Source organism: Magnolia sinica, chromosome 15 (assembly GCF_029962835.1).
Source record: "Magnolia sinica isolate HGM2019 chromosome 15, MsV1, whole genome shotgun sequence".
NCBI lineage: Eukaryota > Viridiplantae > Streptophyta > Magnoliopsida > Magnoliales > Magnoliaceae > Magnolia > Magnolia sinica.
This window is the reverse complement of record NC_080587.1, coordinates 76733147-76805235: the sequence shown is the minus strand read 5'-3', so window position 1 is coordinate 76805235 and position 72089 is coordinate 76733147. Positions and strand designations below refer to the sequence as shown.

At 40.1% G+C, this 72089-nt stretch overlaps 4 protein-coding genes across 5 annotated transcripts in view; 2 read left to right on the top strand and 2 right to left on the bottom strand.

Annotated features, from left to right (window-relative positions):
- The window catches only part of LOC131227053 (ethylene-responsive transcription factor RAP2-2-like), an 11884-nt gene extending 10359 nt beyond the window's left edge, over positions 1-1525 (top strand). The window contains exon 2 of the mRNA XM_058222755.1: positions 537-1525. Coding sequence (XP_058078738.1) covers positions 537-1243 — 707 coding nt within the window. The 3' untranslated portion in view covers positions 1244-1525. The remainder of the gene's footprint in view (positions 1-536) is intronic.
- Positions 1526-13335: 11810 nt separating this feature from the next.
- On the top strand, positions 13336-17094 carry LOC131228202 (ethylene-responsive transcription factor 1-like). 2 transcript variants are annotated; one of them, XM_058224081.1, is made up of 3 exons: positions 13336-13733; positions 15491-16375; positions 16877-17094. In XM_058224081.1, the coding sequence occupies exons 1-2, from the start codon at positions 13484-13486 to the stop codon at positions 16372-16374; spliced, it is 1134 nt and encodes a 377-aa protein (XP_058080064.1). In that variant the 5' UTR covers positions 13336-13483; the 3' UTR covers position 16375; positions 16877-17094. The 2 variants fall into 2 exon arrangements, with proteins under 2 accessions (XP_058080064.1, XP_058080063.1); XM_058224080.1 differs by having other exon boundaries at positions 15491-16417.
- Positions 17095-28318: 11224 nt separating this feature from the next.
- Positions 28319-35803, bottom strand: LOC131227238 (large ribosomal subunit protein eL18y-like). Its single transcript, XM_058222993.1, has 5 exons — positions 35657-35803; positions 35461-35550; positions 33018-33146; positions 32094-32276; positions 28319-28691 (listed from the first exon to the last, which is right to left on the bottom strand). The coding sequence occupies exons 1-5, from the start codon at positions 35657-35659 to the stop codon at positions 28536-28538; spliced, it is 561 nt and encodes a 186-aa protein (XP_058078976.1). The 5' UTR covers positions 35660-35803; the 3' UTR covers positions 28319-28535.
- A 12189-nt stretch (positions 35804-47992) lies between these two features.
- On the bottom strand, positions 47993-58025 carry LOC131228225 (sucrose synthase 1-like). Its single transcript, XM_058224115.1, has 16 exons — positions 57875-58025; positions 56403-56529; positions 55311-55440; positions 55062-55213; positions 54418-54610; positions 53134-53252; positions 52791-53007; positions 52620-52715; positions 51821-51994; positions 51575-51691; positions 51298-51464; positions 50720-50944; positions 49958-50276; positions 48937-49181; positions 48711-48849; positions 47993-48320 (listed from the first exon to the last, which is right to left on the bottom strand). Exons 2-16 carry the CDS (start codon positions 56498-56500, stop codon positions 48288-48290), a joined length of 2424 nt encoding a protein of 807 aa, XP_058080098.1. The 5' UTR covers positions 56501-56529; positions 57875-58025; the 3' UTR covers positions 47993-48287.
- Positions 58026-72089: the final 14064 nt, after the last annotated feature.

Sequence of the window (72089 nt, the reverse complement as noted above, 5' to 3'; positions counted from 1 at the left end):
GTGGAAGAAGATGAAGAAAAGAAACGTGTCTCATGGCCATGGCCATTCCCATTTCAGGAGTACATAAATAATTTGTAATTTTGGAAATTTGCGCACTTATTAGAATTTCCAAAATCCATTAATGCGGCTCTTCCTTATCCACGCGACTATGGTTTCATGATTTTTTGGAAAATTTTCTCAATGCCAGGGCCAAAAGGGCGGCCTAGGATTTTTAATTCTGTAACTATTTTCTTTATAGCAATGTCTTGTAATTATGTATTTGGGTTCTGATGTTTTCCTAAAATCCTTTCAATTTATGGACCTTAAAACAGAAAAATTTTAGAATCACCCATCAGTGAAAGGATAGGATTTTTGACTTGCACTGCAAAGTTCCTTGTTTTTTTAAACCTTTGACGTTGGGTTGTTCTGTTATTTCCTTCACCGATTGTAATAGTTCCATAGCAAGAACTAATAGAAAACAGAGAAACATTTGATGATGTTGTTATACATCTTCCTTATATGGTTTCTTCCTTTCCCTTTGCATGTTGATATCACAGAATATTCTATTAGAGCCAAATCGGTGGAATACAGTGGACCCGCGGAGAAATCTGCGAAAAGGAAGAGAAAGAACCAGTTCAGAGGAATCCAACAGTGTCCGTGGGGAAAATGGGCTGGCAAGATCAGAGACCCAAGAAAGGGTGTTACGCTCTGGCTTGGGACCTTCAATATTGCTGAAGAAGCTGCGAGTGCATATGATGCTGAGGCTCGGAGGATCCGGGGCAAGAAAGCCAAGGCGAATTTCCCTGAAGAACCGTCCACAGTTGCTCTGAAACGCCCTGTGAAACCGAGTTCTCAGAAAGCTTTGAAGTCTGGGAAACCCACGTGCAATCAATACTTCAATTTCATCAACAGCTTGGATCACGACTTCTACAACACCCTTGGGTTTATAAATGAGGAATCATCTGTTAAGCCATCTGGGTATTTGAGTTCCTTTCCCATGAATGGAAATCCAGTGGAATTTAATTCTGTCATGCCTTCTGATGGTGGGTGCCTGTGTTTCAACTCTGATCAAGGGAGTAATTCTTTTGATTCCTCAGATTTTGGATCGGAACAGGAGCCCAAAAGCCCTGAGACCTCATCCATTCTTGCAACTAAACCCGAATCTGATGGGTCGGAATTCATAGAAGATGCAAACCTGAGGAAGAGACTGAAGAACAGTTCCAAGAATGCAATGCCAGTCGAGGAAGACATGACAATGGAATAATTCAGCCTATACAAGTCTGTATATGAAGCTAGATGCTAAGTATGACAGCTATCTACACAGCTAGATCCATATCAACAGGATACTTATTTAAGAGTATGCTAATGTACACGGATTATGTTAATCTGCTCTAATGGGCCGCATGATTTGGATGGTGTCTAGTCACAAGCACCGATCCATTCACATCAGAACATGGTTTTAAGGCTAGGTGATGCAGACAACTCGTTCGGTCCTGAGTAGAGTCGTGACTCTCCAGAATCAAACCGTGTCGCCACCTATTTTCAAGTCTGGTTTGCAAAGCCGGGTTCAGGGTTCTATTTGGTTTTATGCTTGGGAAGTCTACCACTGAAGTTATTTCTCTACTGGAATAATTGATAGAGAATTATAGTAAGAGGAAGGATCTGTACATGATCTTTATTAACTTGGAGAAATCATATGATTAGAGAGTTAATTTGATAGGTATTGAGGGGGGGAAAAGAAAAGATTTCTTGTTATGATGGAGTGTTAGCAAATATGAGAACTACTAGTGAAGAGACTGGTGAGTTATCCGGAACTCTTAAGTGGGCCACACCACAGGGGAAAGTGATATCTGTGTTTTCAATTTATCCAGGTTGGATGGCAAATAAACAGTGGGCGTCATTACACAGCTGCTTCTGTGGTGTGGTCCACTTGATATGGAAGAGTGGATGGACAGTGTGGATTAAATCCATACATCACGATGGCAAATATTTGCGTTTTCTGTTGCTTCTGCGGGGCCTACCTAAGTTTCAAAACAGCACCATTTTTGTTTTGGAAACTCTCTGTCCTGGTGTGGTGAGTTATGTCAGATGAACGGATTGGACGTAATGTGGAGATATTTAATACTCTGTCTGCGTATGATGCTTGATGCACAGCTACTTACAAATTGCAACCTACGCTTGCTCAATTTAAACCGTCTAAATTGTGAAACGAAACGACTATAACTAAGGGCCTGTTTGTTAACACTTAATTTATTTTTTACTTAATTCGAACCCAAAAAGCTCGATGTCTAGTGGTATTTGTTAATGGAATAACTACTGTTAAAACCTTTTAGAGGTCCACCGTGAAACTTATTTGTCATCTAACCTCTTCATTAAGGACACACAAACCTGGACTAAGGGAAAACACAAAAATCAGTTTGATCAGATCCTTCTGTGCTCTTAAGAAGTTTTCAACGGTAGGCACCCAATTCCCACTGTTTCTTATAGTGTGGCCCACTTAAGCCTCTGATATTCTTTGTTTTTTCCCTTATTTTCTAAAACAATATGGAAAAATGGATGGATGGTATGGATAAAACATATACATCACGGTGGGCCCTACAAAACCGTTGACTGTCCGTGTCTGGCTAATCCTTAGCCAGGTGGGGGTGGTAGGCAGTCCCCGGATTTTTGGCAAAATCCATTCACACGAAGTTCTTGCGTGGGAAGCCTAGGTGGGGCGCATCGTGATTTTTGTGATAAATCTAACTCGTCCATCCATGCTTTGAGCGCATATTTATAGACTTGAGATGAAAAATAAATAGGATACGAGAGTCAAGTGGGCCACACTAAAGGAAAAGGTGGGTAGGGAAACTTTCACCGGTGAAACCTTCCCGGGACGACAGTAATGTTTACATGCCATCAATATCATTCATAAACGTCATTCCTAGTAAGATAAACTGAAACCACAAATATTAGCCTGATTCAATACTTCTGTGGTCCCATGAATATTTCAATTATGTAAGTTCAATCCTCACATTTTAGGCCCATTTGAGCATTGGATCTGGCTTATTTTTTGCCCCATTTCTTAAAATGATCTCACAAAATGAATGGGTGGAGTGGATTTCTTAGAAATATCATGGTGGAGCCCACCTAAGTTTCCAGCGCAGGAACTTCCTGCAAAATGCTTTCAGCAGGAAATCCGCGTCCCGGATCTGGGGGAGCGAATTAGGCGCGGATCCACCGATGTGGGTGGGGCCCACTGTGATGTATATGACTATATTCATGCTGTCCATCCGTATTGAAAGCTCATTTTAGTGCATGATAAAAAAAATAAAGCAGCTCCAAATCCTAGATGGACCGTGGTATAGGAAACGGTGGTGATTGACCATTCAAATTTCCTTGTGGGCCATGAAAGCTTTGAATCAAGATGATATTTGTGTCGTCTCTTCATCTAGTTGTTTGTGACCTTATCAACAGTATAGATGGCAAATAAATGTTTCGGTGAAGTCTATGAAATTTTTAATGATAAGGATTTAATCACAATTGTTTTGTGTAAGGTATCAAATTAACACATTTCAAACATTTCATACATACCTTAGTTAACAAACTAGTAGTCTTAGTTAACAAGCTGGTTGTGTTTCCCTTTTAACTGTCCAATAAATGTTCATTAGTTTACTTCATTAAATAGCTGACAATTTGGTCCGTGATACATCTAAAATGGAATATAAGTTGTCCAATTCAATTTGAATTAATTCTTGGCAACGTCTATAATTTCTCAGCGCCTGAGCATCATCCGGAAGCGGATTAAGTGCAGCTGAGGCCTTACCCAATACAGTACGTCCCTGACCGCGGTGCCCACCTTAATATATATTTTGTTACCGGATCCAAATCACAAGTGGATCGTACCAAAGAAAACAGTGGTGATTAACCATTAAAGATTATATTCGTTTCCCTTAGAAAATTTTAACGGTAGGCGTTCAATTACCACTGTTTCCTATGGTGTAAGATTTGGATCTGCTCAATTTTTGGGTTCATGCCCTAAAATTAGCTGGAAAAACAGATGAACGGCACAGATCATGGAGGGCCCCACAGAGTCCAGCCACCTGGGATACCGATGGTGTTGGGGCCGGGTCACCCATCCAATGAGCTGAAAAAACGGATGGACGGCGAGGGTAAACAAATTATAAATCGAGGTGGGCCCCACGGTCAGGGCCGCACGTGCTGCTCTCCCTCATCATTCATCCTCTGCCAGTGTATCCCAGTTTTCCTCAAGAAAGGATACGCGTGAACACGTCATTCCTCGACCAATCCGATGCTTCCAGGGCCTTCAATCATTCAATAGGTGCTTCCGGACTCGGGAGTTATTTGATACACTGGCAGAGCGTGACACTCAATACTCGTGCTTTTAGAAATTATAGAAGCTGACTAACGTGTGGAAGATTACGATTGCTGTATCAGTTGCGTTTAAGAGCCGTAATCACTGATAGTTGAGCGCTTCTTTGTTGAAATAGGATTGTTAGATATCTTTCATTTTCAACCGTCCAATCAATGTCCAATAATCTGATAGTCAGATAATCAGATAACCCTAATTTCGTCTCATGATATATCTATTCCGACACCCATATGTTCGACAGTTTAATCCATATTACTTATACGCGACGTACGCAATCCCTAAGTAATCTCTAAGTGCTTGTGTATCATCAATCAGGCTCCGCCAGAGTATCAAAGCTTTTTTTGAGTAATAAATCCTGCTCTTTGTGGGTTCCACTAATATTGTTGTTTTCCTCTTTTAACTTAGACTTCTGGATATATATTTACACCAATTTTATATATGAAATCATACAAAGTTGTACTAACACTTTAAAAAAAATGGTGTAATTGGCCATATGTGGGCTCTTTTCCATAACGTTTTGGGTGAGAGGGAGGACTACTGAAGTGAGATCGTATTCTGCTAGCTGGGCCATGAGGATAGTGACGCGAATTTCGTGTGCCCCCGGTTACAGAAAGTACCTGTGGTTGGAAATAATGTGGGGCCCACATGGAATCTCGTGATAAATCCACTCCGTCCATCAGCTTTGCAAGACGACAGTAGGATAGAATAAAAAAATTAAGAAATACATAAAATTCATGTGGGCCACACCACATGAAACATTGAGAACAGAAGCGTCCACAGTCAAAACCTTCCTAGAGCTGACCATGATGTTTGTATTACATCCAAACCGTTCGTGGGGTTATTAACACTTACATAAATTTTAGTTATCCTGGTATAAAACTTCTATGGCCCCCACAAAGTTTCCAATGGTGGGCGTTCATTCCCCACTGCTTCGTGGTGTGTCCCAGCTGATTTTTGAATCTACCTATTTTTGGACTCACGTCTTATTGTCTTGAGAAATAGATGGACGGAGTGGATTTGTCACGGGCATTTCTTTAGACCCACATAGCTTCCAACACGGGAACTTCCTGGCCGGGTGGAATCGAGGGTGACCTCAACACAACGATATCCAGGGGGACCGGACTCTCTGGGGCCCACCATGATTTATGTATTTTATCCATGCCGTCCATCCCTTTTTTCCCCTCAATTTAGGGCATGATCCCAAACTCGAAGCATATCCAAAGCTCAAGTGAATCACACCACAGGAAACGATGGTTTCCACCGTTGAAATCATAGTAAGACTCGCATTCTTGACCTTTATTTTCCATCCAACCTAATCATAAGGCCTTATGGTCCTAGATGAAGGGAAAACACGATTTTCAAACTTAGATCCAAAACTTTTGTGGCTCATGAAAGGGTAGGGGTTCAATCCCCACTGTTTGATATGGTCCAACTTTATATGCTTCAATTTTGGGCTCATACCCTAAAATGATAGGGCAAAACGGATGGACGGCTTGTATGATATATACATTTCCGTATCGTTGGGGCCACCACCCGCAATCTACTTCCATGCAGGAAGCGGATGGGCCCACTTTAGGAGTTAGGGACGACCGTGGCTACTCCTTAACATGATCCACTCCATTCGTAAAATGGAAATGAATATACACCGTCTGCAACTTGCATGTCTCGTTTTCTTGTCACTATACTACCAACTTTTTGAACGGTCAGGATCATCAATTGCGCGGGTTCAACTAATAATAGTTTGATGAGAACCACTGTAAACGCTACCTTTTATCCAGCGTCTTTTATGAAAATCCAAAACTTTCCTTCCCAACTTATACCTTTCACGTACGGACAAAGCATGTCAGGACGAAAATACCCCTGCTTTTCATCTAGCATTGCACGTACGGACATGGTATATTTGTTCTCAAATGCTCTGTCCGTACATACAAGGTCTAAGTTGGGATGGTAAGTTTTGTACTGTTCATAAAAGACGCTGGATAAAAAGTGGGATGTACAGTGGTAATTTTCTCTAGTTCTATGAATTCAGTTTCGTAGTCCGCGGACTACAAGATGATGCCTCTCTAGTCTCTACATTATTTTAGAGAAATGAAATGATACAGCGGCTGTATCACAGGTCCTGATAAAGCCGTTTCTTTCCCAGAAACATGTCAACATGCAGATGATCCAACCCGTTAAAATGATAGGACACATACAAATTATTATGATTTATAAAAAAAAATAGCTAATAAAAACTAAATAAATGGGGTCATGACCATGCAATGTCAGGATCTATCTGATTTTCATAATCGCAAACACTAGCTAGAGAAGGAGGGTCCTTTGAGGAGCTATATGCGGTCCATTATGATATATGTATTTTATCCAATCCGTCTATCCATTTTTAAAAATTATTTTAGTGAATGAGCCCGAAAAATGGGTAGATGAGCTTCTTGAGTGGACCACACCACAGGAAACAATGGTGACAGTGAACCCCACTGTTGAAACCTTCACAGGGCTTGCCGTATTTTTTTAATCTTACATCCAACCTGTTCACAAGGTCACATATATCTCGATGAAGGGAGAAAATAAATATCAGCTTCATCCCAAGTTTCTGTGGCCTCCGGGAGGTTTTCAGATGTAGGCATTCAATCCCCGCTATTTCCTGTGTGGTGTAGACCATTTGAACATTTGACCTGCTTCATTTTTTGTTACATTATCAAGAATGATTTTTCAAAATATATGGACGGCGTGGATAAAACACACACTGTGAAGTGGACCCTACAGAGCTCCAGACAGGACCGTACATCTCTAGCTAGGTCGTGGGAAGCGGAGTGTGTCCGATTCGGCTCGGACAAAAGACCATCCGACCAGTGCTCCCATGGGGCCCACCTTGATGTATCTATTTATCCATGCCGTCCATCCATTTTCCTAGAACATATTAAATTATAAATCCAAAAATGAGGTATATAGAACGCTCAAGTAGACCAAACCAAATAGTGAGCTTGGATTGCATTAAATGCAATAGTCTATCTCAGGTGTATCTACTTAAGCGTTGGATCTGCCTTAAATTTTGGGCTCATATTAAAATGATCTGATAAAATGGATGGACGGAGTTGATAAACAGATACATCAACTTGGACTCCACATGATTCCTGAACGGACGGTTGTCGGTGGCGTCGGACACAATCCGCTCCCGTCCTGTTGGGGTAGTACCAAACCCGTGATTATTTCTCAATATTTTATTCTCTCCCCTGAGATTCGGCGAAAGGGGGGCGGATTAGGTGTTGTCTGGGTAAAACTTTAGTGGTGTTACCCTTACCGTGTGGGGCCCAGTTTGACGAATGTATTGTCAATCCACGCCGTCCAAATGATCCAAATCTCAAGTAGACTCCACTAAAGTGGTGATGACCATTAAAAACCTGTTGTGGACCACAAAAATTTTGAATCAAGCAGATGTTTGTATCTTACATCCATCCATGTCCGTTTGACTTTATCAACGGCTTGGATGGCAAATAAACATTACGATGAGCCTCAGGAAGATTTTGATGGTGGGTGTCCAATCACCACCGTTTCTTAGCGTGATACACCTGAGATTTGGATCTACTTAATATTTTGCACCACTTCCTAAAAATGAGCTGGAAAAACGGATGGACGGCATGGATACACATGATGAAAGTGGGCCCCACATTTTTGCAACTGTTTAATTTTTTACACCATTTCCTCCTCCGCACCACCGACCTTGGTGGTGTGTTGAGGTGGCAAAGTTCGGCGAGCTGCACCACGATGTATGTGTGATATCCACACCGTCCATCCATTTTGCAAGATCAATTTACAGCATAAGCCCAAAAAATAAAGCATATCCAAGCTTAAAGCTGACCACACCATAGAAAGTTGCGGGGATAGAATGCCTACCATTAAAAACCTTTTAAAGGCCGTGTATGTCTTGGATCAAGCTGATATTTGTGTTTTCACTTCCTCCGAGTCTATGTAATCTTATGAATAGGTAAGATAGCAAATAAACATCATGGCAGACCCTAGGGAGGTTTAATCGGTGATCATTGATATAATACATAAATCATAAATACATGGCCCGTATAACTTTGCCACATCAACACACCACCGACACTATCCCACACAATCTGCCGCCCTCCAACTATCATTTAAGGCTCTTTGTTAAATCTAAAGTCCCAAAATCTGAATCTAAAGTTGAAAACTAGCATTGAATGTGTTGAACAACTTGTTTATTAACCAACGTACGAGATATTTGAATTATGTTAATTTGATACATTTGTCCTCGTGAAATAATCGTGATTGAATCCCTACTATTAAAAACTCATGGATTTGCCTGAATGTTTATTTGCAACTTGTTGATAATGTCGAAAACACCTGGATGAAAAGACCACACAAATATTATCTCAACCCAAAGCTTTTGTAGGTCATAAGAAAATTTTAGTACTCATTTACCACTTTTTCATGTACTGTTGTCCACATGAGATTTGAATCAGCTTCATTTTTTGAATCATGCCTAAAAATGAGCTTCAATACAGTTGGAGGGCATGAATATAGTCACATACACCACTGTGAGCATCGTAGCTAATGGTATCACGCATTGCATATTAATGATGTATGTAACTCCTGGCTATTGGAGGTATTACGTGGCTCCATCATAATGTATGTGTTTTATTTTCGCCATCTATCCATTTTTCCAAATCATTTTAGAAAATGATCTAAAAAATGAGGATGATCCAAATCTCATGTGGCTTGTATCTTTTTTGGCCTATTAATGATCACTCGCTACTATTTCCTATGGTATGGCCCACTTAATAATAAGATTTGCTTCATTTTTTATATAATGCTCTAAATTAATGATTTGAAAAAAACGGATAGACGAAGTGGATATTGAATACATACATCCAAATAGGCTCTATGGTAAGGGCTAAGGTGGGCGGCTTGTGGCTAGGGGTGTACACGAATTGAGCTAGCTCCGTCGCTTGACGTGACTTGAAAAAGCTTGATTTGAATCAGTTTGAAGTTGAGTTCAAACCAATTTTATGAGCTCGAAAAAATTTCAAACCAAATTCAAGCTTGCTCATGCCCAACTTGATTCGGATCAAACCCAACTTAAATTGAACTAGTTTAGTGACTCTATTACTTTGATATTGATGTTGCTCACCAAGTGATGAAATGACTTAAGTAAGTGTGGCCGGTGGTGACAAGTAAGGTTCACTATTGATGTTTTACATACAATGAGATTTTGAAAGTGCGGTCCATGTGTTTGTAAAAATGCTGCACATGCAAACTCGACTCGATCTTGACTCAAACTAGCTTGAGCTGTTGACCGAACCGAGCCGAGCTAGCCAGTGCCCAAGCCAAGTCAAGCTCCCCCAATTAAGGAGCAGATTAGGTAAGATGCCGGATCCGCCTTCCCCAGTCAGGAGCAGATTAGGTAAGAGGCCAAATCCACCACGGTATGTGGACCCTATGGGACTCACAATGATGTATGTACCTTAAATCCACACCATCCGACTATTTTGAAAGTTCATTTTAAGGCATTATCCCATAAATGAAGCCGACACAATTTTTATGTGGTGTGGCCCAACATAGAATGGTGCATCTGACTGATAGGATAGATGTTCAACGCACATCAGGGTGAGGCCACACAGCTCGACCTCATGGGAAGTTCGGCCCTACCTCGACCTCATGGGAAGTTCCGTACTTCCCATGAGGTCGACATCATAGACATAGTACCATTTGGTCCATTTAAATTTGTAAAGATTTTTTAAGAAAAAGAAATAAAGACAAAATGCTGTCCTAATGCATGGTGTGAGCACCTGACACCAGAACCCTATCTCAGTCCCGCGTTGCCTGATGAGCATGGCATGCTACATTCACCTCGGGTAACGGAAATTGGCATTACCCGCCGCTTGTCCGCAATAAAAAGAACAGACAGAGGGCGCGGATTGGATACTGACATGGTCAGTAGCCAAATCGCTACTGAAGTGACGTCATCAAGTTATGTGGACCTCGCATGATGCATGTGTTGTATCCATACCGTCCAACCATTTTTAGAGATCGTTTTATGGCATTATAGAGAGAATGAGATAGATCCAAATTTTAAGTGGACCCACAGTAGAAAACCATGGGAGCCGTCACACTCACCGTTGAAACATTTACAGGGCCCTCAGTGATGTATTTTTGAGATCCTATTCATAAGTTAACATAGATATAGATGAAGTGAAAACAAAAATATCAGCTTTATCAAAAACTACTGTGGCCCCTGAGAAGTTTTGAACAGTGGATGTCACTGTCCCTGCTATTTTCTATGGTGGGATCCACTTGAACTTTAGATCTATCTCATTCTCTTTGTAATGCCATAAATCGATCTCTAAAAATGGTTGGACGGTACGGATACAACACATGTATCATGGTGGGGTCCACAGAGCTTGTGACGTCACTTTAGTAGTGATTTGGCTACTGACCTTGTCAGTAACCAATCCGCGGCCACAGACAGATTGGACAATTCGTGACACGTGGCAAACGCTCTCTCCGATAATGCCAATGAAACGGCATTGCATGCAACAGGCATGGCCCATTTAAAATTTGGGCCTGCTAGCCCATGGTGCAGCAATCACTGATGCAAATGGGCCTTGATTGGGCTCACGCCAGCTTCGAATAATCACAATCTGTTTATCTTTTGGGCCTCAAAATGAGCCTGAGCCCATTATATGGGCCTTAAAATTCAATGCAATCTTAGTGCTTGGTGGTCCTAGCCCAAGATAACATGGGCCGGCCCATTAACAGCTCTAGCCAACATTCAATGAATGAAATCATCGAAGATTTCAAAAAGCTTCTAACCTGGTCAAAATAGTTGAACCAACTTTTCATTGTGATTAGGTGAAGCCTGCGGTAGAAAAATAAGACCACGTGATATGATATTTCTTCAAATCAATTTAGGAATTTTATTACCATAATTAGCACTAGTCATTTTAATTATGGTTATGATTGGACCAGACCCATGGCTAGCCCATGGGCCTGGTCCCACTAGGACGAGCGACGGTTCCACCATATTAACTATGTCGGATCAGGTTCGGCTAGTTGATTGAGCAAAAAGGCATCCTCAAGGCCAAGTAGTTAGTGGGCCCAAAAACTCGGTGGGGACAACTGATGGGCCCATGGACAATTACAACAAAGGCTAGACTCTGTGGGCCTATGTGAGCTCAGCCTAGTTTGAACTAATGTGCTAATTACGCTGGTGTCCTTTTCAATAGGGCCTTGTGTTAGGCACACAGCCACCTACCTTTTCAAAATGAAAATCTCTGGGCAGATTGTTATGTTAGTTTACTACTGTTTAAGAAATGGTGGTAGCTCTTCGAACGGAAACATTGCATACTTATGCTAAAATCCAGACCGTCTAACCTTTTCTGACCAAATTGTAGATAGAGCATGGCCAAATATTAATTATCTGCTTTTGTTCTTAAATCATCCATTTGATAGTAATCAATTGGATGGTTAGGATGTCTTGATAAGCGAGAGTTTAGAGATACGATACATGCGTTGTAGGACCCACAATTTGGATGGTCAGGATAACTGTACAAGATTGATTACACATGGAAATGGTGTGAGCTATTGTTGGACGCTGACGAGATCCACTCATCGGTTAAGGTCATCCTAGATCCGAGCCGTCCATTAGACGGCACCTCTTTGATGCGTCTACTCACAAAAAGGGGCGTTGAAAGTGGAAGCGGATTCCGTCAGCTCACGGTAAGGAGGAGTTAGGTCAGGCCTTGACCGTAGGACCTACCTTGATGTAAGCATTGTAAATCCGCGCCGTCCATACGTTATTTCGCTCATTTTAATGCATGGGCCCAAACAATGAAGCTGATCTAAATCTCAGGTGGACCACACAGCAGGAAAAATTGGTGATTGACCATTGAAACATTCTTGTTGGGGACTAAAGTTTTGAATCAAGCTGATATTTGTGTTTTCCCATCATCAAGATTTTTATGACCTTATCAACAGGTTGGATGGAAAATAAACATTAACATGGGCCTTGGAAAGTTTTTAATAGTGGACATTCAATCACCACTTTTTCTTGTGGTGTGGTCCACTTGAAATTTAGATCTGTCTAATTTTTATTCCCATTCCATGTAATGACCTGTAAAATCAAATGGACGGCGTGGATATACAATTCATATATCCAGGTGGGCCCTACGTTCACTGCCTGACCGAATCTGCTCCCGTTGAAAGTTGCATGCGTCCAAAGTCTACGTTACTGATGTGGGCCACGTGTTGAGTGCAACGTTTTTTGCCTTGAGACGTGCATGTGAGGCCCACCTGATGAGCGCTGAGAAGACCATCCATCTGTCATTTTGAAAAGTAAATCATGTAGCTAATCGGGTCCATTTCAGTAAAATTTCTGGGGTAATTGCCCATCGGGTATCCAAGATAGGGCCGCCGTAATGGACGTCGTGGATCTATCAGCACCTTCACCAGTAATTTTACAAAAGTCCAACAGTCAAATTTCAGTACCCAAGGTGGGGCCACCGTAATAGACGGTTTGGATCTATCAGCACCTTCACCTGTAATTTTACCTATTTAATCAGGGGCATTTCTGTAAATTTTAGGAACCATTTCAACAGTAATTTTACCTGCTTAACCGGGGGCATTTCAGTAAAATAAAGTAACGCCGGCTGTTGCCGCCGTAATGGACGGTTTGGATCTATCAGCGGCTCCCTCACCTGTAATTTTACTCAGGGTATTTCAGTAAATAAAAAAAAATTAACGACTCAGGATGTGATTACCGTAATAGACGGCTTGGATCTATCATCATCTTCAACAGCCCATTTTACCTGCCTAATCAGTGAATTTCAGTAAAATTTTAGGGACCCAAAGATGTGGCCGGAGTGATGAACGGTTTGGATCTATCAGCACCTTCAGCAGTAGTCAGGGGCATTTAAGTAATTTCAGCCACCAACCCTTCCAATAAAAGCGCGTCTCGACTCGTCTGAGTGTCTTGAGAACATTTCACCTTCCATTTGCGTCTCTGTCTTTCGAACACCTGACATTTCCGATATTTCGCGTTATTTTCAGAGCCGATATTTCTCTTTGTTTTTATAAATTTCAGGATCCGATATTTCGGACTCGATCTAGAAGATGTGTGGAGGAGCAATCATCTCCGATTTCATCCCGCCGAGCCGATCGCGGCGACTTACAGCGGATTATCTGTGGCCGAACATCAGGAAGGGTGGCAGAAATGACTACTCGAAGCCGCTGAAACCGAAGATCGTTGGATTGGAAGACGATTTCGAGGCCGATTTTCAGGATTTCAAGGACGATTCGGACGAAGAGGATGAAGTAGAGGATGTAAAGCCGTTTGCTTTTCCCAAACCGGATTTCTCTCGAGGTATATGAGAAGATAGTGGATTTTGATTTATTGGGGTTTTGGTTACCGAGTTTTTTTTTTTTTTTTTCAATTTTTTCGATTTGGTTTTTTTTTTTCATTTTCTCGTGGGGTTTTTGCAATTTTTGTGATATGAGTATTTTGGGGTTTAGTTTTTTTCCCTATTCTCTTAGTGTTTTTTTTTTTTTTTTTGCAATTTTTGTGAAATGGGTTTTCTGGAGTTAACTTTTCTTCTATTTTCTTGGGTTTTAATTAATTAATTTATTTATTTTTGCTGTTTTTGTGAAATGGATTTTTCTTGTCGATGATTTTTTTTTTTTTTCCTTAGCTTGTCTTTTTTCTTGCTCGCTTTTTTTTTTTTTTTTTAAATTTTTATGAATTAGCTTTTCTTTTCTGATGGTTAGGAAGTGTGAGTGTTTAAAAAAAAAAAAAAAATCTTTAGCTAGTTTTCTTCTTTTGGTATGAAGTGGGTCTTTTTTACGTTTTGTTTTTTTGTTTTTTCTTGATCTTTGCTCAATTTCAGAGTTTTGTTTTGTTTTGTTTTCCCCATCTGGATGTCAAAGGAAGTTTTTTAAAAAAATAAAAAATAAAAAAGGAATTTTCTTTGGTTTCCCTCTTCTTCTTCTTCTTCTTCTTCTTCTTTTTTTTGACTTGTTTTTATGCGATTTTCAATATCTTTCTTTCTTCTTTCTTGTTGATCTTTTTTTTTTTTTCGAACTTTTCTTTTTCTTGGAAATCAGATATGTAGGATTTTCATGTGAAGCTTCTCTTTTCCCCCTTTTCGTCTTTGTTTTCAGTTAGTGGTTGCTTTTACTTCCTTGATTCCCTCTGTATCAAAGACAGAAGCGCCTTTTCCCTTATCATCAAATGGGGGAAAGTATTTTAGAAGGGAGGGTTCTGATTTGATCTCTTTATTGATGAATGATGAATATTCTCCCAATATTTGGTTGTTTCCCCCTTTTTGTTTCAATAGTCAGGATTTGATGCTTTGTGATTTCCTGTTTATTGAAATCCAATCCCTGCCATCGACCAACACATGAAAATGAAGGAAAGACAGATAAAAATGACGGATTTCCTCAGCCTCATCGTTCCATGTTTGATCTATATCATGGATTCCTTTTCTGAGTGTTTACTTTCCTCCATCATCGCCAAATTAGCATGTGAATTGTTGGTTTTTTCAATAACATTATCTTCTCTCAGTAGGAAAAAAAAAAGTGGAAGAAGATGTAAGAAAAGAAAAGGGTCTCATGGCCATTTCCGGAGCACAGATAAATACTTTGTGATTTTGTAATTTTGCATACTTGTTAGAATTTCCAAAAATTTGCAATTGTGGCTCTTCCTTATCCACACAAGTATTGTTTCGTGATTTTTTAGAAATTTTACTAAGAGTAGAAATTCTAAAATTATTTTTCTCATTGTCTTGGCCAAAAGGGCAGCCTAGGATTGTTACTTGTCTGTAGCTTTTTTTTTTCTTTCTATAGCAATGTCTTGTAATTCTGTTTTTGGGTTCTGATGTTTTCCCAAAATCCTTTCAATCTATGGACTTCAAAACAGAAAATTTTAGAATCACCGAAATAGTGGTGAAAGGATTGAAATTTTTACTTGCACTGCGAAGTTGGGTTGTTCTGTTGTTTTCTTCACTGATTGTAGTAGTTCCATAGCAAGAAGAACTAATAGAAAACAACTAAACATTTGATGATGTTGATATACGTCTTCCTTCACATGGTTGCTTCCTTTCCCTTTGCATGTTGAAATTACAGAAGATTCTATTAGTACCAAATCTGTGGAATTCAGTGGGTCTGTGGAGAAATCTGTGAAAAGGAAGAGAAAGAACCAGTTCAGAGGAATCCGACAGCGTCCATGGGGGAAATGGGCTGCCGAGATCAGAGACCCAAGAAAAGGAGTTCGGGTCTGGCTTGGGACCTTCAATACTGCTGAAGAAGCTGCAAGAGCTTATGATGCCGAGGCTCGGAGGATCCGAGGCAAGAAAGCCAAGGTGAATTTCCCTGAAGAACCATCCACGGTCACTCCGAAACGCGCTGTGAAACCAAGTTCTCAGAAATCTCTGAAGTCTGAGAAAGCCACACCCAATCAATCCTTCAATTTCATCAACAACTCGGATCATGAGTTCTACGATACTCTTGGGTTTATGAGCGAGGAGTCGTCTGTTAAGCCATCTGGGTGTTTGGGTTCCTTCCCCGCAAATGGAAATCCAGTGGAATTCAATTCTGTCATGCCTTCTGATGGTGGGCGCCTTTGTTTCAACTCAGATCAAGGGAGTAATTCTTTTGATTGCTCTGATTTTGGGTGGGAACGTGAGGCCAAAACCCCTGAGATCTCATCCATTCTCGCACCTACACCAGAAACTGATGAGTTAGAATTCATAGAAGATGCGAATCCGAAGAAAAGACTGAAGAACAATTCTGAGAATGCAGTGCCGGTCGAGGAAAACATGACAATGGAACTTTCTGAAGAGCTGTCGGCCTTCGAATCATGTATGAAATTCCTGCAGATCCCTTACCCCGAGGGTAGTTCAGACCCATCTATTGAGAGTATCCTCGGTGGGGATGCGAGCCAGTTTGGTGGGAGCTCAATTGACCTCTGGGGATTTGACGACCTGCTGCTGGAGGGTGGCATGTACTGAGGTGCTGTAATCTGGCTGCTGGTGTTTTGTAAATAAGTTAAATGTCAGTAAAATTCTCCTTCCCTTTCCTTCTTGAGGAACCATGCAATGTTTGATTAAGCATTACAATCGGCCCCATAAACTATACATGAGGTGCCCACCTTTTGGTGCTCCAAACCGTTCATATAATGGGCCATTTGTTGTACAACAATAACAAAAAATGCCCCCTTTGGATTATCCTAGCCTTCTGATTTGTCCCTGGCTAAATGCTGATTATTTTTTTGCTATTGTCCATTTTCATTGGATATTTCCTGTCACCTCATGGGGGGTGATATTTGGCATGTGAGGCCCATAAGATCAGTGGTTTTGGTTAGCCATAGGCCAGCCCCACCTATATCGTTTCGGGGCCAATGGTTTCTCTCTATTTAGCATGGCATAGCTCCTCTTCTGTCTCTCCTTTGTTTGTGTTAATGGGTTCTCCTTTTCTTCCCATAAAGGGTTCTTTGTTCTCGTTTTATTTCAGGGATCTTCGTCATCAATGGCAGATGAAATGAGGAAGAAGAACAGATCTGCTTCCAGCTATGGAGAATTTCCCAGTAAGTCTGGTTTATGAAAGTATCGGAGTAATAGTTTTTAAATACTTGTTACCTTATCTCTATTTTTAGTTGTTTGGATTTGGGTTTCTATGGTTATGATTATGTGATGAAACTGGAACGGATTAAAAACTATTGCTGTTTGTTCCTTGTGGACTATGGAGATGGCCCATTTGTGGGGGAGGAAAAACCGTGTTGTGAGGACCATGTATGCAATGCATGCCTGAATCACCGGAGTTCTGTTGAGGTGGGGTCTATCTTTCAGTGGGCCCCATTGAACAATCCTAACCATTGTTGATGGGTTACGCTTTTCTGTCCGTTTGTAGGCTGATTGTTGGATGGTTGGGGTGTTGAAGCATGGTCCATCCACAGTGGAGCCCACCATATGAATGGTCTGGAACACTAAAAGGTGGGCCACACATGTTCCAGACAGCTGACTGGATCAGAGCTTCAGTGATTTGGGCCAAACATTGTATATTTCCTTATTTGGATTGCACAATCCTTTTTGGCAGTTGGACATGAGCTAGGTGGTGGCGTGGAGAAGTGATCACCAACAGATGCCTGTACCACAGTAGTGGTACAGGGCATTTTTAGCCACTAGATGCATTGAGGGGTACAGGGCATTTTTAGCCACTAGATGCATTGAGGGGAGAAGAGAAAAGCCCCGTACCTCAAGTGGCAGTGCAGGGGCCTGCAGGTGACCGGTTCTCATGTTTTGTGTGAAATGTACTTGCATTAAAATGGCATCTTCATGTTATGATTTATGTTCCATGTGGCAATGCTACAGACCCATCTCACCTAGGATAAAACTGCTCATCCAGCGGGACCCATTATTGGGTGGACCATGCCTCTGCGTCACACTCGTCTCTGATGATCTCAGCCCTTGGATTAGTGGGGATAGCAGGGGGGTGCTTGTTGGGAGTGGCCCACATCAAAAGGGGGACCTGATTGGACCGGCAATTGATTCCCACATTCTCAATGGATGAATACTTTTAGAGATGGGTATTGGATGATCATTTCTTTTTGCGTGTGTAAGAGAAAAGCTTCTGGCTCTAAGTTATAGTGCTCTTAGTTGCATCTGGGCGGTTGGACAGTTGAATCGATCTATATAGACTACCTATTGAGTCCTGAACATATTTCATGGTTTTAACATCTGGGTTGCATTTTTTTTTTTTTTTAATGATGATCTGAACCGTCCATGTACATGTTTTGGATTCTACGCTCCCTAATCCATGTTAAGAAACATTTGTGGAACTAGTTTTTTTGTATGAAGATGAACATTCAATGATTCTTAAATCAAAGATTCAAATGTCATGGTAAACAATAGAAGCTTGATTATAAATAGTGGTATTGAGAACATCAACGGTTTAGGTGAATCTAAGGTTGCAATTTAAGAGTATAAACCCACCACCATAGCAAAATCCTCCTAGAGGTTTTTTCTTTTTTTTTGCTTTTGTTTTCTAAAACCCATTTCTTGCCTTCCGTGAATGAAACCTAAGCCATTCGTCATGCACTAATCACATTTTCTGATACTCAAAATACCCCTGAAATCCTTTGAAATGTCTTCTTGTGTGCCTTCGAATATTCAAAGATCTCCTCCCTCTGATGAAGCGAATTATGGGGGCAGAAATGTCCAAAGCTTCTCACATGTATATAGTTGGAGAGAGAGAGAGGTAGAGGAAAAGACAAGAGATCTCCTCTGGTGGGCCAGCTTAAGATTCCCCTCATTCTAAGGAAATCAATCAATTCATTTGTGGGACCAAATTTGGGTGGAAGCGGAATATCTGGTGTACCACACACCAGCTCTATAGCTGCTGTAGGTACGTGACGCTCGTCGAGCTCCGAGTTGTACGAACGGTTCAAAGGAGATCAAAGTTACATGGGCCCCACAGTGATGTATTTATTATATCTACACTGTTCATCTATTTTTAGAGATCATTTTAGAGCATTATCTAGAAAATGAATCATATCCAAAGATCATCTGGACCACACCACAAATAGCAGCGGAGATAATGATCTTCACCATTAAACAATTTGTAGGGCCCACCATAACGTTTATTTTCCATCCAATCTGTTCATAAGGTCACAAAGACCTGAATGAAGAGGAAAAACAAATTTCATATTGATCCAAAACTTCTGCGACCCAAAAAGGGTTTCAATGGTAGACGTTCAATTCCCCCACTGCTTTTTGCAGTGTGGCCCACTTGATAGTTAGATCTGTCTTATTTTTCGTCTCAAGCCTTAAGACAAGCTCGTCAAATGGATGGACGGTTTGGATATAACACATACATCGTGATCAAACCTACAGAATTGCTGACGTCAATACAGCAGCTATATAGCTGGTGTGAGGTACAGCAGCCAATCCGCTTCCGTTTGAGACGCATGCCACGTGTACGGCAAAGGGAGGCCACAGCAGCGTAGTTGTGGTAAAATAGGCCAGACTTCCCATCAATCTCAAGTTCTAAGGGACCAGGTAGACCCGACCTGACAAGAGTAGACCCAAGTTCAGCTCGGCCTGACAGGTTGACATCGTTAAAGGTGGTATGTACACCAGAGTTCTAAATTTATTGAAGAGATCCCATCCCTCTTATTAAATGGATATTCGATAGCGGTGGGGTGTGGTGTGATTGGATCCAGCACCCATTTATCATTTCTAATTAAAATCTGCCTGTGACTTTGCACTTGACAGGGATATTGGATAATTTGGATACTCCCTTCCAATATTCTTCTTTCTGTTTTTTCTTTTTTTTTTTTTTAACTTTTACAGGATGTGAATGAAACTCACCATGAGAGAGAGAGAGAGAGAGAGAGAGAGAGTGAGTTGTGGTGAATATCAAGCCCCTTTGGATGCCTAGATGAGCCATAATATTAGTTTTAATTCCAATTGCAATTGCCATTAGTACATGCTACTTGTAAATATTGTGCCATGACTAGTTAATGGCATGTGTCATGCACATTAGACACATGCACATTAGAAGTAAGAGATTATAATAGAGATGAGTATCTTAGGAGTCGCATTTCAATTTTTGGACATATGGATTAGGTTTAGTTTCAAAAGTTTCAAGGCAATTTGACCCAAACTTATTTTGAATGTATCCAATTTGACTCATCTTAATCCAAGTATAAGGTAGAACATACATTTCTACTACAAGTTTACTATTTTTATATAATAGTGAAACATATTCAATAGATTTTATCCACTGTCATCACCCATTTCATTCCAAGTATAAAGTAATACATATATTCCACTAATTTCACACAAGTTTGAATTTAGCTGATCACTACTCTCAAATCTACTATCAAGGATAGGTAGGATGCCCTACTGTTTAGGATGGATGTGAGGGGCCCACCGGACGGTTCGAGTAGGAGGAACCTAGATTGAAATGTCACCATTAATTCCACGGCCGAGGACAGGTGGACTGCGTATAAGTCCACTAGCCGATCCAATCGGATACCCGAGAAGTCCACTAGCCGATCCGATAGGATACCCTACTGTCGAGGACGGGTGGTGTTGCCGTTGGTTGTTTGGCTTATGGTTTATGTTCAGTATATGGAGAGTGGTTTTTTGATTTCATTTTTATTTTCCATTCATGCTCATTTTATTTTACTATTTTACTTAGTTGATATCTTCATTTACTTGATATTTGTGATGCTATTTTGGGAGACCCAAAGATTAGGTTTTAGATAAGTTGTAGGTAGTAGTTAATTAATTCCAAGTCTAATGAAATTGTCTATAATAAATAAAGTTAAATTAATTAGAGTAGGGAGATTGTAATTAGTTAATTAAAGAATGCATGTGACATGTTTATGAGAGCCAGTATAAAGAAGGGTTGTGCTAGGTTAGCAGCTATAGAGTCTAGAGTCGAACTGGTGCATCATTTATATTCCTGAATTCAAACAAATAAGGTTTATGTAGCCAACCTCAAACGATGAGGATGATGACGTGCATTATCTATATTCTTGAATTCGAACGAACTGGATTTATATGACCGACCTTAAGTAATTATAACTAGGCTTAAATGATGATGGTGGTGATGATGACGATGATGATGTGATGTGTTTGCTTTGCTGGAAATGGATGGATGCATGAATGCGGACAGAAGTGATTTTATATAGCCGACACCAAGTAACTAGGATAAGACTTAGATGATGATGATGTGACACGTTTGCTTTGGTGGAAAGAAATGAATGGATGTGAAAACTTCACTTTTCTCATCTACCCACCCAACAGGTTGGTGAAAAATTAAAAATTAAAAAGGAACACTATCATTCAAATTTTATCAAATTGGATCTATGGTGAAAATATAGGCCTAATTACTAAGTGGGTCGGGTCTAAAACTCCTCCTCGGCCCCACCCATCAACCAATTTCAACCATCTATTTGATTGATTAAATGGTCCCGTGAAAAAATGACAATGAGACCATGTTTGAATGCCAGTGATAATTTATGTTGTTTGGATAATAAAGAGAAAACCATATTATAGTAATTAATTATTACAGCATTTTATAACATGAAATCTAAGTAGTGGGAGTTGGGTAATTGTTTTAATTGAAATATAATATTTTTATTTCATATCCAAACAAACAACTTTAAAATTGGAATCCATTTTTCTTCACGGTTGCCGGCCTTAAAAAGTTCACCCAGGAGGTGGATGGTCCACCTCCTTTCTTTCACGGGTGGGCCATCATCTGTTGAATTGTCTGTCAATGACAATAATCAACCAACCGACAATCAAAGGTGGTTGAATAATATTAGAATATAGTACAGGGTGATGTGCATATTCAACTAGTTGGATGATATTAACTGTCCACCTGACTGATATCTTCCAACGTATCCGTATCAAATCCAACCCATTGAATATGTTGTCCCACTATGATAATCAACTAGCGTAAGAATCAGCACTATCCAATGATCATGCGGACCACACTTGTATTTTACTATTCATCAGTGACTATAGATTATTTTATATGGTGTGTCCCACTCTATGAATAGATACAACTGATTCTTGACTGATGCGATCATCGTGGCCGGGCCAACCTACTGTACGGGTTAGATGTCGTACTACATGGTAGCTGAAAGTCATCAATTGGGTGGACGGTAACTTACGGTCCAACCGTTTGGATGGGAACATTTCTCGTTCGGAGCGGAGAACGCACCGGCTGGGAAGACAGGAGATGTTATTAATATTATATGAGAAATACTTTGATGCTCTGTTAGAGCGTCATGGATGATACGCAGTCAGTTGGAAATTACTGAGAATTTGAATTAATGGCATACAATTAATTTACACTAAACCGTACAAATTATGGGTAGATTAGATGTATCATTAACAAAAAAAAAAAATCTTATTTCATTAGCCAACTATTAGATTGCTAAACGTTTATTGAATCTGTCTCATTATTGGGCTCCTGCCTTAATGACCGGGAAAAATAAATAGACGGCATGGATAAAACACATATCATGGTGGGGCCTAACCCTAAAATGACGTGGAAAAATAAATGGACGGGGTAAATAAAATACATATAATGGTGGGGCTTGCCCTAGAATGACCTTAAAAATTAAATGGACGGCATGGATAAAACACATATATGATGGTGGAGCCCACAGAGCATTGTCCTACTAGCATCGTCCGTAGGCAATCCTTCTCCACATACATTCGTCTTCATACTCGAGCTCACTGGGCCCATAGGAAAAGTGACAGATGAGATGTCTACCCAACCTTCACCACCTTCGGTGAGGAATTATGGATCTACGGGTTGATCTTATGGCCGTCTTTGTGGGGCCCACCTTGACCGTTAGCAATTGTTGCCCCTCTCAATATATGAGTGGATCATTTGATAAAGGGATGTTAAAGCACGGCCCACATGATAATATCAGGTAAATATTATGTTACCTGCATACATTACATGAGAACTCGAACCCATGACCTTGACGCCAATATAGACTCCATTTACCAGTTACTAACATTGTCAGTAGCAAATTTTCTACTGAATTGACATCACCAAGTTGTGGGCCCCACTATGATTTATGTGTTGTATCCATACCATCCATCCATTAGGATAGTTATTTAGAGCATGGCCAAATAATAAGATAGATCCCAAACTCAAGTGGACCTATTATAGAAAATGGTGGGGATTGAACCCCTACCATTAAAAACTTCTCCGGGGTTATATAAGTTATCGATCAAGTTGATATTTGTATTTTCCCTTCTCATTGATCAAGCTGATATTTGTATTTTAACTTATAAAGAGGTAATAAACATATGGTAGACCCTGGAAAGTTTCTACGGTGGCATCATTGTGCCACTGTTTTCTGTGGTGGGGTCCACTTGAGCTTGAATCTGCGTCATTCTTTGGCCCATGTACTAAAACTCTCTCCAAATGGGTGGACGGCATGGATACGACACATACATCGTGGTGGGGCCCACAGAACTTGTTGGCTAATTTCCACGCCCCGTCTACCACTGAGCCATAAGTAGGGACCCACAATGATGATCAAAACAATAAAAAACACCCTAGATCAAATCTTTGGGTGGGCCACACCATTAAAAATAAATAAATAAATAAATAAACACCATCCAAATTCATTAAGAATAGAAAATATGGTAGATCCAATCTTTGGGTGGGCCACGCCATAAAAAATAATTTACACCATCCAAATTCACTTGTAACCTATCCAATAATTGGATACGCCAAAATTTCTGTTTGAGTGATCATATTTTTCAGTACAAATGACAGATAGGTTGGATGTCATGCATCAACCATGTCGGCTCTACAATTCTCCAATTTAATACTAAAAACAAAAATAAAACAAAAAACCAAAAAAAACTGAGGGTATTTTGATAAATCTCTTCCTCAGCCTGAATTACTGGTGAATTTTGCAATGAAAATCCTTCTCTTCCTCAGCCTGAATTACTGGTGAATTTTGCAATGAAAATCCTTGCAATTGGTACATACATGCTGTTAGTTGATCTGTTAACTTGGACAGTTTAATTGATTGATATGAACCATCCATTAAGTCTATAATACATTCCAAGGGCTACCATGAAAAAATGACACTAATTCAAATCCATCCAATCCTTAATTTGGCCTTCCATCCTTTTTTCCAAGTGATAGATGAGCTATTTACAATTGCCCCACAAAATACAATTCTTTGAAAACTAAGCAATCCATGATACACTAAACACCAGCAAAATCTGGATAGACCACGATATATGATAAACGCATTAGGTGCTTTGCTACACGGTTTCATCAGTAGTCATATACGACTTTTTACAGCAATGGTCAGCCTATTCAGCAGGTGCTAGGTGGAATGCAGTCAGGTGGGGAGTTAATATGTTAAGTAACCTATACTTTATAATTATATAAAGTCAATCAACAAGCCGTTGCGGCTCAACGCCAAACCAACTGCAACAATTACGCTTATACTAGTAAAAGAAGGGGCCTCTTTTCCGAGGGGCCACGGATTTCATCACCTACTATAAAGTGCCTCAGCCCACAGGCAGTGTAACAGTGACGCAGGGATGAATGTGATGAGGTGGATCATTGTCTTACTCGAGGATAATTACTCCGAATCTATGGAGCTTCTTTGGACTCCTCACATAGACTTTTCAAATTCACGAGGAAAATAAATAGAAATAATTTTAAAATATATGAAAGAAGCTTGTTGAATATTGATAGATGAAATAAATGAGTCTATAACCTAGGGATAACAAGACTTGGAATAAGTTTAGGAATTAAACTATAACCAAAACTCCTTAAAATTCATAACTTGCTATAAATAGTAAATTTTCTATTTGTATTAAGTGTGTTATGTGGCTTACCCACGTTATTCTCTTAATTTTTCTAAACACTTTTCATGTTGGGCGCAACTCAGCCCAACGGATAAAGAGTTATAATCAAACTAAAACTTATTATTTATGGTAAAAACGGAATTAAACATGGAATTCGACCGTCGATATAATAGAATCTCACAAATTCGGTGTGGGCAACCTGGCTATGCCGAGTTGGTTGGCTAAATTAGCTTGTCCTACACAAAATCATATATGATACGTCGATTAACTCATTTCGGCTTGCGAGATATGCCTGTTTTAAGGTTTTGATGGTCTTGATAACTTCTGCCTTTGATCGGGCCTTCTCTAATCCATCTTGGACATAAAAGTATCCGTGACCCGCTCCACATCAAACAGGAACTGACTTAAGCTCCCGCTCCATTAGTGGGTTGAATACTCCCTCGTATCAAGGCCATCCCTCCGAAATGCTGTAGCCGTAACGTCCTTTCCTTTCCTATACTTTTTGGGTACGTTTCTCAACCGGGCTTTCAGTCTCCGTTTTACATTCATTTGTGGGTCAAGACTGAAAAATCCGTAACCCCCATGTGCTTACAAATAGATGAATCAAATTATTGATTGAACTTATTTTTGTAAAAATAATCTTGACTGTCCACATTAAAAGGCCATTGCAAAAGGTTTCTATTTGCTTGAACAGTGTGTTGTTTGCATGGTAGCCTATGAAGTAGGCATTGGACCTAATGAACAGTCTAGATCAATGGATTGGGGTGCCTAGGTGTCCACTAGAGCAATTTTCATTTATAAATGAAGTTAAAAAAGAAGATTTCAATTAAATTAGCTACAATGTATATAGGTATTAGAATGATGTTCTTTCTCAATAAAATCTTTATTTTACAAGTAATCTTCATATAAATTGCTTTATATATCCATTAACATTTTTCACCTTCCCCTTTAGTTCTATCAACCGCCCGAAATCACAAATCTTTTTTTTTTTTTTTTTAATTTTTAATCACCCTCAATGATTTTTTAAGTAAAATGTACTTTGTTTTAGAAAACAAATGTTTTTAATTTGGTTTACCCAAAAAATGATTTTTTTTTAGTGTCCATTTCTAGATTACACAAAGTTTTAATTAAATATTTGATCATGCAAGGTTATTTGCAGAAAACCCGAGTTTAAAATGGAGTTTTACTAACAAAAGGTTAGTCCTGTTGATGCCATTACTAAATAAGCTCATTCTACAAGGTTGTGTGGGCCCAGCCTTAAATGTGTAAACCCCATCCACTCCATCATGTTTGAATCCTCATGTTCTTGTTGGATCCCAAAAGTCAGGTCAATCCAAAACCCTGGAAAGGCTAAACCATATAAAAGCACGACGAAAACATTTAAATCACAAGGTGTGGCCCACCTTTCTTTGGAATGGCCTGATTTTTGGGTTGTAAATTTTTTCTAGTGGGTTGCTTTTATATATATATATATATATATATATATATATATATATATATATATATATACCATCAACACTCGCCCCTTGGCCAACTAGGAAGAGAACTCGACCTCTCAGCATCAGGATGAGCTTGATCCCAACGTTAGGCTGAGCTCCACCCTAACGTTAGGCTGAGCCCAACCTCAGCAGGCCAGAAGACCATTTGAAAGAAATCACCCACCTCGGGTCGACTAGGCCCGCCACCCCCAATAACGACGCGACTTCAAGAGAACCAGGCCAGACCACCTTAGGTCAGCCGAGCCCAACCTAACCGGCATCCAATCGGCCCGCAATTGGCGCCAAAGATCACAGAAACCATCTCCGACATAATTCTCCTCGATATCCTAGCCGAATATCTAGAAGGATCCGTTGCGCATAAACTCAAAATCCTACTAGGATTTTGTCCCCACCAAAACAGGACGAACGCCCTCTACGCCACTGCCTCTTCCCACCTATAAATGAGAACATCCGCAAAGGTTAGAGCTATGCACAATCTCTAGCCCTAAACCCTAGACACTCCATTAGACCCAAATTCCTGACTTAAGCATCAAAGGGTCCCCAGCACGTGCCAGGGAGGGCCAACCGGATTTCTGCATGGAAAACAATATAAGAAAAGCTCTTGAAAACACTATAAGAACAGTTGCATAGAAAACAATATACGAAAAGCTCTTGAAAACACTATAAGAACAGTGTTTTCTATGCAAGGGCCATGTTCCCCTTGCATAGAAAACACTATAAGAAAAGCTCTTGACAAAACGTACAGAAAACAATATAAGAGGCTATTTGTGAGAGAGAGGGAGAGAAGATATCTCGAGGTGAGATGTCTACCACTAAAATGTCACAACAGTCTCTCACTCTAAGGCTCTCAAGTAACAACAGTTGCCCAAACATTATTTTTAGCAATGTTAAGAGCCTATTCGTTTTACCATTTATTATAGTAAATTCTGATACATTTTTAATAATTACTTTTATAGCTGTTTGGAGAAAGATGGAAATCATGAAGTAAATATGTCTCCTAAACGAGATTGCATCTCATGTATTGGCTACGTAAATTTTGTGGGTCCCACCATGATACACTTTGGATTTGCCTCATTTCTCTGATCATGCCCTAAAATGAGCTGATAAAACAGATGGACAGCATGGATCAGACACATAAATCAAGTTGGGCCCAGCAGATTTGAGGTGTATGGTTCTTCTCTTACAAGGTTTTAGTGAAATTGTCAACATTAAAATTTCTCATCTAACAGAGGTATTTGTCGTCCAATGTTCACTCCCACCTCAACTACAAAGGTCGACAATTAGCCAATTCTCAACCATCTCTACTTCTTTTCCACAAATGGCCCACCTGATAACCAGAACAACCCTATTTTATAGAGCCCTGGTGATGAGCAGCTCCTATGTCTTAAAAGCACGAGGAAACCAAATGCAAGAAAGACCCCAAAAAAAAGAGACGCCCGTTTATGCAAGCATGGCCCATGGTTCAGTGATCCACATCGTTGAAACAGAGGGCACAACCCTGAATTAAGCATGTTTCATTAAAACCATCCGCAATCAACACACAAGTGCCACTCACACATCGCAGTGGTATTTGGTATCAATTCACACAGGGTGCCACTTACACATCCCGGTGGGCCCACATCTCAACTATGCATCGGACCGTACATGATCATTCCCCCAGGTTTATACTACTGTAGAAGCAGCCCGTTGGACTCACTCCTCGAATATGGTGAATGAACATGAATCGGATGGTTGGGTTGTAAGGGTCCTCAGGTTAGGGTTGGAAATTTTCAATCCATATTGAAATCGGGTTTGAATTCAGGTCAAGCAAATTCAGGTCATGTTAATCACATGTATTTTGAGTTAGGTGGATGGTTGAGAAGAGAAGAATTTGGATCAGTTGCTTGGGTCCTCTCAACCCAACCAACCTGCCTTCCATTTTCCAGCATTTTCTGCCCCAAGTTGCCATTGAAGGATCTGTTCTCATTCTCATCCCTAATGATTTTGATCTGCTACCAGTCAAATGTAACCAATCTGTTTAGTTCGTTTCCACAGCCATATCCTCGACTTGCCTAATTACAAAAGCATGACCCTCAGCAGCATTGATGTTCAGATTATCAGCTTATCACACTTCAAAATGTGGATACAAAGTTCAGTAATCAAAACTCACCGGCCCTCGAGAGATAATATCCCTAACGAAGGAGCAAAAACAGATTCGATAGAATGTCAGACCTCAAAAATGAAAAAAGAGTGAAGAAGCTAGCACCTACTGCACTGATGATGGAAACAAAGATGGCTAGGGAGCAGGCAACAGCAGTATTAGACCCTAAAGCCACGGCTGTTTCTCCTGCCCCTTGCTTTTTCAAACTTCCTGCCCTTGGAACGAATGTAGGGTTTGGTGTGGCTGCCGGGCACACCTGGAGCCTTGCCGAAATGCTTGACTGCCTCTCTTTTCTTGGAGCCCCTCAGAAGAACCTGGCCCACAAAATAAATGACAAATTACTAGCTTTCTTACCTTAGTCTGAAACAAACATGTATAGAGATGACTCCCATGGCCCAGTGAGTGGAACATATGAGGATTCTATATTGACATTAGGGCTGAAAGTTGGGCGGGTTCAACCCGACCGACCCGTGATCGACCCGACATTGGGTTGGGCTCAGGCAGGATATATCGGATCCGGTCTTGGGCTTGGGCAATACAAACACCAACCCGATAAAACTTGGGTCGGGCTCGGGTTACCTGACCCGACCCAAACCCGATCGATATATAAGTTACTTATAAATTATAATTGAGTGCGGATCGTCTGTGTTGAAGGCACAGGAAATTCTAGTGCTGTCATGTTTCATTGGTCCACGTCATTTCCAATGACTCAAGCTAACAAGATACACCGGATTTCTCTATCCCAAATTAGATTGCATGCTACACAACACAACTTTTAAAGGAGTAGTTGTCCTATATTTTAACTTGTTTGTTTAGAAAAAATGAAGTTCTTTACGATAAATAACTACATATATAATTAATAAAATCATAGATACAAAAAAATAAGTGTATTGAAATATAATAGACTAATGTAATAATGAAAATATTAGCATGTGTCCACCCGACCGAGCCTTCTTGGGTTGGGCTTGGGTTGAGAATTCCCAACCCTAGGTTGGGCTGGGTTGGGTTAGGGTCGAGGTATAGGAACCTTGGGTTGGGCTAGGGTTGAGCACCAACCCGACCCAACCAGCCCGACTTGCAGCCCTAATTGACATAGCGAGTCGATCCAGTTCATCAGGTGGATTGAACGATGGAGCTTCAGTCAGTTTCATTCAATCACCATAGAATCACAAATGCAGCTCACAACTAGCCTGACAAAAGGCCCATGTCTTACGCGTGTCACATTAGCATTGTGTGAAGCAAGTAATCCTGATGAGGTACAGATGCATCATTATGCTATTAATGTGTGAATGGTGATGTTAGCACTAGTGCTGCTCACAGTGCATTTGGCTTCTACCATCTTTTGTCAACTGCATCTAATAGAAGTGGTAATGAGTATATTGCAATTTTATTTCTGAGCATTAGAATCAAGGGGATCCACTTCAAATTGCAATTTCGGTACTTTAAAACTGGATGAAGCAGATCGTAGCTGCAATTTGAGTGCTGCCTCCCAAGCATGAATTACTGGGAAACATCTTTTTTTCTTTCATTTTCTATTGATTAATCTGAATATTCACTTTTGAATCTAATTTCAGCATAAGGCGACAGCAACTCAGGCTATCACTTATTGGACCTGTTAAGAAATCAGGTTGGGTACAGTCTCTCCTTTTGTATTTGGTCAAAAATCTGGCCTACACAGGTTCGGTCGGGTCCATTTGATGGGCCTGGTTAAAGTCAAGTTGGGTCAGGTCCGGATAGTTTTAATAGTAAAAATGTATATTTAACATGCATTGACTATTACCTTTCAAAAGCAAATATGCATCGATTATTACCTTTCAAGAGAAATATATGTGTGTGTGTGTGCGCGCGCGCGTGTGTATTGATTATTCTAGTAAAGAAATGAGGTTTCCTAAGCCACATAAATACACAAATGGAAGAGAGCCCCTGTACACACCATGGGTACGTCAAAGCAGCACACATGTGCAACCTAATTCATCCATCTTTCTTCTTCTTCTTTTTTTTGAAAGGTTCAATTATGTAAATGCTTGTAATTGTCCCAAACCCAAGTTGAAACCTAGATCCAAAGACCCAATGGGTGCCAAACCCGATCAGCTCCAGGTCCAGGTCTTCAAGATCTAGACCCAGCCCTGAAAGGACCTGGACCTAGTCGGCTGGGTTGAGAGAGCGCTCTGACCTGAACCCAAGCCATTGACAGCAGACAGAGTTTGTAATGTTAACATCATATGGGAGCAATGAACTACTTGTCCCAAAGATTAAACCATGTACTGGTAAGTTCAAGCTACTTGGGGCCTGTTTGGTTGCTGGCGAATTCATCCCTGGCTTTTATGTTTCCTGAGGAATGTTAGAGTTGCCCTAGTATTTCTTGGGGAATGATAAAATTTTGTTAGGTTGATTTACGAAGTTTCAAGGGAAAGCTGGGAAATTTCTGAAAATACTGTTTTAACTATACCTAGGTTTTCCATTGACCAGCATAAAAACCTGAGGCGTGTTTTTTCAGAACGAGCTTGGGAATCGAATTCCTGGGGAATGTAAAAACCAAAAAGTTCAAAACAAATTTTTTTTTTTTACAAAAACCAGGGAACTGTGAAGCCCAGAAATATATATATATATATATATATATATATATATATATATATATATATATATATAAAGCAACCAAACACCCCTTATCGCTTAGCAGTTTGTCCTGCAACTGCCCCGGAAAAACCCTACACAATGGCCTGCCTGATGAAAGGTCCAGATTTTGCACATGCATGTCACATTGGCATGTGTGAAGCAAGTTGTTCTGGTAAGCTAGAGATAAGCATCAGCACGCTAAAACTGGTGCTGCTCACAGTGTGTTGGGCTTGTACCATTTGTAGATGGTTGCATCAAATAGTAGTGTTAATGAGTAAATTGCATTTTTATTTCTTAGCATTAGAATTGAGGAAGCATGCTCCAAATTGCAATTGCATACTTTCGAACTAGATGAATGGTGCAATTTGAGGGCTACTTCCTCATTATCAATACAGAGAAACATCATTCTTTTAAATCATGCATGGTTAAGTGCAAATACTTGGTGCCTAGGCAGTTTTCACAGCAATTACCCTGCCAAAACCCTACTCTTCTTCCTCGCCCTTTGGAGCCTACATGTAATATTTCAGGCTGGAGGCCAATCCTAAGTGAGACCATGCTGGCGTGTGAATGGTGTCAATGTGAGCCTCTGCAATTATGAGTTTGAAGAGTAAGCATCATAGAGGAAGGTTGATGTCTCATGTGTGGCCGATCATAAAACTTTTGCCAATCTATCATTTAAAACCCAACCCCAAGTTGATGGGAGAAAGGCAAAAGTTGATGATGGTGTTTAAAATGTATACTTGGATGTATGTCAGGAAAAAAAGAAAGTAAAAAGAATGGTTTTCCAACTTGTTGATAAAACAGCCCCTCTGGTTGAACTTATCTACAGGAGCACAAGTAATGAATCAAAGCAACCCGATTGTGATTCTAACTAGTGAATCACAATGCAAGGGGTCGCTGCCTCTTGCAAAGTGAACAGTAAACCATTATTGGACGTTAGTCATTGCTGTCAGTAAATAAATGTAGTTTCTTTTTTTACTTTTCCTTTTATGAGAGAGGTGCATAGCGGATTGAATAAAACATAACAGAAAACATGTAGAAATGAAGAGTGGCATGTTGAAATAAAAAGATTATAAAATGCAATACTAAGCATCACATACCGTGTTTTGTCCCAGAGGTGCCCTAAGAGCAAGCTGATCGAAGGTTAAGCATTCACCCCCAGCTTTCACAATCCGAGCTCTAGCTGTCTCCGTAAACCTCAGAGCAGTCACCTTCAATGCAGGCACTTCATAAACTCGGGTATCGTCGGTGATGCAACCAACCACCACTGCAGTCTTATCTTCCTATAGAATCAGCATGCAGCAAATGCTTTTAGCAAGCAAAACTAAGTGCAACACAAAAAAGATACCAAGAAACAAAATATACACTAAAAGCAACAGGAAATGTAAATGGAATTGTAGGTGGCATTTAAAAATCAACATCATGGGATTGCAGATGAATGCCTGTTTTCATGCATCTGGAAACTAACCAGAATTTAACATATATATATATATAGACACACAGACACACACACACGTGTGCGTGTGATCAAATTTTTTTTAAATTCAAACTCTTAAATGTAGCTGGAAACCAACCAAGATTTGTTGGTTCTATTTTTTGGGCGTTCATTCCTCATCTACGCCTTCTCGTGCTTGATAAAAACTCAGTAAAAAAACAGATTTGTATAGAATACCACTTTGTAACCGTTCATGAGTTGAGAGCAACAATGCATCATTCTTTAAAATGACCGAACCCCACGACAAAACCATATCAGGTTTTCAAGTAAACTTAAAACCAAAATATAAAAACCATTGAACCTTCTGAACTAGTTCCTAGTAAAGAATATAGCATGCCTCACAGTGCCAACCTTAAGAGATCATGAGTTAAAATTCAACTAGCAATAAAAAAATGAGAGTTTCCAATTGTTTCGTGAGTGGCATTTCAGAGAAGTAAATTGCGCAAGATATGCACCAGAATTTGCATTAATTCCAACATCCGGGAACCTTAAATTGAAAGAATTCAAGACACAGGCTGGGAATCTGTACCTTTCCTTTCATGAACTTGATCAACTTAGATAGTGACACCGGTGGTTTGTTGACCTTGCTCATGAATAATCTTTTCAATATAACTGCATTGAATTTACTGCCAGTCCTCCTAACCAGGAACCTATATAGCTGAGGATTCAAGAAACCAAAAGCTTAATCAGTCAAAAATCACATCTAATTCAACAAAACAAAAGCCTGTTATATATATAGATTCCAAAGCACATGTCACTCCAAAAGAAGTAAAGAAAAAAGGGTTCACTACGCATTCAAAGAATAAAATCAGGTTGCCCAAAAAGGAAACCTCTAATGACTACTAGCATAATGTTAAACCACAATCACTAGAAAAAACCCACCTCAAATATGGCACTGGCATGGTTTTAAGACTCTCAGAAGAGTCGTAATGCACTACATATTCAAAGAATACAACCAGGTTGCTACAAAAGGAAACCTCTAATGACTACTAGCAGAATATTAAACCACAATATAACTGACATATGGCATTGGCATGCATTTAAGACTTGGACAAGTCTGACACATCTCGTCCAAATGGACTTGGATTGTAACGGATCTGGTTATATACCACAAGTCACCATCCCAGTCACCCCCGACTATACTCAGTGCTGAAAAGGTATATCAGAGTCGCCGATTCTTTTAACCATGGGCACTAGGGAATAAAACCCACTGACTTAATAATATCATTTGATGAAAAAGGACACTCTAACAAGGTATCCCAAAATGGCTATGCAACAGCCATAACGTAATGGTAACGGTGGTAACCATTTACGCATTATAGGGTCGTAATAGCCTAACGGCCATTACGGAAAAATTAACCCATAATGGCCCTGTAACGGTCAGTTCAAGATAGCATTCCATGCACATGAGGTTAACCTTTCAAGATGTACAATCAGTCATCTGATGGGCCCCACTGCAGATGGTCAATGGACCAAAAATTACATATCAAACTATTGCAGCCAAGGTCTACATGGAAGAGGAGACGCTTTGGCATGTTGCACGGAATAGGCACATGGTACACAAATGTTGTGCACTAGGGATAGGCATTTTGGCCCCTGGGTACAGATGACAAGTGTGGAAAGGATGATGAGTACTAGATCTCCAATCTACAAAATTCCATGAAATGGGCCAAACAGGTTCATTCAGGATCTTATGCAAGGTGTTGGGTGTGGGCAAAGGGATGATATATTAATATTATAGCATCAATGGTCTTTAAATGGATATTTTTTCTTATGGATATCCAGAAATAGACAGTTAGTCAACAGTCTACGTCCAGCGAATGACATGGCTTAGTTTTCAAAAGCGCGGCTTTTTTGGGGCATGGCGCATTTGTGATGGTGCCCACAAGGTACACAGTCTCAACAAAGAAAAGGTAAGCCCAAACTGTTACTTTGGTTGGCTGAACTAAAAAGCACCATTTTGTTCAACACCATAAATCCTCTTAGTTTCAACCATCCATTTCCAGCACAGCAACCAAATGGCTCAGGATCAACAGACAGGGTTTTTGCAGCATCCATCCAGTGGGGCTCAACAGATTTACAAATCGGATCACAGAAAGGTGGGCCCAACCTAAATTCCATCAGATTAGCTGAGAACTGTGTGAAATATTGAGTCTACCATCACTACCACAAACTCATTTCAGTCTATAAAAATAATCACCACATTTACTAACAGAGATTTTTTCCATAATAGAAACCATAATGAGAACATTCAACACCAAACGACATAAACAGAAGAAAACTAAGAAATGCCTGATGCTTTTTCATTAGGGTGCAACAGCGAACGTAGCCCATTCTCTATAACCCCCGCATACCATTCAGTTGGCGGGAAACGCTATGAGTAATCAATTCCACCAAAACAAAAATACCCCACAACCCCAATTTCGAAGATCTTAAATCAATTCCACCAAAAGAAATATACCCCACAACCCCAATTTGGAAAATCTCAACCGCAGGACCAGCTGGAATTTTCCATTCAGTCAGCGAAACCAAACATTTGCAGACAACCAATCAAACAGCTAAGATCAATCCATTGAAGGAATCTCCACCACATCAGATGGGCGGCCTGGATGACCGAGCCATTTGCAGACAACCAATTGAACAGCTAAGCTCATCCCATCGAAGGAATCTCAGTAGCAGGCCCCACCTGATGGGCGCACTGGATAACCGAATCATTTGCAGAAAACCAATCAAACAGCTAAGCTCATTCCACTGAAGGAATCTATAAAAGTGGCCCCACCAGATGGGCGAACCATTTCCAAACATCCAATTGAACAGCTAAGATCATCCCATCAAAGGAATCTCAGTAACGGGGCAACACCAGATGGACGGACTGGATCACGTAACGCCCGCACGTACATCTGCCGGGCCAAACAAAAATCTTCCAATTTGTTCGGCCGAACATAATACAAAAAATAAAATAAAATAAAAACCTTGACGAGAAGCTTGAGGTAGATATCGCCTGATCTGGGAGCTGTTCGCTTCGTCTTCTTGCTCCTGCCTCCGGCCACAAGATCTATCCCCTGCCCCACCACAATCCAACGGTTCCAATCACGTCATCTCAAATCAATAAACAAAAAAACCCTAAAAACAAGGAAGTAGACAAGATTTGAATAGATCGAAAATTACCATTTTAGCCTTTTTGCCGAGTTCTCCCTGGAGAGATTGGAAAGAAGGAATGCAACGGAAGAGAGGGAGGAGATGTGGCGGATGGGCTTTTATAGTGACGCAGATGATTTAGGGTTTTGGAGAGATTTTTAGAACAAGAGAAACTGTACGTGCGAAACTGAGCGCACGTGACGTCTGTCGCGGGGGTGGTGGCAACGTACTGGGCTGGTCCGCGCCACGCGATTGCCTGAACCCGGTCGGGACCTAGTTGAGGCCCACCGTGATGTTTGTGAGATATCCACCCCGTCCGTCCGTTTTTCCGCACATGCTAGCACATGAGCCCGGTAATGAGGCAGATCCAAAATTCAAGTAGGCTACATGACAAGAAACAGCTGGGATTAAACGTCCACCGTTGAAACATTTGCATGCGCATGAATTTTGTAAGGCTTATTTATTTAAAAAGTAACAAATGAACTCCTGTTTTATAAGTTGAAAAATAATTATTTTTTGAAAAAAAAGAAGTTTATCTAACTTAAGTATGTAGATATTTTTTTTATTTTTGCATAAATTTGTCCTCAAAACTTTTTCAAGGATTTCTCATCTTATCCCTTTCCTTTCTCTTTACAATCTCTCCCAATATGCCTACACTATGAACGACTCATATTGAAAGTGACCCCCACATGATGAATGGTCCATATCAAAGGTGGGACCCACATGATAGATGGCGGACATTGAGTGCAGGACCACATAATGGAAAGTTGACATTAAAGGTGGGCCCACATGATGAATGACCCATATTAAAAGTTGGGCCCAACATAATTGGCAGTCCATTGCAAAGGTGGGACCTATATGATGGATGGGTGGACATCAAATGTGGGTCCCACATGATAGATGGTGTCACGCCCCGAACCCAGGGACAGACAGCTTCCGTGATGTCCCGAATCCGGCACTCGACTTCCATTCACAAAGTCCCGAGTTCGGCGCACCACAAGGAAGATTTTTTTTTTTTTTACTGAATTTTTTTATATACATAGTAATACCTGAGCATAAAGATCCATGATCAAATTACCAAGCGACACTCTCCAATAGAAATCTTGATGGTTACAAGTACAATGCTTTCCAAAAGATACACAACGTCAACATTGCCAAATCAAAAAAATAGATGTAATGCATCGAGAAAGCAAAGTCTTCCAAGCTACTCCAGCCCTGAAAAAAATGGAAAATAGGAAGCTTAGGCAAAAAGCCTAGTAAGTACACACGTGTGTGCAGTGTGTCCTACATGCAAGCAAGATAAATATACTACAAGAAATCATACCATGGTCATAACCATATTACATGCATTCGTAATCACATCGTCATCATCATATTGTCATGTCATAATTATACAATATCGGAAATACTGACAAGTCCATGAGTCATACAATATCAGAGTATGCAATATAAATCAGCTATGCGAATGAGGAGTTATAAAGAGCCAAATATCAGATGTCGAGAATGCAATGTAATATACAGTTCCGGATGAGTTCACGAATACCGTCAGCCATATCTAAATACTGAAACATAGTAACTTGAAATGCTAAATGTTACTAATGCAATGCAATATGTGGTGCGAATGAAATGACCATGCTGGAGTGAAGTCGGGATGATAGTACGAAGTATCACAGACTATGAGGTTTATCACAAAGGACTTCTATCCAAACTAGTCTCATACCTAATTTGGATAGTCAGGCTTAATGTGGTAAACTCCTGATCTCAGGTTAGTCGCGCGCCCCAACCGAAATCCTAGCCATTGCGAAGGTATACGTAACAAATAGTTACGCACCACCAGCCCGAGTGGATCGTGAATGAATGAATGAATGAGTATGCAACTCCTGCTCAATAAGTCCACATATCAGTACAGTTTATCTCTGGGATCATCACCGGGGTTTAGTATACTCCAAATGGCACTATCTTTCTCCTAGCAGCACAGTCCAAGTGAGCGTAAGAAACCTCATTATCCGCCTGGCCAATAGTCTGTCAATACCTATCCAGCACGTCGATAGCAGACCCATTCACCAGCTAGTCAAACTCAGTCTAGTAATGTCCCCTACCCTCAGGTGGGTAAGGCTACACCCTCTCTCAACCGACCACGACATAGTGGGAGATGCGGCTTCCTGGTATTCGGCACTCGGGCGCTCATGTATCCACTCGGTCTCGATGTTGAGGCGTCCTCTAGTACCAAGAGGGTTTAGAAATTTTCACCCAGGGACATCTATATCGCCCGTATGCTAGAACCAACATTTTCGGTGTCCCATCTGGCCATCCACGATATGCCTGTGGAGGCTACGACCCTGATGTCGCTAGAGCACACAATGTAAGATACATGAGTCATACAATTCAGTCATGCATCAATCCTGCGCATACCGTGCGCTCATGTGAGATAACATCTGCCTATGAGGGAGTCTCATAGCAACATGCTCAATGACATATGCAATGATCAATCACATCTCATAACAAACATGCAGATGATACGTATGGGTATGTATAATGATGTTATACTATCATGTACTCATAATCGGCATCGTCAATCGGAATCGGTGAGAATGGGCCTAACAAGGCCTAAGGGAAGGTCACAATGTGGACATTCAATCATCATTACCCGTCAATGAGGACATTTAACCAACATTGCTCCCAAGGAGTGACGTACATAAACATCAATATATACATCATGGCGAAATCACGCATCACATCGGTCCTCATATACATCATTTTGGGTCTCTCACAAGGGCCACACACTCATCGCATTAGGCCTCACTCATGGGCCGCATATACATCACGTTGGGCCATATCATATGGGCCTTACACATTGCAATGGGCCTCGGCACATGGGCCATGAATACACCACATCAGGCTTCACGACCCATGGGCTTGAAATACATAATAGGTGAGCCCTACACATGGGCATCAAATACATTACAATGAGCCACAACCTATGGGCCTAAAATACATCTCAATGAGCCACGCCCATGGGTCTCAAATACATCACATTGGGCCTCGCCTACGGGCCTCGAATACATTGCAAGTGGCCTTAAATCTATTTCACAGGTAGGCTACATACCTAGGCTTACACGTCACTATGGCCCACATCACATGGGCCGAAAATACATCACAATAAGCCTCATTATATGGGCCAGAAATATATCCCAATGGGCCTTGCCCATAGGCCACGAATACATGGCTACACCAATTATGATAAGTCTTATACTATAACCACTTCACACGTCACATATTTAATGGCTCATATTTGGTGCTGCATAGTTAAGGGTCAAGAGCCACATTTCATCGTACCATTTACGGTTTAGAGATCACACATATAGAATCCAGGACCTTGATAGCATTAGCTTGGGTAACATAACCCTACGTCACATTCAGTTTAGTGTACAACTTAGTTATATGTGATTCAAGTGGCGGTATCTATATCAATAAGCACAAACCTACGTTGTTGAATGGCCATCAATGCCACTTGATTTCTTACGGTTAGGTGGTCTTGTACGTATTTCACATTCATACAATTAGATGACTACATATACTACATATACTCCACCATTGCCTATGATTAAGTGACTATACATACATCAAATACCTACATGATTAATGGACCAAACAGGTATATCACACCTTCACACCACTAGAATCTACGTATTTGTTATAATTAAACATGTTTAAGGGTTTAAAGACAAGTCACATGATCCTATTACTTAGGGCCGTACACTAACCAAAGTGCCAAGTGATCAAGGGTTGTCCACGATCAGCCCATTTAAGAGATTAATCATCATTACTTCAAAAATTACAATACCAGTTCATCATATGTTTAACACATGAAGATTAAAAACTCTTGTCGAAGAGGCCTAATGGTTGGCCCAAGGCTACCACTGATGGGCCTACATGGCATTCACTTAAAATGGGCCTCAACATTCTTGGACCCACAAATAAATGGAATTTACAATGAGTTCTATATGGTGGAGCTCATGGGGCTTTCCTATGAGGTTAAGTCGTATGTGACCCACTTAAGACTTAGGTCTACTTTGATTTTAGTACAAATCCTAAAATAATATGAGGAAGTGGATGGTCCGCATGGATTAAATAGATACCCCATGTGGCCTTAGGTTGGATTTAGGTTGGATTCAATAGTTAGGTCCTTATTCTCACAGCTTTGTATTGCATGGTCCAATTCAGGTTGGATTGACTGATCTTTGGGACAATGCTCTAAAGGGTACCCAGTACATGGGCTAGATGGGTTGAATATCTAATACATCATCAAGATAGCCAATAACAAAAAAAAAAAAATTTGTGATGAGAGTTTAATTTACATTATTTCATAATGTACGGCTATCTAATCATTGGATGGGCCTGATTCATGGTAACATACCGTCAAAATGGTTGATAAAATAGATAAACAGTGAGGATCTTAAATATATATCATGTCATAGTCATGGTGGATTAAGTGACATAACACTTACATCAAAGTGGGCCATATCACACACAGGTTGAGAGGTTTACCCTCCATTAAATATTCATAATCATGTGTTGGACCCACAGAGATGTGGTTCATAATCCAGCCCATCCATTATGTGTATCCCACTTGGTTGAGGGGTCAAACCAAGTTTCAGATGCATCAAAATTTCAGGTGGACCCCACAAAGTGCTTTTATATACTTGAGCTCCGAGTTGTATGAACGGTTCAAAGAGATCAAAGCTACATGGGTCCCAAAGTGATGTATTTATTACATATACAGAGTTCATCTATATTTTTATTTATTTATTTATTTATTTTAGAGATCATTTTATAGCATTATCCAAAATGAATCATATCTAAAGATTAGACCTCCCCAGAAACAGTAGTGGAGATAATGATTCCACCATTAAACAATTTACAGGGCCCACCTTAATATTTATTTTTTCATCCAATCTGTTCATAAGGTCACAAAGACCAAAGTTAAGGGGAAAAACTAATTTCATATTGGTCCAAAACTTCTATGACCCAAAAAGGGTTCCAATGGTAGTCGTTCAATCCCTGGTGCTTTTTGTAGTGTGGCCCACTTGATAGTTATATCTATCTCTTTTCTTTTTTTTTCCTCAATGCCTTAGGACAAGCTCACCAAATGGATGGATGGTTTAGATATAACATATACCACATGATCAGACCCATAAAATTACTGATTTATTCAGCTTCATCAATTTATATTATTATTATTTTTTTTTTTTTATGGTGTGGGCCACCTGAGTTCCGTATATGGCTGAAACTTGGGGGTGACCCATTTTTAAACGGGACCCATCAAATGCATGGGACTGATGTTCGACACACGTCATGGTGGGGCCTGTGGTGGAGCCCACCTCTTTCCAGCGTCAGCAGAGACGCTCCTTGCTGCAGTGTCAGATGCTGGCAGCAACAACGTCAGTGCTGTTTTGTATTTTTTTTTTCATATTTGAGGCCCACAACAGGACAATCCAGTCCATCTGTTGTGTGTGTCATATGCGGTGGATGGGTTAGTCTAAGTTTCAAATGCATAAAAATTCCAAGTGGGCCCCCAGCAAGTACTTTTATATGTTTTAGCATGTCTTCACATGATTTTTAATGGTGGGGCCTACCAGAGAACTGTATTAGTTCCATTTTTCGGCTCAACGCTTAAAATGAGCTAAAAAATTGGATGGACGGCATGGATTAAATACATACATTATGGGTGGGACCCGTTGTGGACCCACAGCCCCTGCCCCTTTTACAATGCAGCTGGGACGTTGCTTGTTGTAGCGTCCGCTGGACGCTGGCAGTAGCGTCTCACTCCCTCTATATATATATATTTTTTAAAATTATTTATTTATTTATTTTCTTTTATATATATATAAAATTTTTTTTTGTGCACATGTGTGCATGGGGGTGTGTGTGTGTGAGAGTGTGTGGCCAGCTTAATGGGCCACACTTGGATGATTTGAATGTCATACAAACATTTTTGTGAGGCCCACTATTAATGGGTCCCACATGAACTCTATAATAAATTTATTTTATTTTATTTTTATATGTTTTCTCCTATCCATCCACACCATCAATAACATCATCATCATTATTACAATTTTCTTTACCATCAATCATACTATTTTCATCATCCACACCATTCCTAACATTTATTGCAATTATCATCACCATCAATCATACTATCTTCATCATCCACACCATTAATCACATCATTATGATCAACATCATCTCCACCATACAAAAACACAACAAAAACAAAATAGGAATGAGTAGGGTGGGTGTACTCATTTTCATGAATTAGATGGATGGTTGAGATAGATGGAAGGGATAGGATTGATGGAGTTGATGGCCCACCAAGATCACTCCTCTCTCTCTCTCTCTCTCTCTCTTTTGGAAAATGGTGAAATGTTAAGGGATGGAGGGGTATTTATAAAGAAATTGATAAAATTTTGGTTAAGTCAGGCTAATATGATTAATATTAGCTTAGCCTAGGATTACGGAAATTAATTCATGATTAGTAGTTAATGGTGGATTAAAAGAGCATGGGATGGCATGGTGTGATGATGTCATACATGAGGTGTGGCATGGAAGAGAGTTGACTTTTCATGCACATGAGAGAGAAGAGGTATGGGTGTGTGACATCACACACATGGGTAGAGATTCTCTCACCTATGTGTGGCATGTACATGTGTGCATGACATGTATTGTACATATGTATGGAATGAAATACATGGTGTCATGCGCACATGATACACTTATTATTCTTCACGGCGTATCTCACTAACGGAGTCTTATACCGACACACAGGTGGTACCTCCATGATCGCGGTGATGGGGTGATCAATATGAGATAGGTTTCGAGGTCTTGGGGTTCCGGTCAGTTGGGATGTACTATGAACGGCCAATCCAGGTCTAGCTAAGGGCATCGATCATCATGCACATATGCATGGAAAATAGTACCAAATGGACCAAGTGTTACAAATGGCTCCGATCAAAATGTGGCCCTGCATGATAGACTATTCAAATCAATTGGGCCCCACATAATAGATGGTTCACAACAAAGGTGGGACCCACATGATTGATAGTGGACATCAAAGGTGAGGCGCTCATGATGAACAACCCATATTGAACGTGGGGCCCACATGATGTATGGTCCATATCAAGGTGGGCCCATATAATGAATGGTTCACATCAAAGGGGGGGCCCACATGATGGATGGCACGCATCAAAATGTGGTCCAGTATGACGAAACATCCACATTAAGTGGGCCCCATTTGATGGGCAGTCCACATCAAAGGTCGGGCCCACATAATGGATGACGGTCATTGAAGGTAGGCCCACATGATAGTTAGTAGACATTAAAGGCAAGCCCACATGATGAATTACACATATTGAAGGTAGGACCCCACACAATGAATGGTCCACATCAAGGTGGGCCCATAGAATGGATGAAATGGGCTTCACATGATGGATGACCCACATTTTAGTGTGGCTGCTCATAATGGATGGTCCACATCAAGTGGGGCACACTTATAATAGTCTACATCCAAGGTCTCGCATGATGGATGACCCATATCCAAAGTGGGCCACATGATAGATGATCCACAAAGAAGGTGCACCCCACATGATGGACAATCCACTTCAAATGTAAGGCCCACACTATGGACACATCAAATGTGGACTCCACGTGATGGGGGATGGGCAGTATACATTGAGGGGCCCCACGTAAAGGACAATTAGCATTAATGATGGACTCCATATGATGGATGGCCTACATCAAGGTGGGCCCCTAATGAAGAATGGTCCTCATTCAAGAGAAGTCTTGCATAATGGACAACTCGCTTTAAAGGATTGGCTCGCACGGTGGACGATCAACATAAAATGTGGGCTCCATATGATGGACGATCCACATCTAATATCCGATATAATGGATGGTCCAAATGTCTTAAAATATGAAGATTATATATAGCCATCCAGTCTTAAGCCATTTGGGGCATGGTCCATTTATAATGAGATTTACCAAAAAGACCATCTGAATTATTCGTATAATGGAGTTTTTGTAATCTTTAAAAATGACATCAACTTGTTCATCCCTATTGTTGCTTGTTCCTGCAGGAGCCAATCAGCATGAGCTACATGTAATTAAAGAAGATTTACAGTGTATGTGAAGATATACGAAGATATAGAGAGAGGATTCAGCGGTTATGCAGCGCATCAAGCAATGACATGTCATCCATGAAGCAAAAGTAGCCAAATGAAATGTAGTCAAGTCAATAAAGAAACATATATTGGTTACTAGAATAAGTGGCAAGTTTAGAAAGTGGGGAAGCATTCAGAAAGCAGAGCAGTGCTAGAACAGTTATAGCAACCATCTGAACATGGGAAGCACCTAAATAAGTAAGCTCGAAAGCTATAAACAACAAAAAAAAATTAACAAGAAAAGACATCTCATACGAACCAAATAAATCAAATCAAATTTATCTTTATATTATTTTTTACTTTTCAGCCAATCATTTATATTCTATAGTGTGATCTTTTACTTTCACTTGTTGTTTACATTCATTAGTATATTTTGTAGCAGTAATCAAGTAGTAGTTAACTTTAAATGTAATTCGAGTCCACATTCATATGTTAGATTCAATTTGAGTATCAAGCAACATTCTACGATCAAGAAGGCATTTTGCAATTGTTCTCGATGTCTGACTGTAAGAATTCAATTTTTTATTTGTTCTTATCTATATTGAAAAGTTTTTTTCGCATGGAAGGCAAATGTGTAACTCATCTTTAGAGGACGAACCCTATCCTTTGAACATCGCCTAATTATTTTAAACATACTACGCGAGTGGTTGAATAAGCGACTGATCTTAAACGACATACCGTATTCACCTATCTTATCACTTGGGGTCATAGTTGTCCAGTTTGAATCGAGCTGCACATTCAATTCTAGCACACCAACATTCATACTGTGTCAAAACTGGGCCACAATACAACTACCATTTTTTAAAAAAAAAAAGATACTCTTATTTAAAGGTTTTAAAAAGCGCTTATTTCAAATAATAGCTTTTCCAGCTTTGAAAAAGTATTTTTTATTAAACAAGCTTATTTAAAACAAGACCTAGAATAAAAACAGCTTATTAAAGTAGTTCTTATATATATGTGTGTGTGTGTGTGGGGGATGTACTATGCTCAACCTCACAAGACCGTCCCATGAGGTCGAGTTGTGTGGGCCCCATCGTGATGCGTTTCGAACATCTACCCCATTAGTCAGATGCACCATTCCATGCGTGGGCCTAGGTCTCAAAAATCAAGTCAATTCGTGACTTGTGTGGGCCACACCACATACAGAAGTGGGGAGGGGCCGTGCACCATTAAAACATTCATAATCATTTTTTGGGCCCATCGAGATGTGGTTTGCAAATCCAGCCCATCCATTATGTGTGTCCCACTTGGATGAGGGTTCAGACCAAGTTTCAGCAGCATTCAAAACTCAGGTGGGCCCCACCAAGTGCTTTTATATGTTTTTGGCATGTCTTCACATGATTTTATATGGTATGGCCCCCCTGAGTTCCGTATACGGCTGATTTTTGGGATATCCCATAATTTAGAGGGGACCCATCAAATGCACGGTGTTGATGGTTGACACGCATCATGGTGGGGCCCACACAGCTCGACCTCACGGGAGCTTATCGTGAGGTCGAGCGCATAGTACCTTTTCCCTATATATATATATATATATATATATATATATATATATATATATATATATATATATATATATATATAAAGCTTATATTAAATTAGAATAAAGATGCTGAACAAATCCTAATATTGTGTGTTTTCAATTCGGATTGAACAATTTGGATCGTATATAAACATCACGGTGGATCCTAAAAAGGTTTTAACGGCAAACATTTCCTTCCCCACAATGTCCAGTTGTTTGGCCCACGGATCTTGTGGATATCTCACAGACAGACATCAGGTGGGCCTCACCTACATCTTGACAATAGAACTTGATTGGTTGGGCAGTCACTTGGCTCTGACCCGACCCTACAAGGAAATTAAAGTGGGAGCGGCTACAGTAAAACCAGATGGGTACGTGTGCGCCTTTGGTTTGCAATATCTACTGTACGTCCATAGAATGTTTGACTTGGATGGATTTCTCACAAACATCAAAGTGGGCCCCACCTAGCTTCCGACCACAGGAAGTTCCTACGGTGCCCTGGATCATTCCCCATCAGTGATGGGCCAATCACTATCCTAATAATCGAAACAGTGGACTTTAACAGCCAATGCAGCTTTAGGCCATAGCTCATGTGAGTCCCACCAGATGAACAGCCAAGATCACCAAAGCTTTGAGATGCTTGTCTGATTCTATGCTCAGGAAAGCATAAGTAGTCAAATTCTACTTGCACCTTGCCTTCAAGAACCAAGACCCACTATCTTGGATTTTACAAAACCCGACTCAGTCCATACCACCCATGGATCGTCGAGCGAGAGACTGATCCCACCACAGGCCGGAAACATGCAAATTCAGGTACTTGGCCCATCAAAGTCCTATTTATAGCTGACCATCTTTAGTGGCCCAGCCCATTAATAAACTGATCTATATCTGAGTTAGCCCACCAGGTCAGATCAGGATCCATAATACTAACTCGCTAATTAGATCAGTCTGGTTGGAAATATCTCAAAGTTGACCTGACCGGACCTTTAAATGGGCCAAGTTTGGATCACTCAAAAATAGACCCGACCCTACCATTCAATTAAAGTAATTAAGGCAATTGAATAAAATAAAAAATCAAACTAAAGAAACACATGCAGTTAAGTGCTCAATGAAATTCTATATTAAATAGGAAATAATAAATCAGACAAACACAGCTTACACCTGACCCACAGGTAAATGGGTCCATTCTCGATCTTCTCAGTGGAGTCTAGACACAATCCAAACCCAGCTTGTGTGTACTTGGACCCAATTTAGACCCATAACCATTATTCACACCTACATGGTTCCCAAACATGTCAACTCCCCGTCCAATTCCCAGCATTTGAGGAGATGACACAGGAAAAGACGTGATGAGGTTGATCACCATCTTTCTCAGGAATAACCATTCCGAATCCACGGAGCCCTCTGGACTCCTCACAAGCTCTCTGGACTTCTCATAGAGCTTCCTTGTAAATATAAAATTAGAAATAATTTCTAATAAATTTGAACTAAATTAATTGATAATAAAAAAATGAATTTACAATCCTTTATATGATAAGCTCTGGATTAAGTTTAGACTCATAGCTCCCTAAAAATGTAACTTACTATAAATAATAAACTTACTATTTATAGACGGTCATGATTCCTACTAAACTTCATGGTTTTCAGCCAAAAATAATAAGTGTCTAATTTCGCCTAACACATTATTCTTCTAATTTTTCTAAGCCCTTTTTCATGTTGTAGATGACTCTAACAACTCAAAGGATCAAAAGTTATGATCGAACTAAAACTTACTATTTATAATAAAAATGAAAATAAAACTAAAACTTACTATTTATAATAAAAATGAAAATAAAATAAACTTTTGACCGTCGATCTGATGAAATCTCGCAAATCTGGCATAGGCAACCTGGAATGGTGGGTTGATTGGCTAAAGTAGCTTCTCCTACCCTAAAATCATGTATGATATGTTGAAAAACTCATTATAGTTTGCAAGATAGGACTATTTTAAAGTTCTGACGGTCCTGATCACCTCCGCCTCTGATCGGGCCTAGTGTCCACGACCGGCTCTACATTAGGAGACAACTCCACATTACTGTGGTAAAGGGCAATCCAAATACATCCTCAAGTACAAAGCTATACCCTGTTTGATTAGAACTAGGTAGGGCGACATGAAGCCTGTTTCCAGCAGGCTTTCGTAACCATGGTTATTGGTGACTCGGACTGACTCAGTTGGTCCTGAGTTGAGTCGGGGCTGAATCGGCCTTTCTTGCCTGAGTTAGTCATGACACGTGGTATCAAACCGAGCTGAGTCGATGACTCGTCCAAGTCTAAATCCACGTTCATAATGCATATTTCTATACCACTGGTGTGCTTTTGTCATTTGTCATGTTTCTTCATTTTGCTATAACAATCAATCATCATCATAGCATTCTTAGAGCTGTTCGGGTGCGGCCTTAGGCACCTGATATCAAACCCATCAGCATGAGCCATTTGTAACATCTCAAGTCAAACTCACAAGCCTCTTACCCATTATCAATTATGGCAGTGAAGCAAGTCAAAATAGAAAAACTCACATTGGATTTAAGGATAATCATACAAATTTGACACAATTCCCAGTGAGATTGGGAAACCAATGTTCCTTGAGCATTGAAAACAAATCACAACTCGCAAACTTTGCATTGCATGCTGGTATAAATCATACACTTGTTCGTCGTATACAAAACCTGATCAAAACAAGAGAGCAAATGCTTTCCTAATGCAAGCTCGAACAATCCGGTGCAATAATACCAACACAAAAAATGCTAGTTATTCAAAAGGGAAAGGAAAATTGATAACACGCGACGTGCATCTGAATATGCACATGCAAGAAAAATCCCACACATCCCACCCCACCCACGCTCTCCTTATTGCCAGTGATGGGAATGGAGCTACGAACTGTTCTTCACTCATCCGAAGCCAACGGTACAGACAGTGCCTGAAATGCATGAATTTGTACAATCAGTAAAGGCATTGATGTGTTTATTATTTGGAACTCAAGAGGGAATGGAACAATGCTTGAAAAGTTAAAATCAACTCAAATATCAGTGAGGTCTGAAAACTCAAAGGGCCAAACATTGGATGGATGGGATTTTCAAAATCCTAGTGAGTTTCAACAGCTAGGACTCTTCGATGCAGGAGAAGCAACTGGTTAGAAGGATCATGCAATCAAAGGCCAAACATTGGATGGATGGGATTTTCAAATGTATGATATTTGGGGCATCTGCCAGTCAGACTGGGGACTTGCAAATTATATTTAATTGCAAGTATCTGCCAAATTTCTACATCGCTAGTTTTATTTAAGCTTCTGAGTAGAAAAGGAGCTTACCAGCTTACGGTATTTGAGTGCATAGAACATCTCAAGATAGCGCCGGGTCTCACGTCTCTCGAGCTTGGAGACATACTTCCAGAAGCCATAAACACCAGCCAATGTCATCAACCTCTCAGAATAGATCTTCCACGTGTACCTGGATCATGGATTAAACAAGAAATGAGAATTCCTTAATTTCAAATTACAAAAGTGATTAAGCGTAGCCAAAGAAATAAATCATTACTTTTCGTAAATGCGCTTCAGACCCCCCTGAGAGATTATATCCCAGTGGGACGGATCTTTCTTGCATTTTGTGAAGAAGTCGACAAGAAGGTCGGCAGCCTTATCACCGTGGTAGGGATCAATGTGGTAGCCTGAAACACCGTGTACTATAATCTCGGCGGGCCCTCCGTTATTTGTCGCGAAAGTAGGCAGACCACAAGTCATGGCTTCAACGACCGTTAGCCCGAAAGCTTCGTACAAGGCAGGCTGGAAGCCAAGAGAAACATCACATTGACATTATACAAACACTAACTAGGAGTACTGATCATCAAAGAAACAGCATTCAAAGAAGAACGAGTAAAATGCTATATGGGTAATGGTCATTCTGATAGCTTACAGAGGTTTTTGCAAAGAGCTGATTTTCCCGAAGAAATATATACACTGTTCTTTGATAAAAATAAAAATAAAAATAAAGGAAAAAAATACACTCTATTAAAGGTGTATTGTTAAATTAGATTATTTATTTATTTATTTTATTATTATTATTTTATTTTTTTTGGGGGGAGGGGGGGAACTTGTGGATTGCATGCAAATCAAGACCCAGTCAGCTCAGTTTCCCCATGCATAGTGACTAATCTCGTTCTCGGCAATTCTCAGCTCAGAAATTTCTCAAGAGTTTTTCAAAATTTGAGGTTTCTCTTGGGATGTTATCAAGAAAACTGTCCTACCATCATCATCACCTGGGCTTGACCAGCAATGAGAGCACATTATCAAGAAAATCTCGCCGAAAAATAAAAATATTAAAAATATCAACTGCAATTTAATAAATATTTTTAATATTAATATATATAGATTTTTACTATTTCTTTCTGTGTTAATATCACGAAAAAAAGGTGATATTTTTAAAACTGCCAATATTTTTAAAATCTAGAGATAATTTAGTGTAAATTTCTATCGATTAGTAAGAGTCAATCTCATAACTGAAGATAAAGTCTCCCAAGTCAAATCCTGAGTTCTTAAACGAAGAAGTGCATTGACAATACCTGTACAAAAGCGCCCTTTGTGTCCGCAATGTAACGGTAGAGCTCACCATTGCGCACCCTATTCATTTGAGCTGAAATCCATCGGAACTGGCCATTCAATTTGTATGTTTCAATCAAAGAATTCATTTTTGTCATCTCAGCTTGCTCCTCTCTGTCCTTTGATTCTTTCCCGTGGTCGCCGGCCACCACTACAAGGTTAACTAGTTCCCTGAGGCGGGAATTCTTGCCGTACCACTCAACAAGTCCAGTTAGGTTCTTAACACGGTCCAGCCTCGCCATGGAAAATATTATTGGCTTGTTCCGGTCATTTAACATGCATCTGCAAGAATCCCAAGTGACAAACACTATCAATCTAAGTTTATATGTGGACACAAGATATGAACCCAACACACCCGTGCAATCGTGTAATATCGAAAGATAGTTCTGTCAATTCCACACATGCTGCCACGGTGACAAGCTGGCACATGGTAGAACATCCAAGCTACCCATCAGGTAGGTGACACTGTGTAGATGCCATGGCCCAAAACTCAGCCCAGTCCACTCCTAACGGGGCCACAACATATAGGCGTTTCTGATATTCTAGCCCTCCATTAGTTGAGCACACTGTCAGCCACCTGATCAGAGTGGATCAGATTGATATTTGGCCAGGGCATCCATGTGGTGATGCCCACCCAATATAGTATCCATGCTATGTAAACCTCTAGATACAAAGAACGAGGAAACATAAGGAACATAGAAAAAGGGTGAAGCAGAGGCTCTCACATGTGTTCTGTGTTCTCAACAGGACTGTAAAGTAGCTCCTCAATTTCAGCGTGGAGAGTGGTAAGCCGTCTTTTCTCCTCTGAATACGGGAAGTAAATATCCATATCTGCTCCTGGTGAGACAATGTTGAACTTTATATCGAAGACATCAATCCCGTGAACCACTCGGTAGAGTTCAGGCATAGTGAAGGCAGTGTGGCTTTCATACTGTCCGACAGTGTCCTTGCTGGAAAAAATGCAAAATATAAAGAAGTCAGTTCTGGTAACGTCATTATGTCAAGGAAAAAAATAGCAAGGCATTCCAACAGAAGTATACTGATCGTCTCCATGAAATCAAGCTAACTCATGAGTTTAAGTAGAGCTTTAACCACTGGTTTGAAAATTTTGTAATCCTTTTCATATCATGCACTTAGATACCAAGGAAAAATTATATACTAAATTATCCAGAGATGGAAAAACTAGATCAATTAAAGGATACCCTTCTTTTTTTTCAGAAAATCATGTAGGCTTTGAAGGGTTAAAGAAACAAAGTTCCCTGTTCCATAGCAGTAATAGAAATCAGAGAGGGGTGTATAATACCTTCCAGCAATCTCTTGGAATGTACTGGTGATAATAAAGTCCGTATGGTTCATGGCAATTAGATCAGCTGTAAATTGGCAAGAAAAATGGTACTTCTCATCTAGTTTTTTCCAATATATATCAGAATCTGGATACTTAGTTTTTTCCAGGGCATGAGCAATAGTACACTGCATGAGCAAACAAAAACATGGGTCATGGACAATATTCAAGATAGAAACTAGTTTCGACAGAAGCTACTCAGATGAGCTTCAGTTACAAATATTTCTGCGAGACATACCTGTGTAACTCCCAATTTATGTGCGAGCAAAGATGCAACAAGATTTCCATCACTATAGTTTCCAATGATCAGATCAGGGTTGCCATTCAACTCTGCTGCAAGTTCAATTGCAACATCCTAATAACAGGACAAAACATTAAGAAATTTCGAAAAATAGGTAGTCATTCATTTGAATAAGAAGCTTGATTGCTATAAAAGATCAGCTTAAAGAGACAAAATACTGATATTTTCTAATTAAAGATTTACCTCTGTATAAGTCTCCAAATAAGGCCACACATCAAATCGTGAAATCCATTTACGGAGAATTCCCTTATTGGTTCTGAAAGGAACACGCAGAATGCTTGAATGATCTGTTCCAAGGACTTTCTCAAGACGTTGACTGCAAGTAGTCCCTACTGCATCAGGGAGTAGTCTAGTCACCTGTGTTCCACAGTAAAAAAAGGCATCATGAGGAAGGCCAGAACATCAACCCCATCCTTGTAATGGGAATTAGAAATTAGAAGAGAATTCTCAAGTTTCAGGCCTGTTTGGATAGGTTGAAACCAAAACCTGGAACTGGAAAGCCTCCATAGAACCCTTAAATGTGGAAAATGACGTCAGCAGAGGAAAAGTATTTCCTTTTGGCTGTTTGTTTTGCAATTTTCAATGGAAATGCTTAAGATCAAAGGTCAATTAGCAGGAGCTGTCCCTTGTACCCATGGAAACTAGATCTTTTAACAGGTTTTTTGAGGGAGGAAATGATTTTACTCGTTTTTCTTTTTTGAGGAAAAGCTATGAAAAGGAAAATGATCTCTTCTTCTTCCTCTTCTTTTTCTTTTTACCTTTTGTTGTGTTTTTCTTAAACAGAGAATCTGTCACGCAAGGGGAATTCATTTTATTTTCCATGGTCTACACTGTTTTCTCTCTAAACAAACAGGCAATGGAAATTTGTGATTCCCAAAATTTGGGCGAGAAATGATTTCTTATAGGTTCTACGATAAGGAAAGAATCAGGGTATTGGAGAACATAGGCCACTCCAGAAGCAAATGATCATCATGAAACTTACAATGAGAATTTTAGGCGTGATATCAAGGCCTTGCTGCTTTATTTTGAGAAGCATCTCATGCTCCAAAGCACGAACTTGATCCAAAATATAAACAACCTGCAGAAAGAACAACTCAGCAAAACGAAATTTTAGAGGTGAAAAAGTAGATGCATTCTTTAATAGGAAATATACCTGGCCCCCAGTATCGGGCAACCCCAGAACATTAGATTGGGCAAAATATCCATGAGGAGAAAGGATCACAACATTAAACACCATCGGAATCCTCCCAAGAAACTTCTCTAAGGTACATGGTTCGGGGGCCTCAAGGAGTTCCAAGAGCAGATGAACCATCTCTAACACACGGCCAGCTGTATCACCCCACCCTTTCTCTAACCCCATCTCTTGGAATCTAAACATCACATATGCACAAAATAAAATAATAATAATAATACAAATGCTATTCAATAATCACATCCTTTCAAAAAAAGTCATTTAAATCAAATGAACTAAAAAGGAAAATAAGCATCTTAAGTACTTGTGATCAAACTCTGAATAGGGTGTCTCAGGAGGGAGCATCGACAGATATTCCTCTGCGTTCCTCATAACAGCTTGGAGACCATTAAGACTGTGAATTCTGTCATTCAACATCATTGTCTGCACAACATAATCAGGTGTTAAATGTGTTTAAATTGATCCATTGCAGTTAGTGATTACTCTTAAACCTTCATATAGAATATTATATCTGGATTTTTTAGGTTGTGGGCATGACGAGCATAGATGAGACATGAGCATATTAAAATCTCCTCTCTTCTCCATTCCCTTACATCATGCATTAAGTTCTTCCAACATATTCTCATGCAGACAATGTTATATTCCTTCTTTCTCAATTACCTAGTTCTCCCATGAAATTCCAAATTCTTTATATAAGCTCAGTTAGAGAACTGTTAGAGCATACAATCTTCGATGTATGTGCATTGCAGTATATTTGAGTGTGAGAGTGCAATTTCAATCGTCCTGTGGTGCACCATATCTCTGGAGATGATGGTGTATCTTTTAGATTTCATTAGCATAAGTAAACATCGTTGTCTCTTGTGGATAATGGTGCACCATATTTTGAGCTTATTTCTTGTAGATGATTATTATTATAAATAAAAGAAACTAGAGGAGGGATGCATAAGTTCTCTCTCCTCCTCTCCCTATTTCTAGAAGAACAAAGGCTTGCAGCCATTTCCAACAACAGATTTCCTGTGTCTCCTATTAACTTAAGAATGACAATTTTCTCTATTAGCAGGTAGAAAGATTTGCTAATTTTCAAGCACAGGACTGAATTTTGGTAATCTCTTAATATTGTTGGGGTTAGCCTAGATTTTATCATCATCATCATCATCATCGAATTATCCCAGCTATTTGGGGTCAGCTTTACAAGTCCTGTTTTACCAATCATTCCCATCTCTTTACCAATCATTCCTATCTCCAAGATTGGAAATAACCAAGCAGATTTAGTCATAGATTTTTAGGATTTTCCTAATTCCCAATTTTTAATTTCCCACTATTTTCTCTCTGACCATTTCTTTTTCTTTAGTTCCTTTTTTGGTTGTTACTACTAGTGCAATGAATGGGCTTTCTGCTAGTTTATATTAGAGCTTAAGCTATTTTCTATATTGTTCGTGAAACTCCCAGGATCATTGCCAACTGTAGTAAGATAATAATGAGCAAGATAACCATTTTTTGAGAATGATATTGACTCACGTAATTATATATTTATGAAGAAAAAAAGGAAAGATAGAAGACCTAAAGAGCAGAGAGGCATGTAATTTACCCTCCCCTTGTAGTTATGTGCTTGGAGGAAATCAAGCAGTGGATACAAGCTCTCTCTGTCATGAAACATTTTTGAAGAAAGGTGCCGATTTAGGAACTCTACACCATTGCCAATGGATTTTGACAGAGTAGGCCGAGGAAAAGAATCAGTGAAGGGCTCTAAGTCCAGCTCGAGCACAAAGTTATTATTGGAGCTGTGCATAAAAGAAAGCAACTTTATTAGAAAACCCAAAAGATGCCTACAAAAATCAATAAATAAAGAAAAGATAGAAATAATAGAAACAGGAGCCAAGAGAATTCTTCTTGCCTTCTTATCATGATGCCAATCCCTACATGGGGCCCAAGGGCTCACCAATGATCACAGGCCATTCAAGTCATGAAAAATGCTCATTCTGTCCATTTTACAGTCCCGTATTCAAATGGCGATGATCATCCAGTAAGGGTACATCTTGGGCCATTTATGATCCACGGGGGAGCCATCTGATCCAATGGTCATTGTGACCACTTGTGCCCCACATAGGAAATCAACTGTAATAATATATGAATAATTCACACTTGACCATAGCTAATATAAATAAAACAACAGCAATTATGATTATAATCCTTCATAGCACAAATGTTTATAAGTCGAATAATGGCAACCACCTCCCATTCACAAGATCTTCCTTAAACTTCAAATACTCAGGAATGCTCAGCTCCTCCACGGCCATTTCATTCACATTCATGCGTATATATTCCCAGACACCAGGCCTCGGACGAACAGCTAGAGCAACCCATGGAGGGGAAACTATTGCTTCCTGCATCACATAAGAATAGTAAAATAATTAATATAAATAACAATCATAATCCACAGGACCCAATAAAAATAAACTCAATCAAAGCCATAGATCTTGCCTGTGTCGCTCTCAAAACCTCTCCAATTACACTTCCCTTTATGTTATGCTTATCCCCTTCAGATATTACAGCTTCAAACTCAGTTAGCACCTGGTGCCGTTGCAGGATTCCCTTCCCCTGGTTCACATACCTGCAAAGCCATGCAATGCATTGGCAGATTAGTGAGGCAGAACAGATGCAACAATCCAGTATGTTTTTACAACAGTCGTGCCCTTCTTTATTATGCTTTCCTCCACAATCACAGAGCTTCAATGAAGCCACATTCACAGCAAGAACTTAGCACATTACCATGACCAAAAAATGCTAGTTGCATATAACTTATCCCAGTACAACTGTCCACCTGATGATGAGAACCACCTGATTTTCAGGCCATGCTATGTACACAATGACGCCCACCTAATTAATGGCCCAGAGGGTTTTGAAAAGGAGCCCTCGCATGCGTTGTAGCTGGTATGCACCCTGGCTTTTTAACCATCAGATTGCGCTTAAAAGTGCAATTCTGACATGGGGCATGCAATTTTTCCTGGTTAATGCTATGTGATACATTGGAATTGCACTTTAAATGCAAAATGAGGGTTTGAAAGCTAGGGTGTATACTAGCCATGGAAATTCAATGGGATAGCACTGTGAGATGAGGTTTTAAAAGCTAGGGTGTATACTAGCCATAGGCAAAAAGTGTTAAGTGCGATTTTTATGGGGCACACACCAATTTTCTTGATTAACTGCTATGGGGTATATGTCGGATTAAAGCCAAGATGTGAATTAGTCATGCGACCCACAACCGGGCCCAATCAAAACGCACGGCCAGAATCTGGCACAAATAGAGAGAATGGAACTGGAAATCCTGGTAGTATATATTAGCAGTGACAATCATATGGACATATTGTAAATATAAACAATCAAGCTATTCCATTTAGGATCTGCTGTTAAAGATTTCATCTCCAGAGATCAATTCCAATATCCTAAAATGAGAATTTCAGCAGCCAAACAGCAACATCCAACAACCCCAAAAAAACCCATCTTGCTACAATTTTAATTACATTTGTTACTGGTGAAAATGGAAGTAAGAAAAGATCAGAGAAGAAGCCATACCTGGTGAGAATGTAAGACAGTTCATTCCGATGAGCATTCAGGGATTCGCCCAAACGGTCACGGAGGCTGTGAACACGAGTCAGCCTGCGGTCGGCCATGACTGCTCTCTGCTATCAAAAGCCTCAAACTGAGAGAAGAACAAAATAATATTAATTAATTAAAAAATTTTAAAAATGAAACAGAAAATGAATTACTCGTGGGAAAACTACAAGGACATATACTGTCCCTCCCAACCATCTCAACCCTACATCAGGGACATGCTGGGGGTGATCAGAACCGTTCATATGGTGGGCCACCACATGCATGGATATTAGCTCAAGGATTAAGCTGATTGGGCAATCCCAGCTGTCCGATTTGTGCAATTCTCGGCCAGCTCAATTGGATTATCAATCATCCACTTGCAGACTACTGACACCAAGCCCAACTAATCAAACGGTTCATGGCTCATCTACAAGGTGGCCCACCAGAGTAGAAGTCCTGATCACCCTCAACAAAGTCCATGCAGACCGCAGAGACGGAAAGAGCAAAATGCTTATTGACCAAGAAGAGAAACGAGGATTTTTCTTTACTGAAAATAGTTTTAAAAAATGACGCTGTAATTCAATTTACTACGAAAACCAAGCTCAGGAAAATAGCAAAAAACCCCTATACAATACAATTTTCTTCGAAAATAAGATCGGGAAAATAGTAAAAAGAAAGCAAAAAAATCCCAAGAAAATGGCGATATAATGAATTTAATTCAAAAATCAAGCTCAGGAAAATAGTAAAAAAAAATTCCCAAAAAATGCGATCCAATGCAATTTACTTCAAAATGAAGCTCGGAAAATAGTTTTTAAAAAATCCCAAGAAAATGCTAATACAAAGCATTTTACTTCGACAATCAAGCTCGGAAAAATCGAAAAAAAAAAACGGAAAAAATCAAGAAAATGGATGAAATTCAGAGAATCATTACCAAAACAGGAAATTTTACAAGAACTGCAAAACTCGATCACGATTTTTAGAAAAAAAAAAAAATCGAAAAGATAAAATCGGTGAATTGGCAAAACCGTAAATATCCATAAAAGGCCTATCTAAGGGCGGGAAAAATGGCAAAAACCGTAAAATATCGGAACTTCTAGACTATATATGTATCGCAAATTATCAGATAAACAGGCATTGTAAGCAAACTTTCATGCGCGTAGGACATCCGGCTCGCGAAAAAGGTGGGCCACACCATGAAAATAACTCGCCGATAAAATCAGATCGATCCGTTCATTTCTGGGCCACGCATGGCCATCATCTGTCCATTGATTTGTGTGGACTGGAGATCTCATGGCATGGCCTGCCGTTTTTCCATGCTCTGATCTCCTACGCAAGCGGCTCGTTGGCCTGAAATCGAAGAGAATGACGATCTTCGACGAGAAATAGACGAGATTGAGCTTTGAGCTTTGAGCTTTGAGCTTCTCGAGCTCAAAAACTCGTATTGAACGCACCTACGGAAGGAGAAAACGGAAAGAAACGGGGAGAAACGAAAAAACGAAAATGAGAGATGAAAAACGGGTTTTTGCGATGAGAAGAAAGAGCGGATGAATGGGTTTAAATAGAAGGGGAGAGGATGAAAAGTCGTGTTCGAGAGAGAGAAGAAAAGACTCTGATTTCTGGTGAAGTTGCTTTAACAGCTATTGTTACTACCGTCGATTCCTCTGTTTACAGAAAACCGCTTTTCTTCACCGTTAGCGGATTTGCTGTTGCAGAACCGCTGCGGAATTTTTTTTAAAAATCATTTTTTTCGTTTTTATTAAAATTTTAATTTCTCGAGGGTAGTTTTGTACGTTGACAACGCTTGTCTCACGGCTGCGGGCTTTGGGACAGGAAACGTCTTCTAATCCTGTTTTACGCAGCGGGTAAAACACCTAAGCTTGTGGGGCCCACTATGTTGTCTGCATGAAATTCACTCCGTCCATCAGGTTCTATCCTTGATACTAGTAGCTGGGGTAAAAAATCAGCCGGATATACTGATCAGATGGGCCACACCATGGGGAACAGTCGAGATGGGATGTCAACCGTAGGTTTGCGGTGTGGGGCTACCATGGTGTGTATATTTCATCAAAACCGTTTATTAGGTGCTTGAAATGAAACTACTAGAATATCTTGATCCATGTATTAGGTGGGCCACACCTCCCGAACTTATAGAGATTTGAGTGGACATTGTTCACGTTGCTGCGGTCCAGCCAGTTTCTCACGGGGCTGATTTTCCTAGAATGGGTTTCAACAGATGGATTGAGTCTGCTTACATGCAAAACATGGTGGGCCCCACCGGACGATTCCGGTCCGTTTTCTTGGACGCCAATTTAGACTGAAATCGTCTGCAACGCTTGTTTTACAGGCGCTTAAAACAATCAATCTCTGTGGGGCCCATCATGTTGTATGTGTAAATCCAATCCGTTCATCACGTGATAATCTTTTATTTTAATTTTATGTAGAAAAAATCAGCCTGATAGGAAATTTATATGGGCCAGATTAATGGGAACAATGTAGAATTGCCCAAAAACCTCTGAAGGTGAAGCAGTGATGTTTCTGACTTCATTTCCTTACGGTGAGTTGCATGGATTGATGAAAGACACACACCTTGGTGGGCCCCACATAAACCTGCGGTTGGTATACCAATCCCCATTGTTCGGTGTGATGTGGCACAGGTAAAGCTTAGGTGTTTTAGGCACTCCGTTGGATAAGGCTGTTTGATTTACCATAATTAGGGGTAACAGGACCTTGATATGGCTCAATGGAAAAGCATACGAGTGGGAGGCGGTTTAGCTACCGACGGGTTGGAGGTGACGTCACCAAATTATGTATGGCCCACCATGATTTATGTATTGTATCCGCACTGTCCATCCATTTGAAGAGATCATATTAAGGCATGATCCAGAGCTGGAGTGGACCCACCACAGAAAACAGAGGAGAGAGTGACGCCCACCGTTGAAACCTCCCTGACGTCTACCGAGATGTTTATTTGAGATCGAACCTGTTCGTAAGTTAACAAAGACATTAATGAAAGGAAAACACAAATATAAGCTTATCTAAAACTTTCCTAACCCTTATAAGTTTTTAAGGGTGGGCGTGACTCCCTTCACTGTTTTTTATGGTGGGTCCACTTAAGCTTTCTATCTTATTCAACGCTTGTTTTGTGCCCTAAAATGATCTTTCAATGTAAAGGACGGTGTGGATACAAAACATACATCACTGTGTGACCCATAAAACTAGGTGACGTCACATCAGTAGCTAATCTTCCTACTCAAACTGTAAGCAGCTAATCCGCGTCGGTGGGCGTGATGGTTGAGATTTGCAATAAAAGGAGGACACCATGTACCTTTCAGTGGCTAATCCCCGTCCCATCGAGGTGGGGCTGTGGGTGTCTCGATACCCACTGTTTCTCATGACGTGGCCTACTTCTGTCTAAGATTTCTTTAGTGGCCAGACTCACACCTAAAAATAAGTTGATTGTAGATAAGCAGTGAAACTCGCTGCTGGAGTGACATCACCAACTTCTGTAAGCCCCACCACGATCAATGTTTTTTATCCACACCACCGGTTACACATATGGAGATATCATCTCATGGTATTAACTAAAGAATTATGCAGATTTAAGGTTGCAGTGGACACCACTACAGAAAATAGTGGAAAGGGTGAGAAAATAGTGGAGAGAGTTATTACCGTTGAAACCTTCCTAAGGTCCAACATAATGTTTATTTGAGATCAAACTTGTTCATATATTAACATCTACATGAAATATGAAATACCTAGGGCCTGTTTGGGAGCGTGGATTTGGAACCCCCTGGATTGGCAATCCTCTCGGTGTGTTTGGTACCCTTGAGTGTGAATCAACTTTAATTCAAAAATACCTATACATGGTATATTCACGGGGGTTTGAATTTAATTACTAAATCAACTTTAATATCCCCAATTAGTGAGATATATAATTTTTGACACTATGGTTGTGATAAGCCCGCTAAAATATATGTTTTGCCTAAAAGTGATGAAATTCCAAGTCTCAGATGGACCGCAAGCACAAGATCATGTCTGAGTGACTAACCAATGATTTTTAATCGTTGATTAATAATGTTTATTTGAGATTCAACTCGTCTGTGTATTAATGTCTGCATGAAATATGGAAAAACAGCTTGATCATGTATTAACGTCTTCATGGAATATGGAAAAACACAGATACCAACTTGATTGGAAACTTCAGTAGCTAGTCACGCTACTTAACCTGTCAGTAGCTAATCGACATCGATGGGCATGATAATAGAGATTTGCAATAAAAAGGAGGACACCACCTACCAAGCTAGGTGTGGGTATGGACACTAAAGAGATCTTAGACCGTAGTAGGCCACGTCATGAGAAACAGTGGGTATTGCAACACCCACATCTACGTTGATGTTTATGCACCATCCAACCCATTTATTAGGTGATTCCAAATTAAGGAAAAAACAAATATAATTCTCATCTAAAACTTATGTAACCCCAAAAGGTTTTAATGTTAAGCGTTCATTGCTCATTGGTGTGGGCCCACATGAGTTTTGGATTTCCCTCATCTTTAGGCTCAATATCTAAAATGAGTTAAATAAATGGGTGAATGGAGTGGATATGATACAAATGTTATTTTAGATCTTAAAGAAAAGATTCCTATCGGTGATCCCTTCCATCATACAGCTCAACTTTGCAACAGTTACGTGATGCTTTTTCATTAGTACAAGTTACAAATATAATAATGATTTTCAATCTTACAAATTTCCTATAATAAAAAAGTCCTCCAAATTTAAGGAGTCATTTAGGACCATCCATTTAAGGAAATTTCAAATCCTTTAATATGTTTGGCTTCAGGTTTCAAATTTAGGAATTTCAAATCCTCTTAAAGAGGGGGTTTGAAATCCAAGTTGGAAGCTCGGATTACATCTAAAATCATTTTAAGAGTGACATGTGTAAGTGTGTCACTAGGCTATTAATTTATTTGACGTACAACCCATCGATGATATCTCAAAATATTAAATTATCAATTGCATCATTATAAATACTATAAAAGGATGATTTCGTGTCATTCAAACATTGTCCATGTAAATTAATGGTTAAAATTTATTGGCTAGTCAATTAAATATAATCACATGCTTGTGGCTCATCTAAGACTTAAAATTTCATTATTTTTTAGCAAAGTATGTATTTAAACATACTTGTTATAACCATTGTTTCAAACACGATGTACATACACTAATTGAAGATGTTAAAGTTGATTTAGTAATTAAATTCAAAGTACCAAGCGTGATGTGAGGATTACAAATCCTAAGGATTTTAAATTTGAGGGTCCTAATTTAGGCAGGAATTGTTATAGTCCCTTCATTTGATTATACATTGATATACCATTCTCTAGCTGATCAAACTTTAGATTAAATGGTTGTTTGACATGGAATCAAGTTGGTCCAAGAATCCCATCCTCTAATTTATAGGCACTTGTTTGTTAAATCAAAGCTATGGGTTATTTTTCATTATAACCATCTAATAAATTTTTTATTTTTTAATAAGTGTAATTTTTTTATTTTTTTTATTTTGTTCATGATACATAAGAGCAGGTATTCATAACTTGAACCATTTAAATTTAATTACCAGTATGACAGATAAAGTGCCTGCATATCATCCATCATTATCTACATAGTATGAAAGTTTTTTTTTTTTTTTTTTACCTTCTTGTTCATCTTTTGAGAGTGAGGGAAGCTTTTGAATGTCGAGGAATTCCACGTGAACTCCCGCGAGTGCATTTCTTTGGCAGTGGGCTCGCACTTGGAGATGATGAATCGTCTCATTGGTTGATCTCGACTCTACAGATGCATTGTTTACAAAGCCAGGTACGATCTGATGAAAGAGAAGGTGGGCCATCTTTGAGCATATAATATGGACCGTTGGTCGATTTGTTTAGCATTTCAGCAGCCCGAGTGATTATCAGATCAGACTGACATCTCTGATAAAGCATCTAGACGGTTGGGATTCCATGATTAGCGACTCTGATCTTGCCTCTTTGTCCATGCTACATGCCAAGGCCCTAAGTGCATTCGAGCAAGTACACTTTTTTGCACACGCTTCTCAGGCGTGGAAACTTAGAACACATGTGAGAGATCCAAGCCTCTCATTAGGATTTACCCGACCATGCAGATACCTTTTTATAATATTCGGGCTGGTAAGATCATGTGGTGGACCATAAGTTACAATATAAATTAAGTAAACGATCCGCATTTCATTCAGATGTGTTTACCAAGTGATAATCGTATACGTCTAATATTTTATCTAAAACAATACACGCATAATTAACGGCTTGGATCCTTTACAAGGAAGCAATGTTGTCATGTATGAGATGCGAGTGCACAAAAAAGGGAAGTGCTCACTCGAGTACATTAGCCTGGCTCTCGAAGCTTTTTGGTGGGAAAGTGATGGAAAGCGTGAATTTTTGAGATCGCGGAATTCCGGAAGGTAAGAGAGGGATGCTCGGCGAGTTTCTCGGTTTTTACGACGTGTATTGTCTTAATAAGCCTCCAGCATGTCTCTACACACTGGCCCATACGCTGAGTAGATCAATGATCTCAACCGTCCACGTCGTCTAATCTATGTGGTACGGGGCAAATTACGAAACGTAGCTGAAATGATGATTGTGTCTTTAGATAAGTCTTCATTGGCTCTAATTCAACTCTAAAATTCAAAGTTTAAGATAATATATGAAGCTTGATTATGGAAAATAGCTTATTTATACTATTAAAAACAATATGAACGGTTCAAATTACCGGAACATCTTATCATGTGAGCCCCAGTGGGTGGCGACACACGCTGGATTCCAAGTCGCGACGGAGGCAAAACGTACTCAACGTTACGTATTCTTTCATTCAAATACATACACGTGGCATACATATTCTGAAATTAAACGGTCCAAATTAAGTAAATATGACATGTGTCAAGACAAGTCCTTTATTAGAAAAACCTATCCTCAGATTATTGGACATTCGTTTGTTGAATATGGAACGTCCATCATATGTCCCACCTGATCAGACAGATAAGATCATATGTTGAGTTTATTATTTCACCCATTATCAGTGTATAGTAGGCCCATTATTTGGATGGTTTAAATTAATGCAGATGTTTGCCACGTGTACAATTTTTATGTATATAGGCACGGATTCGATGGACCATCGCCCACTGAAGGAGTATGGACTATTTTCCGGACGCGCGTCTTGCATGGTAATGCATAGCTATGTCCACTGACAGTGACGGTTAGGAGCAGCCTTCCGAATCACATCTTTCCCGCACGTGCCACAACGTGTATGGGAAATCAGAGCGTTGATCAGGTGGGCCCCGCCATGAGTGCTTCTTTCCCTAATCAATGGGCATACCATCCTATTTTGATGCTAGTTGGTTTCTAAATAGATGGATGCGAGATCCGGGCCATTCATTAATTAGTACTGCATTGTGAGATGTTTTGGACCACAAACCATATTGGTCCACTCATCAAGTAAGCCAGACGCGTACATTGCATGTGCACCGTCCGTCTATTTTGTTATCGTACATCTTTCTCTTACGCCCGTCAATCTGCTTGATCTGCGCCGAAAGGGGCGCGGATTAGGTGAGTACGGGGGCAATAGCTTAGTGGGTCAGTTCCTGACCGTGGGGCCCACTTTGATGTGTGTGTTGTATATCCACTCCAAAAATCAGTTTTTGGAGCTTATTTTAGGGTGTAGTGTTAAAAATGAACAGTTTAATATCTTAATTGGACCACACCACATGAAACAATGTTATTTGAATGCCCACCATTAAAATTTTCGTAGGGACTAACGTAATTTTTATTTGCCATCAAAACCTGTTGATAAGGTCACACAGATCTGGATTAATGGAAAACAAAAATATAATCTTGATCCGAAAATTTTGTGGCCCACAAGAGGATTTTCATGGTCAGTGACCACTCTTTCCTGTGGTGTGGTCCATTTTAAACCTTGATATGATTTATTTTTAACACCATAGCCTAAAATGATCTTAAAAAATGTATGGACGGCGTGGATATGCTACATATACATCAAGGTAGGCCCCACGGTCAGTGACTCACGCCTGAGCTGTTACCCCTGAGCCCACCAAAAACGTCGACGCTTCGTACAAAGGCAGGATTTATTCACACTTCTTACGTGTACGCAGATGCATTGCCGGAGGCTAAACCTCGCCATTCATCAACGTGGGTCCCACCATCATGTGAGGTGAAAAAAATCATGCCGGCTTCATCATCTAGCGTCACGCATCTACCATAAAAAAGGACGGTTAAGAAAGACCGACTACTTACCAACACGTACACGGCCTGATTTTTCAGTACATGGAGCATGCGACCACCTGATAAACGGCCCTGATATTGCGAGTACGGACACACGAGTAGAAAGAAGACTCGAGCTTGGCACGAACTTTCAATCAGACCGTACGAAAAAATTCACACGTGTGGATACACATGTTCAAAATTAGATTTGATAAGGACATTTGTTTATTGATCTGGACCGTTGACTGCTCTCTGTATAAGGTGTGACTCACACCCATCTCGAGTGGGGCCATGATTTGGACGGTTGAGCTTGATGCATGCATGTGGGCCATCACGTGCTGCGTGCATCAAATTCTTTCCTTTCAAAAAATAATGGATCGCCGAGTATCTGATGTGGAATCGCCGAAGATATGGGGCCCATCTTATTAGGATAGAGCGACCTTCCATCGTCGACGTGGAAGGGTAAACTGTTGATCGGGACAGCCAACCTCCTGGGAACTGTGGGATCTACGGTACAACCGGTAGAATTAAGATATGGTAGGGCCATCTCATGAAATGGTGATGCATCAAATCTAAGCCGTCCATATAGATGACTTTCCCAGATGGCCCATGTTTCGATAACCACACATTTTAGAATACACATCGGATGTTGACCGTAAAATACACATCTTCACCACCATCAGTTTAAGGGCCAGTTATCAGATGGCTGAGATCAAATGATGAATGTACATTTTCAACCATTTTTCATTCACATTGCGAGGAAACTAAGCCCTCGATCCCACGATGCATGGTTCAAAAACCAAACTAATAGAACTATCTGATCCATCCCTTTCTCACAACCATTAAATACTTATGTCTTATACCGTTCATCTGGAGTCTTCTAGATAGAATATTTATCAGTGTGATTTCTCTGATTTTTTATTATCTTGCCATATATACTTCTTCGCACTAGTTCCTACGGTACTGATCCTTATTTTACCATGCCACGTGGACAGTGAAATCGTGGCGGTATTATTTTATGATAGACACGGATCTATTATATCATTTTTACGCCGGTCTGCGAGAATTGCGCTCCAGTGGGAGAAAAAGAGACACGCTTTCTTACATGGTAGTCTCTTCGGGCCATCATTGTCGAAGAATGGAAGGTCTCGTTTCTGAAATTATGCGATGCACACGCGCGTGTACGACTCTACCCATCTTCGTGCACCACACGAGCCAATAAGAAGCATGGATTAAAGATCCTATCTTTTTATCAGGTGGGACACACTTGTCAGATATTATTATTTAATAATACCGTTTCACTGGTCATTATGTCCAAATTATTTAGAGCGGTTGGATGGTGGGAAATAAACCGCCTAAGGAGTAAAATTATTCGCAAGAATTTTGAGCCAGAAGATCATATCAGCGTGGCCCACATGATGAACAGCTTAGATTCTCTACATTTATGCCATATTGTCACCTTCACTTGGTGTGGACGGGCAGGATTTTTGGAGCGTGCGAATACGGCAGTCTTCTTGAAGTTGATCTTATCCAGATTGCTTTTCTTAATCGACAGTTGATTTTTATAAAATATCTTCCAGATCGGATGACTCTGACCATTGAATTAGAGGTTTAGAAATAAATGGCTACACAGAAACAACATTAATGATCTGAAATAACAGCAGATCATATCAACGGTCCGGATCACGGAGACATCGTCTTCATTTGCACAAAATGGATGGATGGAGTTTGTATTTCCTTGTGGGCCCGCATGGGGCTCCTTCTAGTAACTTCGTAATTGATACTAAACGAACAATTCTCTAAATTTATTTTATTTATTTTATTTAAACTACTTATCTGAAAAAGTGCATGTTTGGTACTCGGATTTGGTAGCCGCCCCTCTCGATGCTGTGGGCCCCACTATAATGTAAGTGTTTTATCCGTGCCGTCCATCTATTTTTTCATCTCATTTAGGTAATTACTCCTAAAATGAGACGGATCTAATCTCAGGTGGACCACACTACAGGAAACAGTGGTGATTGAACGCTCACAATTAAAAATTTCTTACGGGCCACAAAAGTTTTGGATCAATCTGATATTCGTGTTTTGCCTTCATCCAGGTATGTGTAACCTAATCAACAGGTTGGATGGAAAATAAACAGTAAGTGGGTCCTGGAAAGTTTTAATGGTGGGTGTCCAATGACTAATGTTTCCTGTGGTGTGGTCCATCTTAGATTTGTATCTGTCTCATTTTTTTTCTCACGTATTAAACGTATCTGAAAAAATGGATGAACGGAATGGATAAACCACATACATCATGATTGGTCCGAAAGGAGTCACTGTTGAATCCGAGTCCAAGAAAAACAATTTTCCACAAAACTTTTCAACGGTCAGCATTGAATCCCCGCAGCGTTCCCCACTTAAGTCTTTGATATACCTCATTTTCGGACTGATACCTTAATATGGTACGGCCAAATGGATGGTGGGCCCACCTGTCGGCTACTCGGAGATGAGATTTGCTAATGCACCTGCATTTGCAAATGTCCAGTACAAATCATGTACATGCACATCTAGTTTGCAAGCGGATTGCGTCCCGTCCATGGGGCCCAGTGTGATGTATGGGTTTTATCCACACCGTCCATCCATTTTTAAAGATCATTTTAGTATGTTATCCAAAAAATAAGGCAGATCCAAGTATCAAGTGGACCACACCGTGGATATTGAACGCTTACCGTTAAAAACTAGAAAGCGAGGTAGGTGTGGCGTAAAGAAATGCAAATTTGAAAAATTATAGCTTTAAAAGTAAAAAAGTCAAAATCACAAAAATGTCTACCTTATTTTGGCAAAGCCAAACAACCCAAATGCAACTGGGATCCATGCCATCCAACGTGATACACGTGTGTGAGATAGAAACCACCCATAAAGTGGGTCCCACTGTATAGATTCACTGGCCCTCGAGTGGACCATATATTTACAAAAGAAACCGATGTTTAAAAGGATCCTGCCCCTCTATTTTAAGCCCAGGATATAACTACGACGTGGAGCCCACCTGATGAACGGCCAGGATCTCCTAGACATCAGCCTACCTCGCACATGTAGGCAGCACTTCGTGCTTCTCATTTCAGGTGCCTGCCGCAACACTCAACAGCGACGAATCAGCTACTGCCGTACAATCTGACGTGGCCTACGAGAATGCCAGCAACTTCGTGCCACGTGGACTGGAATTCTATTGGCTGGTGTCGTGGTTTACGGAGACAAGGAGCTCCGTTTCTCATGCAGCACTTGCAACGGTCTACCTTTCTCACCTGACCTTTCTTGTGGGCCTTTTGATTCAAGGGATTCCCACCGTTTAAAAATACCGGATTATACATGTACCTAAGACGGTCCAAAATTGTGGGCCCCACTGAAATTGGAGCCCCAAGAGTACGCGATCAGATAATCCTAACCGTCTTCACTCAACTGCTATATTTGGGTTTTGGACCGTAGCAATTTTCAACCGTCAGTTTAACTGCTGGTAATTGGACGGTCAGGATTCTCCATCCACCAGCCCCCCACCGAGTTCGATTTTAGATTGCAGCATTTGTCACATTGTAACGTGTGTGGGAGATCCGAGCTTTCCATTAGATACAATACACTGTTTACATCTTCTAGAATAAAAATCAGACTATTTCACACCTCAGGTGGGCCACTGAACATCAAACATAGTTTTTAACCGTCAATGTACTTTGCATGTTGTAGCCTACCTGAAGAGTGTAACCGGCCGGTTTCTAGCCAGACGATCTATAACATCACTTAACACCTTGTGGAAAGCTCAGATCTCACACACGTTTTCCTTATTTGCATGTGTGCCCGCGTGTAGTGTGAGGCTCTTCACGCGTGTGGAGATAGCAAACCTCTAAAAATAAATAAATTATAGGGTAGAAAGTAGAAAGCAGAAACCATGCGCGCGCACGAATGTACGGTTAGATCTTATTATAATACAGTGTGCGTGCCACGTGTATGTCATACATCGGTGGGCCACACCGTCCACCTACACCGAACATCCAGCATAGCACGCTCTTCATGGGTAATGTGTCAAGATCACACCAACCAGTTGCCTACTCAACAGATATATAATAAGAAATAATTAGATGCAACGGCTGTATCAGAAGTTACGATACAGCTTTTTTTTCCTCATCAGAGAATATCATATGAGTATAGTCTGAAATCCGTACAAAATGTGGACCACGTCATGATGATGCCTGATAAGAAAATCATGCTGATTCATTCATTTGATGGGCCACACCAGTACCTGAGTGGTACCGTTGGCTGTCCGTTGATTTTTATGGTGGGCCATTCTTTGAGTGGATCGGCCTGATTTTAGCGTTGGGAGATCATCTTGGTGTGGACCACATTTTGAATGGATTGGATATTCTATCCCTGTGACATAGTAGAAAAATGGCTGTATCGTAACTTATGATGCAACCGCACAGCTCACTTTTGCCGTGGAGAGTATTTGATATCTTCAGGTGTAAAAACGGTCCAGCGGTTGCAGGTGATTACATCTCGTAAAAGGAGTATTGTGGAGCCCACACGTGTGTGCGAGACGGCTAACGTAGGAAGCGAATTGGGTGGTGATCTCAACACCACCCAGCCAAGTGATGTTTGGGCGCTTTGAGGCCCACCGTGATGGTTTTGTTTAATCCACGCCGTCTATCTTTTTTCCGGCTCAATTTTTTTTCATGAGGCCAAAAATGAAGCAGATCAAAAGCTCAAGTGGATCACACCATAGAAAAGAGTGGTAATTGATCATCCACCGTTAAAAGCTTCTCGGAGGCCACAAAATTTTTGGATCAAGCTGTTATTTGGGTTTTCCCTTCATCCACGTCTGTGTGATCTTATCAACAGATTGGATGGGAAATAAAAATTACGGTGGGCCGTAGGAAGGTTTCAACCGTGGATATCATTATCGGCACTGTTTCCTGTGGTGTTGTTAACTTGAGCTTCTGACCTGCTCCAATTTTGGAAGCAATCCCTAAAATGAGCTCGCAAAATGAACGGACGGTGTGGATATAAAAAAATACATCAAGGTGGCCCCCACATCACCACATCAGTGTTGGGGTCACCACCCAATCCGCTTCGGCTACACTACACTCCACCACACAGGCGAAGAATCAGAAGGGTACCAATATCCAGATTCCAGTCCCAAGAATCAGATCTGTCCATCCATCAGAAAGCTACCAATATCTAGATACCCATTGCCAAGAATCAGATCCATCCACTATTCATGTGGACCACATTTAAATGACCAAAGTTTCCTAATCCATCCACTTATTTCTTATATCACTGGCACGCCTACGTAGCGTCCCGCCTTTATCTATGCGTAGTAGCATTTGCAGAGAGAGGTCCACCTGATGGATGGGTGAGATCATATTTCACCCATCTGCCACGCTGGCACCTGTGCTGGTGTGTTCATCACTGACTTGTACATGCGTGTAGCTTACCAAACCCCTTCGTAAAAGATTATCAAGTACGTTCACCCACATCCTATTGCAATGTAACATGCCATGCATACCTCTACAACTAACAGAGAGAGAGAGAGAGTCGTTGAGATTTGACAATTATAGATAGCGTGAATGGAAAGAAAAATGAGTTGAGATTAAGACCTTTACTTGAATCTCAAGACATATAGTAATTGAGGTACGGGTGGGACCCATGGCTCAATGATTCAAATCATTAGGCCCCAATGTAGATGTTTCATGTACCACAAATCTCCTTAGATTGGAGAATCCAAACCATTGATTGAAGATACAAGCGATGGGGTTGTTCCTATTGATGACAGATGAGTTGTACATGTATTAATTAAACAAGAGGTAGAAGCCACATTAAAAATAAAAATAAAAAAAATGAATAGGTTTCAACATCCAATTTACTAAATCCATTTCAAATACTTGCAAACCTATATTAGCAATGGATAAATGAAATATTTCTTCTATATTAGCAAAATATTTCTTGGGCCAGTTTGATTGGCCCGGTTCCGCGGTCTCGTCTTGTAGGGTTTGTGGTTGGACCCCTAAATTTAGCCCGTGGATGGGGTTTCGGGCTTAAAATCTATGCCCAGCATTTGGAGAGAAATGGGCTCGGATGAATATTGAATAGCTTAACTTAGCTAGTTGGCTTAGTCTAATCATTATATGAATTATTGTTACATATGTAATTTAAAAGCACTTTTAAATATGAAGTCATTTTTCTATAATTAAAATAATTTATATACTGAAATTTTGATAAGATAAAAAAAATATTATAATTTTTTAAATTTAGATTATTTTAAAACTTGAATTATAATATTACTTTTCTCCTTAGTCTAGTCCAATCCCATTGGGTTAAGGCCAAGGGCAAGGCCTAGTGGATTTGGCCCGGCCTAGTGCCACCTTTACATCCGGTACATTGGGTTGAAAGGTAAGAGAATATTAATTACCTTAGGAAAATTAAAATTTGATTATTATTATTATTAATTATCATAGCTACAAACATGCATATTGTGCTACATTCTTTATTTATTTATAAGCCATTGTACGACATTTAATTTGAAATATATGATCTAATCCACTTATGAAGAGAGCATGATGTATAAAATATGTTCAATATGTGTTTTATACGCGTCGCCATGTCATACTTTAAGAAAATTTAGAGTTGGATTCCCCTAGAAGCCGCAACGATAAGTTTGTTGAGCCCACATCCGTATACAACTAGTACCATCCTTTGTATCATTTGCACGCCACCACAATTGCCAAAGCGGAAGACCCAAAATAAGGATTAAAACCACCCTCTATGATGTACACACACATATATTTTTACATTTTTCTCCAACCTTTTGGTGTTTGCATTTTTTATAATAACTATTTTAGCTGTGATTTTCAGGTCTTCATTAAGTGATACTCAAACATATATTTTGCTAATAATGAGTTTTGATTTGCTGTGGTTCACATTATTAAATTGTATATAGCGAAATGATCCATATCTTAGTTCATCTATTAGTTACAAGTAATTATTAAAAAGTAATGGGGAACAATTATTTATTTCTTTAGTGAATTATAGGTGCTTTCAAGAGGCATTTTCATACTACGAAGTGAATCTTGATTATGATGGGTGGAATAAATGTTTGTAAAAAATCTAAGTCATTTATCATATGGGTTACACTATGAATATATGGTTAGAGGTGGGTACAGGATGACTCGATCCGGCTAATTCGACTTGTTCGACTCGATTTAAACTGAATGGGTGAGTCAGTCTGAACCAAGTAGGCTTCGCCCAATTTAAACTCAAACTGAGTCGAGTGTGAGTGACCTAGTAACTCGACCGACTCGACTTGAAAGTCGATCCGGTTAGACCCGAATCAATTCGAAACCCGTCTCTTTAACCTT

Bases quoted from the DNA above. Each gene is read 5' to 3' on its own strand.
- LOC131228225 (XM_058224115.1), bottom strand. From the start codon at position 56,500: ATGGCCGACCGCAGGCTGACTCGTGTTCACAGCCTCCGTGACCGTTTG. The intron at 52,716-52,790 runs GTATATTTCCTA...TTCTTTCTGCAG, and splicing joins TGCCCGATACTGGGGGCCAG to GTTGTTTATATTTTGGATCA. The intron at 49,182-49,957 runs GTATTGTCAATG...CTTGGCTTCCAG, and splicing joins CAAAGGGCGCTTTTGTACAG to CCTGCCTTGTACGAAGCTTT.
- LOC131227238 (XM_058222993.1), bottom strand. The intron at 33,147-35,460 runs GTTTTTATTTTA...TTGAATCCTCAG, and splicing joins ACCTCAAGCTTCTCGTCAAG to CTATATAGGTTCCTGGTTAG. The intron at 28,692-32,093 runs GTATGTGATGCT...TTTGTGGGCCAG, and splicing joins CACCTCTGGGACAAAACACG to GTTCTTCTGAGGGGCTCCAA.
- LOC131228202 (XM_058224081.1), top strand. From the start codon at position 13,484: ATGTGTGGAGGAGCAATCATCTCCGATTTCATCCCGCCGAGCCGATCG. The intron at 13,734-15,490 runs GTATATGAGAAG...TTGAAATTACAG, and splicing joins CAAACCGGATTTCTCTCGAG to AAGATTCTATTAGTACCAAA.